We start from the raw sequence: 71,439 nt of genomic DNA, 5'->3' as shown, positions 1-71,439 counted from the left end.
TGGAAAGTTGAATGATAGTAATTTCTAAGGATGATGATATTTGTTTGTTTGATAAACTAAAAACGATTTCCTTGTGTTTACATGATTACTTCCACATCACACTTGTAAAGACCCATTAACATTTTCAGTTGCCATTGAAAACTTCTACTTTCTGTTTGCTATGTTTTTTTTATTAGATCATATATAAATATCATTTTAAAAAACTTTCTGTTTGCTATGTTTTTTTTATTAGATCATATGTAAATATCATTTTAAAAATGTATCCCTTAACTATAATAGATCATACTCATAGCACATCTAGGTATCTTTACAAAATTTAGTTTTAGGTGAAGTATATTTTTTTAATTAATGCTGTAGATGTTGCCATTTTTAAAAAGGTAGCTCCCTTCCCAAACAGGTGTTATAAAATATCTTTATGTTTTTGCAAATTCATTTTTTTTACAAGATATTTTCTTTATGAAGAAAGTCTTAAATTAATATGAAAAATGGGAAACAAACTTTGTTAACTTACTTTGTGGTGAAGCATTAAATCCATAACTTGAGTAAAGTTCCTTATAGAGGATAGAGCCTAACGGTACAACAGTATAAATGTCGTCAATCATCAGTGACCAATCAGATAGCAACACAGATAAATATACTAGCTGTTTGTTAAACAGGTTGTTACACTTGCACCAGGCTGGCTTCTGTAATAAATGGATTTAAAAGTATTAAATCTTGTCACAGCTGGCATGTACGTATATTCTACCCACAACGCGGGGAAACTGAGATTACCCCTTGTACAACGTCAATGGAGTATTGTTGAGTCTTAAGCATCATTGATAAGCACACTGCTGATACCCTCGGTCTGGCAGCAGAGCAGGGACCAGTGTATCGCTGCAGTATCATTGACTTTTAGAGGGACATAGACATGTATACACCCTTCAAAAGCCTGTATATCAGTCATTTGTGACCATTTAGTATTTTTATGTCTGATGGATCGTAAACATTTTACAATGGGATTAGAAGGTTTTAAATTCACACGAAATCAGATGTAAGTAAGGTGTTAAAATACATCTGTTACAGCCATTATTCCTGGCCACAAGCTGGCCATGCTGACAGCCGGCCTCTACCACTCCCTCACAACCTGTACGCCCCCTAATTCACTGCTAACTGACGTTGCCATTTTAAGATTATATTTGTATTCTTATGTTGGACAATGACTAGATCAATACCTGTTCTTATTGATAACACTTTATTGGTAATACTTAATCTGCCAATGAATTCCTTTTGTAATATGTAGCCTCATACTGCTAGGACAACAATACCTTTTAGGAAGCAATGCTTCGTTCTTAAAAGAATTGATATACACTTACAGAGAAACAGTCCTTTTTCATTTACATGTTGTAGAAATAATCAATAGTTTTGTGTTAAAGGAAAGCAGTGGATTTAAATGTTTTGATTTTTGATACAGGTGCAAACTGGGTGTCTAAGCAATCTAGTAAATAAACAGAAATGCACAAACAACAAACATGTCCTCTATTGGAGACATTCTGATCTATCAGAATTACTTCCCTTCGTTTCACTTGATCGATGACTCAAGATTAGTGATGATACTGTTTCTGTTTAAATATAATACTGGTAAATAACTCATAAACCATAAAAAATCAACATAATCAAGCTTGTCATATCTTCTTTTTATTAATAATATTTTTCTGAATCGAACCTAATCTGTGAACTGAAATAAACATGGCTGTTTCCATTTCTTTACTGATCCTTGCAAGTTGGTTTAGATTTGTTTGTTTATTTAAAAGTACAGATTGACCTACTTTCTTGTTTTGCTTTCTAATAAGTTTTTGACAAGACATTTTGAGTAAGTGTTAATATTTCCTTGTCCGTGTTGATTTATTCTTGAAACAACACGTTTAAAATTCAGGTGTAGCAACATGTGACCTTCACATAGGATTAACTGTTTCAGATGACAAAGTTTCTGATTGGTTGTTCAAATAACAAAGCAGCCAATCAGGGACCTTAATTTGAACAGATGAAACAGCGTATTGTCTATAGGGCAGAGCTTTCTTTTGGTGGTTGAGATCGCAAAGTGATGAAAAAGATTGACATGATCATTTTTCTTTGCAATTAAGGCTTTGCAAGATTTAATTGATAATAACTCCGACTAGGTAGATGTAAACATTGCAATGACCCACAATGACCGACTGGATACTGGTCCTGTACATTGCTTCACCAGTAAGCTTTAATTTCATGTCTGACATTAAACAATGTTTTATTTTGATCTTTTTGAAGGATGACTTCACCTGTATAATCAAAGATTTAGTTTTTGTCTCTGTCGCACGTAATGGTATCTACCAGGACAGACTTCAGTAACTAGTGAAATTTTCTGACAACAAACGGTGGGCAAACAAGTTTTGACAATAGCTTAAATTTCTCCTGTTTGCTGCCACTTTAAGTAATTTCTTGTCCTTTAAGATACCTGTCTAGCTGTTGGTCCAGAGAATTTTTGAGTAGTATTTCAGCAAGCATTGAAGAAATCTCACTCCTGACTTGTTGTATAGTATTTTTAACTGATTCACACATAGCCATGGCATTACTGTATATCATTTCCTTGACACTACCATGCTGTGATAAGGAATATTAGACTGGATATCAATTAGTTAACTTGTTAAAAAAGATATCTAGGTCAATAGTAAACTGACAGCAGTGTATTTCTGTTCAATGAAGAAGATTTCTATGAGAAATGTTTTGTCTTTTTTAATAAAGATGTAATACACATCAATCTATCAGAGGGTCATTTACCTCTAACAGCAGCTGGTAATGAAAATGTGTCAAATTTAATAAAAAAAACAAGTACTAGAAACTGATAAGGAATCAGCAGGGTTCATCAACAGTGCTGTAGGCTTACTAGATAACAGGATTTTTGTATGTAGGGTTTATCAATAATGAAATTCTCATCAGGTAAAAAACATGTGATTATTTGGACAGTTTGTAATTACATGCTGACATATGGAGGTTTCTAGGGCAAATATTAAGATATTTGGAACATAATTTCATATGTTAGGAACATGTGTGGATATTTCTGGAGTATAATTTCAGATGTTTGGGACATTTGGGGTATTTCTGGGATATAATTTCAGGTGCCAGGATGTAGGTATTTCTGGGGTGTAACTTAATTTGCTAGGAACAATAAAAAGGTATATATGGGTTATGATTTCAGATGTTGAGAACATATAGGGGTATTTCTGGTATGTATTTTCAGGTGCTTAGAACATCTACGGGCCATTCTGGGATGCCAGGTGCTAGAAACAACATGTAGGCATTTTTTAGGGAAAAAATAACATATAAATGCTTGCGAGTGATTTGCATTTATCTGTATTGAAATATCTTTTTTCCAATGATTTTAGAGATGACAAAAAAGCTGAATTGAAGATTCAACAATACTCAACATCATAGATCATCTCCTACTTTCGTAGTGCCTATCTCTTTATGGCAGGTTGTGTGGGTAGAGTAGACCAGGCGGGGTTGTGTATAACAATATTTACTATTATCAGAGAACTAAGGAGACCCCCATTAGATATTTGTAATTTAACTTTTCATGTTGTTAACGACTAAAGTCTATATATTGACAGTGAGGGTAATATGGTTTAAAATCTATTCCAACCACTTAAGCCTATAACCTCCCCTTTTATAAACTACAGATCCGGAAAGGTCCTACATAATCAGATACCTTTGATGAATCTGTAAACATACATATATATCACTGGAATCCATCTTTTACTCGAAGGAGTGGCATTCACATAATATGTTTACAACGACATGCGAGACCCTGTTCAATTTCACAATGTCTCTTTCTGTAGGATGGCAGCATTGATAAATCTACTGTTTCTGATCCATCAGCATCTGTTGTCTGTTATTTTTTATCTGATTCTTTTTAAGTTATGAATAGTAATCTAGTAGGATCAGATGAAAGGTTAGCACCCGGAACCTATTATAGTTATCATAATTACCATAAAGAAAGAGAAAGCTGCAACACTTTGTAGAAAACAAGCCAGTTTAGAAAACGAGTATATAATTTCTTTGGAAGGTTTCCTTGTTTAGTTTCCGGATTAGTTTATCGGTGTTGTGATCATTAAGTTTTGGAATATGATATAGGTCTACCGCTCCCCCTTAATGATCCTGTGTTTATAATCCAATTTAGAGGTGAGCGGTACTGCAATTTTATTATGGAGTATATTTTCTCTCGTGATACCTTATAAAAGGTTTGTGGATAGGAGTGACTTCCCTTGGCAAGCTCTTCATATTTCATTTTGACACTATCATGACATCCAGAGCCTTGAAAGGTTTCATGCAGAACAGATGTAACTAATTTAATATTAAATCTTTGAATAGTACATGTGAACCGAGATTTACTAACACCTATTGAGAAGCTAGATTTACACAGGATTTGTTTATTTTTCTTTTGATATCAGTAGTTTTATATAGAAGTCTTTTTTACACATACTGACCCTGGATCTTCCTGGACTGTGATTTTTTGTTTGTCTGTGTTAAATGTTATGGGTAGAAATGGACCATGTTATTTCTGATGAGTCCCTTAGGATGAAGGTTATACACTGTTTGTCTGAGACCTGGCCAGCCTTATTTATCTCTGGTACCATGTGCTCTTTTGTAGCTATACTCTTTAAAGGTTTACTTGTTATCCAGCCTGAATGTCCAGATATATATTTAATTTGTCCATGACTGTTTGACTTATCAACATTGGACTCATGAGATTATTTTTTTGCCAAAGAACATCACCACTGATACTCCCAATCTACTAGACAGTTTTACGGCTGAAACTACTTTCTGTAATTGTGTACACACAAACTTCAATACTGTTACAGTGTTTATCTTAATCAGTTCAACATTTACAATTGATTCAGAAGTCAAGTTGTACATTCATGGGTCTACCAATATTGATAAACCAATGGACATGTTGTGTCAACAGTAACCACACAAGAAGACCTCTCTATAGAAGCCATTGGTTACATACAAGAGGGCATTGTACCTCTCTATAGCAGCCATTAGTTACATAAAAGAGAACAATGTACCTCTCTATAGCAGCCATTGGTTACATACAAGAGGGCATTGTACCTCTCTATAGCAGCCATTAGTCACATTCAGGAGGACAATGTACCTCTCTTTAGCATCCATTAGTCACATTCAGGAGGACAAGTTACATCTATGGCAGCTATTAGTCACATTCAGGAGGACAAGTTACCTCTCTACGGCAGCTATTAGTCACATTCAGGAGGACAAGTTACATCTATGGCAGCTATTAGTCACATTCAGGAGGACAAGTTACCTCTCTACGGCAGCTATTAATCACATTCAGGAGGACAAGTTACCTCTCTACGGCAGCTATTAGTCACATTCAGGAGGACAAGTTACCTCTCTACGGCAGCCATTAATCACATTCAGGAGGACAAGTTACATCTACGGCAGCTATTAATCACATTCAGGAGGACAAGTTACATCTATGGCAGCTATTAGTCACATTCAGGAGGACAAGTTACCTCTCTACGGCAGCTATTAGTCACATTCAGGAGGACAAGTTACCTCTCTACGGCAGCTATTAGTCACATTCAGGAGGACAAGTTACCTCTCTACGGCAGCTATTAGTCACATTCAGGAGGACAAGTTACCTCTCTACGGCAGCTATTAATCACATTCAGGAGGACAAGTTACCTCTCTACGGCAGCTATTAGTCACATTCAGGAGGACAAGTTACATCTACGGCAGCTATTAGTCACATTCAGGAGGACAAGTTACCTCTCTACGGCAGCTATTAATCACATTCAGGAGGACAAGTTACCTCTCTACGGCAGCTATTAATCACATTCAGGAGGACAAGTTACATCTACGGCAGCTATTAGTCACATTCAGGAGGACAAGTTACCTCTCTACGGCAGCTATTAATCACATTCAGGAGGACAAGTTACATCTATGGCAGCTATTAGTCACATTCAGGAGGACAAGTTACCTCTCTACGGCAGCTATTAGTCACATTCAGGAGGACAAGTTACCTCTCTTTAGCAGCTATTAGTCACATTCAGGAGGACAAGTTACCTCTCTACGGCAGCTATTAGTCACATTCAGGAGGACAAGTTACCTCTCTACGGCAGCTATTAGTCACATTCAGGAGGACAAGTTACCTCTCTACGGCAGCTATTAGTCACATTCAGGAGGACAAGTTACATCTCTACGGCAGCTATTAATCACATTCAGGAGGACAAGTTACATCTATGGCAGCTATTAATCACATTCAGGAGGACAAGTTACCTCTCTACGGCAGCTATTAGTCACATTCAGGAGGACAAGTTACCTCTCTTTAACAGCTATTAGTCACATTCAGGAGGACAAGTTACATCTACGGCAGCTATTAGTCACATTCAGGAGGACAAGTTACCTCTCTACGGCAGCTATTAGTCACATTCAGGAGGACAAGTTACCTCTCTACGGCAGCTATTAATCACATTCAGGAGGACAAGTTACATCTATGGCAGCTATTAGTCACATTCAGGAGGACAAGTTACATCTATGGCAGCTATTAATCACATTCAGGAGGACAAGTTACCTCTCTACGGCAGCTATTAATCACATTCAGGAGGACAAGTTACATCTATGGCAGCTATTAATCACATTCAGGAGGACAAGTTACCTCTCTACGGCAGCTATTAATCACATTCAGGAGGACAAGTTACCTCTCTACGGCAGCTATTAATCACATTCAGGAGGACAAGTTACCTCTCTACGGCAGCTATTAATCACATTCAGGAGGACAAGTTACCTCTCTACGGCAGCTATTAATCACATTCAGGAGGACAAGTTACCTCTCTACGGCAGCCATTAGTCACATTCAGGAGGACAAGTTACATCTATGGCAGCTATTAGTCACATTCAGGAGGACAAGTTACCTCTCTACGGCAGCTATTAGTCACATTCAGGAGGACAAGTTACATCTATGGCAGCTATTAGTCACATTCAGGAGGACAAGTTACCTCTCTACGGCAGCTATTAGTCACATTCAGGAGGACAAGTTACCTCTCTACGGCAGCTATTAGTCACATTCAGGAGGACAAGTTACCTCTCTTTAACAGCTATTAGTCACATTCAGGAGGACAAGTTACATCTATGGCAGCTATTAGTCACATTCAGGAGGACAAGTTACCTCTCTACGGCAGCTATTAGTCACATTCAGGAGGACAAGTTACATCTATGGCAGCTATTAATCACATTCAGGAGGACAAGTTACCTCTCTACGGCAGCTATTAATCACATTCAGGAGGACAAGTTATCTCTCTACGGCAGCTATTAATCACATTCAGGAGGACAAGTTACCTCTCTACGGCAGCTATTAGTCACATTCAGGAGGACAAGTTACATCTATGGCAGCTATTAGTCACATTCAGGAGGACAAGTTACCTCTCTACGGCAGCTATTAGTCACATTCAGGAGGACAAGTTACATCTATGGCAGCTATTAGTCACATTCAGGAGGACAAGTTACCTCTCTACGGCAGCTATTAGTCACATTCAGGAGGACAAGTTACATCTATGGCAGCTATTAGTCACATTCAGGAGGACAAGTTACCTCTCTTTAACAGCTATTAGTCACATTCAGGAGGACAAGTTACATCTATGGCAGCTATTAGTCACATTCAGGAGGACAAGTTACCTCTCTACGGCAGCTATTAGTCACATTCAGGAGGACAAGTTACATCTATGGCAGCTATTAATCACATTCAGGAGGACAAGTTACCTCTCTACGGCAGCTATTAATCACATTCAGGAGGACAAGTTACCTCTCTACGGCAGCTATTAATCACATTCAGGAGGACAAGTTACCTCTCTACGGCAGCTATTAGTCACATTCAGGAGGACAAGTTACATCTATGGCAGCTATTAGTCACATTCAGGAGGACAAGTTACCTCTCTACGGCAGCTATTAGTCACATTCAGGAGGACAAGTTACATCTATGGCAGCTATTAGTCACATTCAGGAGGACAAGTTACCTCTCTACGGCAGCTATTAGTCACATTCAGGAGGACAAGTTACATCTATGGCAGCTATTAGTCACATTCAGGAGGACAAGTTACCTCTCTTTAACAGCTATTAGTCACATTCAGGAGGACAAGTTACATCTATGGCAGCTATTAGTCACATTCAGGAGGACAAGTTACCTCTCTACGGCAGCTATTAGTCACATTCAGGAGGACAAGTTACATCTATGGCAGCTATTAATCACATTCAGGAGGACAAGTTACCTCTCTACGGCAGCTATTAATCACATTCAGGAGGACAAGTTACCTCTCTACGGCAGCTATTAATCACATTCAGGAGGACAAGTTACCTCTCTACGGCAGCTATTAGTCACATTCAGGAGGACAAGTTACCTCTCTACGGCAGCTATTAGTCACATTCAGGAGGACAAGTTACCTCTCTACGGCAGCCATTAATCACATTCAGGAGGACAAGTTACCTCTCTACGGCAGCTATTAGTCACATTCAGGAGGACAAGTTACCTCTCTACGGCAGCTATTAGTCACATTCAGGAGGACAAGTTACCTCTCTACGGCAGCTATTAATCACATTCAGGAGGACAAGTTACCTCTCTACGGCAGCTATTAGTCACATTCAGGAGGACAAGTTACCTCTCTACGGCAGCTATTAGTCACATTCAGGAGGACAAGTTACATCTATGGCAGCTATTAGTCACATTCAGGAGGACAAGTTACATCTATGGCAGCTATTAGTCACATTCAGGAGGACAATGTACCATTCTTCAGTTGCCATTAGCTGCTACATTAGTGCAGGTATACAGGATACAGTTGTCTAGAGATGGTCATTGGGGCAGTAAAGACCAGGATATGGTTAATTGTGTGGAAGCTGTGTTCAAGTAACTTAATTATCCTTGGATTAATAGGTCCACCTACAGGCCTTGTGAAATCACAGTTTACTCCTGATCTCATCACAGGATATAAGGCAATAACTGGCAAAACACACTCAAGTCTGGCTGGTTTAGTGGCTTTCTGATGATAGGGGTGTCAACGTGCAAGTCCATATTAATTTTGTGTTGGTAAGGCTGGCATGCTTGTGTTTCTAAGGACCATCAACCATTCAGTACATTAAGGAAAAACCCTACTTATTTTGATGTAGACATGATAATTACTACAAATTATGGTTGTTTCTTTTCCCTGTTTTTTTCATTCTGCAAGACTATTTTTAAGGGCATCTGTCAATCGGTTCATTGTTGATTGCCTTGACTGGGCAATTTGGCTTCCTGCTAGGAAATACTACCCAATGGTACAAAGTACATTTTAACCAAATTACCCCATTTCTTTAGACTGGTAGGGCAATTTTTGCTGACCATTATTAACTGCTGGGCACCAAATAGCTATTTTCATTTGTCCTTCCATCGTCCCTCTGTTCACAATATATTGTGATCACTGTTTTACCAGAACAATGCAGGGGATATTCTTTAGGTTTTATCAATATAATCAGAATAGGTCATATTCATGTATGCCACTTTTAGAGTATGATCTAATATTCATTATTTCTGCCAGTGGCTAATTTGGAATTTGGCACTGGATGTTTCTTAGTGTTAATTCCTGAGAACTTATGAAGGGATAACCAGGAAACTTTATATATAGATCTGTAATAAGTTTCCAGGGACAGCTCAGTCATGTACAGTGTTAGCCTATGTAACCACAGGTGCATGGTTGGATGCACCCTACTGTGGCAGCTGATTGAGAAACAGACTGGTATATACTAATGTGGTTGTGTCCTTGGGCTAGATTCTTTTCCCTTATTGCTCTGGATGGCAAGTGTTGGACCTCTAGTATGCTGTTTGTTGAGGCAGTCACCAACTGCTGCATGAGGCCCTGTTTTGAAATGACCCTGGTTGTTTACAGGGTATTAAACTCAGCAGACAAATAAACTGCAAGGTTCCATTACACAATTACTGTTCTATTGGTTCATCACCTTTACAACTATAAACATAAAAAATCAGAGAGAACAGTAATGATCAGTCTGAATTAGAGCCAGTTACGATCATTTATCATTTGCATCAAGATCCTTTTGAGATCTATGTTTTTTTTCCGTTAAATTAAACATAACCATTAGCTTTACATGCTTACCAGACTGAAAATAACATGCCAATCTCCACCAACACCTAACATTGATACCAGGTCAGAGCTACTGCTGCTTATAGTCATTTTCCCTCATATACAGCGTTTCTCTTAACCATGCATTATTGTTATTCTCAGATTTTTTTTCTTTCTTAAGTACAAAATAATTTTGAGATTAGCGAAAAAAGTTGTTTCAAATACAGTCATGTTTATAAAAGACACTGACCCGTTAAATTAATGTGGAAGCATCATTATGGTGAACTTCAAAGGAGGTCAAAAGGTCATCTGTTAGAGTAATACTTATGCAGAAATATTGCGATAAACTTCACAGGAGGTCAGAAAGGTCACCTGTCAGTGCAATCTTTCCAGGAGGTCAAAAGGTCATCTGTCAGTGTAATCACGTGGTAAACATTTTGAGGTCAACTTTCTAGAAGGTCATAGGTCAGTGTAATAATGTCATGAGGTCATATTGAGTTGAACTTCTCTGACAGTCACACAAGTTATCTGTCATAATACTAAGTTCATAATATAGAGGTCAACTTCACTGAAGGTCATACAGGGCATCTGATTGTAATAATGTAGTAGTAAAATAAAAGTTACAGGCATTGGCCAGACGGCAGTCGTAGGTTATGGTGAACAATACTGGGAGATTTATCTATCCAGACATGGTTAGGGAGTTACAGGTGAAGTACATTGGGTTCGTTTAATGGTGCATTCAAATGTACACTCCAGATTTATAGCTCCATTACATTACAAAGGCGGGAATATTGATCAGGATACACCTTAATGATGACCGGTCAGTTTTTAAGTGCTGGTCAATTGGGTTCATCTCCCATAACAAAGGATACGCATCTGTATTCATTGCCATCACATGTTCTAGCTCCTCACTAGCTTTGTCAGCTTTAGGGATATTTGAGGTGTACCCCCTCATGTCCCACCAAGATAAGACCTAATCGTACTTCTGTTACATCCCGACTCACCCCAAAATCAAAATAAGGCCTAATTTCTATTGCAGACACACACCCTCTCACGTCCTCATCAAGATAAGGCCTAATTCTGTTACACCCCCTCTCATGCCCTCACCAAGATAAGGCCTAATTCTGTCACACCCCTCTCATGCTCTCACCAAGATAAGGCCTAATTCTTTCACACCCCCTCTCATGCCCTCACCAAGATAAGGCCTAATTCTGTCACAGCCTCTCTCACGCGCCCACAAAGATAAGGCCTAATCCTAATTCTGTCACATCCTCTATCATGCCCTCACCAAGATAAGGCCTAATCTTAATTCGTTCAACCCCCTCTCACGCCCCAACCAATGTAAGTCCTTATCCTAATTCTGTCACACCCCCTCTAATGCCCTCACCAAGATAAGGCCTAATTCTGTCACACCCCCTCTAATGCCCCAACCAAGATATGGCCTTATCCTAATTCTGTCACATGCCCTCTCATGCCCTCACCTAGATAAGGCCTAATTCTGTCACACCCCCTCTCATGCCCTCACCAAGATAAGGCCTATTCCTTGTGGTTCCTTTTTAAGTCATAAATAACCAGTAGTGGTAGACACCTAAACTTCTTGCTATTCAGAAAGCTGTTCAATAGATGCTGGCTTATTACAGCAGAGACTAAAATTAAGTAGAAAAAGACCTACAGATTTCATTGATACAGACGGACCACACTGTTTCCTTGTATAAGAAGGGATGTTTCATCAAATTTCCGCACAGATTACTCTGGAGATATTGCTGACAACATAGTAACACTAGCACTTCTGGCAGTGTAAATCAACAAGGTATTATTTCATCAATGTCTTTCACAGCTAAAATGGCCGTCTGAGTTTGATAAATTAAACACTGTTTTCTGTACAGAATTCAGCAATAAAGTGATGTTTTTCCAATGAGCAGGGTTTGTTTATGTAAATTCCTAGGGATGGGTTGTCCAACATGTCTATGTAACAATATCTGTGTGTTGTACTCATTGTCAAGAGCTGAAAGTTGTTGATGAAAATTTGAATAAGTCCCACATTTTACAAGTCTTACAAAACTTTTGTTACTATACAGGACCTTTAGGACTGTGCATTACAAACACTTGTTACTATACAGGACCTATAGAAAGGGCTGGGCATTACAAACACTTGTTACTATATAGGACCTATAGGGCCTGGCTTTACAAACACTTGTTACTATACAGGACCTATAGGACTGGGCATTACAAACACTTGTTACTATATAGGACCTAAAGGGCTGGGCATTACAAACAGTTGTTACTATATAGGATCTATAGGGCTGGGCATTACAAATACTTGTTACTATCTAGGACCTCTAGGGCCTGGCATTACAAACACTTGCTACTATAAAGGATCTATAGGGCTGGGCATTACAAATACTTGTTACTATATAGGACCTAAAGGGCTGGGCATTACAAACACTTGTTACTATATAGGACCTATAGGGCCTGGCATTACAAACACTTGTTACTATAAAGGATCTATAGGGCTGGGCATTACAAATACTTGTTACTATATAGGACCTATAGGACTGGTGCATTACAAACACTTGTTACTATATAGGACCTAAAGGACTGGGCATTACAAACACTTGTTACTATATAGGACCAATAGGGCCTGGCATTACAAACACTTGTTACTATAAAGGATCTATAGGGCTGGGCATTACAAATACTTGTTACTATATAGGACCTTTAGGACTGGTGCATTACAAACACTTGTTACTATATAGGACCTAAAGGGCTGGGCATTACAAACACTTGTTACTATATAGGACCTATAGGGCCTGGCATTACAAACACTTGTTACTATAAAGGATCTATAGGGCTGGGCATTACAAATACTTGTTCTGTTAAACCAAGGCATCCCTTCAAATCAGATTAATACTGAATTCTTTCAGCCATGGTCTTCTCCAGTTGTCAGAATGTTACTAATGACTTGGAGGATCAGTTTACAGGATGCAGGTTCTGCAATCTCAGGTGTGACAGGTAAAGGGAAAATTTTAACGGTTGATCTTAATGATCACCATTACATGAAAGCTGATAAATTACTGATGGAGCTGATCGTGTTCTGATAACCAGCCTCATTTAGCCTTGAGAATGAAAGTGTTCGTATGTGTATTCAGATGTTCTGTAATGTACCGGGCAACTTGTTTTGCACGAATATATGAGAACTTTAATTATATAATTATTGTTGATTTCTTGGAATTCCTTTGTACATGTTTCTGTGCATTAAGCTGTATGTAAGCTACAGCTAACTTGAAGAGTAAATTCATTCAGGTAGTTACCACCATTCCCTATGTAAATGGAAAAAAAAATTAAGGGGAAAAAAATCCCATTTACATGTAAATGGAAAAAAAAAAATTAAGGGAAAAAAAAGCCATTTACATGTGACACATCCCCCAGAAGCAGAGGATGTTTACTTAATTTTACCTGCTGGATCCTACCATGTTTAGCACCAGCATACATCGATGTATTTTGTGTCTGTTTAGTCTAGCTGTGTTTATATTAACACAGTAAAAGTAAAGCATTTCATATATAGATAACAATTATATTGATTTAGACTTGTTTACATAATGTTAACTATATAACTATGATATACTCTGATGTATCATCTTGTAGTGGTTAGTAGCCTCTGATGTTGGTGAACACCTTCATAACAATTATATTGATTTATACTTGTTTACATCATGTTGACTAAATTTCATACCACTGGATATTAAAAATGCTAATTAGCAGTTCTAGTTTATCTACCTGCAGATGAAGTAACTTGTATACCCTTTCCCACCAAATACATCATATTGTAATAGGAAGGAGTACCCTGCCACTGATGGGGTTTGAACCCTTTTGTCTTGGCTGGACACTCTATGGCTTGACTAAAGGAAATTATGATGACCTGTTCTCTCAACTTCTTCATTACGCTCTCCTGAAAAAGTCTTCGCACCCTGAAGACAACATCAATCCATGTTTAATATCTCCAAGGAAGCATCTCAGTCTCTTTTAGCTTCTACTGTTGGAATGGTCAACAGCACCAAATCTGTGATACGAAGCTAGAAGTAAAGAAAAATATCCTGCAACCTCTGGGGTTGGAACTCAAGTGTCTTTTCTCAGCTAAAGGGAAATTCCCTTAAGCCAAGGCTATAGTAATGAAACCTATACTCTCATCTTCTACAATGTCAGTATGGTGATATTTCTTGGTGGTTGGAAAAAGATCAGACCTGAAACCTCATTCAGATCAACGAATATTGATGCAAATTTTGTCAGAATTTTGAAATGGTGCACCTGTATTTTTATTTGTTTTCCTCCAAATCGAGTCATGTTTATGGGAGTTTTGCCCTTTTGTGAAGTATACAGTAAGATCAAAGGTATATAGTAAACATTTCACTCACATTTCAGGGTTGTATGAAAAATAGATAAGCAGTCCTCAGGCTGTTCTAGATGTCACACAACAAAATATCAGTTTATTTGAACTGAAGTGCTGATTAGGAAATAAAATCACATCTATACAGCTTTGACATTTAAAACTAATACTTGTGTTGGACTTTGTTGCAAATTGCAAAGATGCGATGTTGTCTTTTAATTTTTTTCAAAAAAAAAGCCTTGTAGAAAATCAATTCATGTATTGCTTGAAAGCAGATGTTTCTGCTCAAAATAATTTGTTGCCAATATCCGACTACAAAGTATACAAGTTTTGTGTCCAGCAGTGTTTAGCTGTGCAGTTAAGAAGTATGGTTATTTGGAAATCAGCAGCTGTAGAAGTCATCAGTCAATTTGTGTTACTGTGTAGATCAATCCTAAGATGACCTTGAAATTGAAGCACCTGCCCCTTATCACCCAAATAGGAAGAACAATTAGTCAAATAAAGAAGGATAGGTCAGTTATAAGATGACCTTGACATATTACACCAGCTGGTTATCAGAAAGGAATAAGAACATATAGTTCTGTGAATTAGATCTGTTTGTAAAACATTGATGCTTTCTGATCAGTGTTCAGTTGAGATATGGAGGAATAGATAGGTTTGAAATTACAAATTGGATGATAGGATTTATGTGATATCTGTAGATATTTTTCTACACCTGTCCAGATAGTTTTCCAATTCTCTGCACACCTAGTATACTTGAAGGTTCCTTCTCTGTGTAGAGAATAAACAGTTCAGTGTTAGTGTAACTCTGGTTTGAACTTTGCAGCCTGATGTACAAAGTGTCAGAAATCCATGTTATATCTGATCATGTGAAGGGAGATTTCATTTCAGTAATAATTACCATACGACGAGTGCGGAGGTGTCTGAGCTAAGTGCTTTTCTTACTCCTTCTCTTCGTACTGCCATTGTCGTTTGAGTATATTGTTACTCTATTAGTAGTCTATAAACCCATCTCCCAACTTATATTGTGAAATTAAGTATTGTCATTTGTTTATTTTGACCGTATTTCCGGCCGTTTTTTTCCTCCACGTATTCGAGTGCGTGACTACTTGTCTCGTTGCTCGGATTTGCGTGAAGTTGGAATTTGTTTTCTTGCTGCTTTGTCGGCCGTGTTGTACGGCCGTTTTATTTATGCAGTGCAATCTTGCTGCGTACGGTAGGCTTTGTGCTCTCGTTCGTAGTTTTTTGATTGTTCGAGAACTTCGTTTCCGGCCGTGTTTTTACTCCGCGTGTTCGAGTGAGTGACTACTTGTCTCGTCACTCGGATTTTCGTGAAGTTGAAATTGTTTTCTTGCTGCTTTGTCGGCCGTTTTGTACGACCGTTTTCTTTTTTTGCAGTACAATCTTGCTGCGTACGGTAGGTTTTATGATCTCGTTCGTAGTTTTTTGATTGTTAGAAAACTTTTTATCCTTGTTTTCATTGTTACAATTTTTTATTGTTTCGATGCTGGATAAAGGTGCCGGGTTTACGTCGGGGGTCAGCGCATGGATGTTCCTATTTCTATAGATAATGGGAACCCCATGATACCTGTCCCATTTGCCGACATTACAGCCAGACCTCACTATGTGAACTTTGTTTGCACATGGAGTCTGCTGCTTAGGCTCCCATGCCTTTCCAGCTTACTTTCCGCCGGAAGAGGGATTCGTCCTCTTCTTCCGGTAAGGGAAGTAAGCTTTTTAAGACCTCCCTCCTGAAGTTCTGAACCAGAGCGTTCCTGCTGGGGGTGCTCTCGTTCCACCGAGCTCCGCCCTTCAGCAGGGGGTGGCTCCCCCTGTCCAGGTGCGTCCTGGAGTAGGGGGGGGGCAGCCCGACCCTGACTCGGCGCAGTCAAGGGTCGAATTGGCCGGTAGCTCTCGATAGGCGGCGGTGTTACCGTCGGAAAGGGACTTCCGGTCGAGGTCTCTGATTCCTTCAGGGACCTCGGCACGCCAGGTGGCGTCGTTGGTGGGGGCCGCTTTGACTCCGGAACTGTGCCTTCGGGTATAGGTTCAGGGGCCACAGACTTTTTGTCAGGATTGTCTGTGGCTACGGGGATTAGTGACACTTGAGTTCACTAATCCTGGACGTCAGCGCGGGGTCTGTTTTCCCACCCTCACAGGCTTCTGGCTCTGGGACTTCCGTCCCAATCCAGATTTCCCAGTGCAGGGTTTCCCAGGGGGTTTTCCTCCAAGGGTTTGGGGCTTCAGGCCAGGAGTCCGGTTTCCGGTCTCCCTTTCCCCCGGGCTCAGGGAGTAGGGGTGCCTGCGGGCACTTATTCCTGGGTCGCCCAGGCCAACCTGCGGATGGTTTTGGGTACCAACAGTTACTCAGCAGTTACGGGCTTAGCCTGTACATGTCTGGGTTTCCACCTGGTGGGAGTGGCGGTTCATCCTGGTCCTTTGGACAGGATGTCCAGCCCCAGACTCAGGCAGGCCATCTTGGCCAGTTCTGGGGTCACTCCCGGCCCGCTGGACCGTTCCCATTCCCTCAGGGGTTTGGGTTTTTACCCCATGGGTCTTCACTCGTGGAACCCATAGGGGTTGGTCTCTCCTCTAGGAGATGTTATAGCAGTGCGGAATCCCCCCAATGTTCTGCTACTTCGGGGGCCTTGTTGGCCGGTCCTATAAAGGTTTGCCAGACCTTAAGGACTTCCGCCTCCAGCGCGGACCCGTCGGTCTCCTGTTCCCAGGGGTCGGCTTCGGGTCTCCGACCCAAGCCTACAGCTACAGCTGTTGGTCGCGCTGCGTCCAAATGCCATAAAGAGGAGTTCCCCTCTGCGGAGATGGCTCCTCTGGCGGCCCCTGTTCCTCCCAAGGGGACTTCGGTCTCTATTGAGGAGGAGATGGACATCGAGGGTGCGGGCTCGGCAGAGGAAGACGATGTCATTCATCTTTCTCCTGGGCCAAGAGGGTTCACAAGGGGAAGATGGCCCTGAGACTGCTGAAGCTGAGGCTCAGCATGTGCTTTCTGGGATGCGGGTCCTCCGGGCCAACATCTCCCGGATTCTCAGGGCGGAGGTTTGCCCACCGCCTCAGCATCGTCGGCGCCTGAATCCACCATCCTTCTGGGTTCCCTGGTGGCTCCTCGGGCTTCCGTTCGCTCAGATCGGTCTCTGCCAGAAGGCAATATCATGTCTTCGGTTCTGGCCACGGCCCGGGCTCCGGTTTTAGAGAAGGACTCCTTCTCTACCCGTGCTCTCGGGTTTGTCGGTCTGCAGCTCGGTGTTGGTGAATTGTCGGAGGCTTCAGCTTCCGACTATGCCACACATGATGGGCAGCTGGCCTCTCAACCAGCACAGCTGGAGTTGAGACAGCTGGCTGCCTGGCCCGGCAAATCAGTGGACCAGGTGGTGCTCGATCCCAAAGAGCACCACAGGATGGAGAGAATGTTGCACCTCTCCATCCAAGTTCTGTCATACATAGACTTCCTGACAGTTTGTCTATACAGGGTATCCGATTTGCCTGAGTGTCGGTTATCCGAGACAGAACGGCCGACATACAGGACACGGCAGCCTTGCAGGTTCTCTGCTCGTCAATGCCGTGTTGGCTAGGCAGTTTTCAGTTCTGAAATTCCGCCCAGTCCAGTAACCCTACCGTTTCCGCTTGTTGAATGCCCCCTTCTAGGGCTCTACCCTGTTCAGGGGAGCTCTTCCTTGGGTTCAGAAGGATATGAAGGAGGACTCGGTCGCCTCAGCACTTCTGGTGAAGAGGTTTCAGGCTGAGAAGGCCAGTGCCTCGCAGGGGTCAGTGCCTCCTAAGAAGAAGGCGAAGTCTTCGGCTGCTCAGTTTTCTGCACAGCCCAAGTCCCAACCTCACTTCAACGGCAACAAGGGGAAGGGTAGGAAGGGTAAGAAACCTCCTGGGGGCAAGAAGAAGGGTTCCTGACTATTTCTGCTTCTTGGCCGCTAAAGGCGAAGGGTATGGCCGGGTGGACGGTGGTTCTCCTTTCCCGGGCTCATGTCCTTCTCCTGCAGGCTCAGGCTCCGGGTGGGCAGACGATTCTCTGGTCTGGCAGGGGCTCGATCTGCCCCATCCGGAACTCCCTGTGGGCGGACGTCTCTCTGCTTTCCTTTCCTAGTGGCAGGATATTACAGAGGACGCTTGGGCTTTTGTCGGTGGTCAGGGAGGGTCTAGGTATTCCCCTTCTTCAGGATTCGTCCCTCGCCTCCTGGCCGTTTTTGTTTCTTTCCTCCTCCCGGGGATTCAGAAAGGGCACGGGTGCTCCAGGAGGAAGTAGGGACCATGCTGCCAAGGCAGAGATGCCCTTGGGGCTCACGACAGCTCCTTTGGTGTTCACCAAGTTGCTGCTGGTGTTTCCTTCACTCCTGCAGAATAGACGTCCACATCTATTTCGACGACTCCCTCATGCCTCTTTTGGTGTGGGAATCGTTAGTGAAGGACACTCGTCTGGTCCTGAAACTCTTGCTCAGAGTCGGCTTCATTCCTTCCAGAGAGAAGTCAGAGGTTCCTTCATATTAGGACTTCTTCTTCCTGGGGAACCATTTTGACATGGTTCGGGGCTTAGCCCTTCCACCTCTGGAGAAGTTTGAGAAGGTCAGGGCTCTGGCTCTGACTTTCATCACTTGGTCGCTTGTCCAGGTACATTGGTTCCTCAGTTTTCTGGGGTATCTCAACTCCTTGGCATATGTGGTCCCCCTAGGGAGGATTCACATCGGACCTCTCCAGATGTTCCTCCTGTCTGACTGGGTTCCGTCATCCAGGAGGCCTGGATCCCGCTTACCCAGTCGGTCAGGGAGTTCTCTTGCTGGTGGACCATTCAGGAGAACGTTTTCCACGGGGTACCTCTGACCAAGCCTATCCCCTCTATGATCCTGTTCATGGACGCGTTCATGACAGGAATGTGAGCTTACCTCGATGGGGGAGTGGTCTGGCGAATAACTCTCAGAGCACATCAGTGTACTCGAGATGAGACTGTTCATTTGGCTCTGCAGTCCTTTAGGGGTATCCTGCAGTCCAAAGTGTGGCTACCGACAACAGTTGTCGCGTATCTGGAGAGACAGGGGCCACCAGGTCTCATGTCCTGTGTGCCCTTTCCATCCACATCCATCTTCTCTGCCAGGACATGCAGTTGACCATAGCGGTCAAGCATCTTTCTGGCAGGCTGAGTGTGTTGGTGGCCACTCTCCAGGCGCCACCAGCCGGTGTTGACGGAATGGCAGCTGTGTCCCTTGATTTTCAAGGGGAATTGTCAGGCGTGGGACAGACCTATTATAGACCTGTTTGCCACTTCCCTGAACAACCAGCTGCTAACCTTCGTCTCCCCGGTCCCAGACCGTAAGGCGTGGGCTGTGGACGCCCTTTCTCTGGAATAGGAAGGGACGTATGCATATGCATTCCCTCCCTTCAACCTGGTGGGCAGGGTTCTACAGAAGTTCTGGGAGCATCACTGCTCCTTACTTCTGAGAGCCCCTCTGTGGCCGAGGCAAGCTTGGTTTCAGGAGCTCTTGTCGTTTCTGGTGGAGGAGCCCTTGGCTCTCCCCACCAGACCGAATCTCCTTCGCCAGCCTTGGCCCAGAACGACACACTCTTGACCAGAGATCCTCCACCTTCACGCGCTGAGGCTATCTCTGGAAGCCACGCCAAGGCAGGCTTTTCTCAAGAGGTGTCAGATTGCATTGAGCAATCAATCAGGGCTTCCTCTTCTGCCGTCTACCAGTCACGTTGGATGATCTTCTGTGATTGGTGTGTCGGCAAGGAAGCTTATTCATTCGAAGCCTCTGCATTTGATTGCGGAATTCCTAATCTCTCTGTTTAGGTACCGCTATCTGCCACCTGGCACTATTGCTGGCTATCGTACAGCTATTGCCAGAGTTCTTGCTTGTTATGGCAGGAAGGAGATCGGTTAGTCCTCCTCTCTTTCTGCCCTAATCAGAGGCTTTGCTATGAATAGAGTTGTTTTTAGCGAAGAATCAGGTTCCGGGGTTCTCGCACGATCCCATCAGGATCCTGGCTGTGACTAGCTCGGAGGAGCGAGATAGGTTGCTTTGTCCTTGTCGGGCTCTTAGGTTTTATCTTGATAAAACCAGGGGGGGGCGGGGCTCTCGATCCCGTCTGTTTTGCCCATTAAACAGGGGCAACGAGATATCTCCTCCCAGTCGGTTTCCAGGTGGGTTTGCCAGGTGATTTAGTATGCTTACGAGCATTTTGATGATCTGGCTCGGGCGAGAGTGAAAGCGCGGTCTCACGAGGTCAGGGCCCTTGCTTCATCGTGGGCCCTTCTCTCAATGAGTCCTCCTTTCAGGAGGTCATGTCTGCAGTATTCTGGCAGGGCAGGGATACCTTAACAGATTTTTATCTGTGATCCCTAGCTTCCCACTCAGAAGGCCTGTATTCATTGGGACCTTTGGTGGTGGCATAGTCAGTGGCTGGGCCTCCTCGTTAGCCCCGGGCCATGTCTTTCCGTACGGCGGCATGTGGGTACACCTGCTCTTTCACAGAGAGGTCCCTTCCTTCACTTTAGCACTCTGTTCTCCCTCCCTACTACTTTGGTTGTGCTGAAGGGGCTGCCTGGCTTCTAGTCACCACTACGGTAAGACGAATTCGCATACTAAAGTTATGGTAATTATTACTGAAATGAAATTGAGGTTTTTTAATGTAAAACCAATTTTCATGATGTAATACTTACCATAACTTTATGGAGTCCCACCCTATCCTCCCCTCTTCCTTATCTGCCTGGCTGCCCCTCTGTGGGGTTTACGCCATAAAGGTTATTAGAGGAAGGGAGATCACTCTGCGTTCCTGCCGTGATGGCTCATGGATCGTAGGGAGGGCGGGATTGTTTTTCTTTTGAATCTTTTGTTGTTGGGATACAAAGATGGGTGTAGGTACTGTATTTGCATACTAAAGTTATGGTAAGTATTACATCATGAAAATTGGTTTTACATTAAAAAAACCTCAATTTTAATGATACCTGTGCCCTAAACGTATGGCAGTTAAGTTATAAGTAAGAAATTGATGAGACAAAGAGACATGATGTTCTACCTTATTTTCACTGGAGGCTGTCTACTATTGCCTTTTGTTGTGTGGTTTGGTTGATGAAACTGGAAAAATTGCTGGTGACAGTGACCAGAATGTTTGTCAGTATAACACATTTGATCATGTGATAATTAAAACATCATAATATAGTGTCAGTTTTTACTTGCAGCTTGCTTGGTTGTGCAGTGTCCTCATGTAATGATTAGTTATCAGTGGGACAGCAGACACTAGCGCTACGTCTCAAAGATGTGTTGAAACATGCTGGCTACAAAGTGTGGATGGATGTTGAACACATGAGTAGGTCTTCATTAATGCACTTGAAAGTGTGTTCTGTAGTGCACAAGTTTTTGTAAACTTGTTTTCTTATTTACAGTAGATGATTGTGGGGACGTCGTGAACCATTTTTCTTCAATATTTTTTTGTATTTTCTAACTTTATTATGTGTATTTACTCTAAATATGATTTCACGCATGATGTCAAAATTATATCTAATTTGAAATAATTTCTGACAAAGGGACGAGTGAACCATGACATCCTTTCTAAAAAATTATTCATATTATTAAAATTTCTTATTTTATTTATAGCAAAATATGAATATGAGTTATATCCAAAACCATTATCATTATGCCAAAAGGCTGTAGACAGATTACATGTTTACATGGCAGAAATACATGTCACCTTAAGTAATATGTCAAGTAACTAGGTATAGATTGTATCAATCTTATATCATTAGATTTTATATGTTTCACAAGTTAGACATGTTCAGTCTGGCTACCTTGATCATTTATACTTTTATGGATCATTCAACCTTGTTAGAAATGGTATATTAACCCTTTGTGCCTCTTGATGCTGAGTCAGTATCCAGGTATGTACCAGAGAACACCCTCTGTGAATATCACACATACACTTATAAATAAAAACACTACACTTGTGGACGTCATCCTTCATCATTCTTCCATAATCCTTCAACAAATTGTCAAGTAATTTTCTATATTAGGAAAGCAGTATTCTTAGGATTGGAAGTGAGACTGAACCAAGAAAACCCAGTGTAGCATGATGGTGATGTGAACCGTGGTTTACTTCATCATAATGGTGAAATGAACCCCTCCCCCATAGTAAAGTGAAGCCACTTTATATTTTGTTTTTAATCAATGTTTCTTCATTTAATTTCTTTATCATTTTGATTAATTAAGTTCCTCCAAACTTAGTAAAACTGGAAAATAAGAAGGGTGGGACAGGGGAGTTCATTTCACTATGGCCATGGTAATTTAGGGTGGGGCAGGGGAGTTCAATTCAGCATGGCCATGGTAATTTAGGGTGGGGCAGGGGAGTTCATTTCACCATGGCCATGGTAAAGTATATCATGTCACTATTTTCTTACTAAATAACTTTTCTTTACCAAATTTTTCCTAATCACCATGGGATGGAGAAAAAATGGTGAAAATGAAGTTAATTTGTAAGAAAATGCTTTACTTTACCATGGCAATGATAAATAAATTTCTCAGGTATTCCTGATATTAATCCCTCAAAATCAGATAATGTCCAGTCAAACATCCAAGGTCAATGTGACATCTGTAACATCTATACACTCTGGTTTCATGGGAGATTTGTATATACATATACACATGTTAATGACTGATTGTTTCTACTAACTTGATAAAAATCACTGAATATCTCTGAACACCTTAATCCACAATGATGATACCAATTCATGCATGCATCATTTCCTTCACTATTTTCAGGGACATGTACCCAATGTAATCTGTTTAATATACACCATGATCCTGGTGGCATGGTGTGTACTGTTACATGGGATAAGATCAGAACAAACTTGCATTTTGTCTACTTGATTAGAAAAAGCCATTCCCAATGCCTGTCTTGGCAATTACAAGAGTTACATGCAAAATTTCCCCTATTTTTTCTCAAAGATATCAATTTCCCCTATTTTTTCTCAAAGATATCAAACCCAGGACTAGGAAGATCTATAATAAAGAACTACCCCCCCCCCCACCCCCATCGAGTTGATTCTGTAACTCTTGAAATGTTCAATGCAGAATCAGCCTTCTTCAGCCCATTTATTTTTTTAGAAATTTTGCAATATTTCTTCGTATCAAGTCTTCCAGAAGGCATGAAGAATTTATAAGAGAATGAAACTCTTTACAAACCTCTCTCTGCTCTAATGTTGTAGCTGGGTCAACACTGGAAGCAATGGCACTAGCTGTTGAAAGGTCGGCTGTCGTTCTGATATGTATGTCGCAAAAATACAAGGATAGTCCAAGCTGCAGATCAGGTCAGTCTGAAGGATGGAAGATCAACAGAGAATATAAAGATATAATTTATCATGAAATGATTAAAAAGAGAATTAATATTAGTGGATCACCACTTGTTAGGATGGTATTGAAAGGGTTCATCAGCAGCAGCCTTGTATGACTTTATCAGTAAACTAATGTCACTGTCCTGCTAGCAGTGGTATACAGTAACTGAAAGGCTTGAAAGTGATGGTATACCTGTTTAGGCCAGTCACTTTTTAAGGCATTATTGGTACTTTTAATTTTATTGTGGTATAAGTGTCTTATTATTGACTTTTCAGAGGCAGAATATACATATAAACTACGGAAGAGCTTCATTCCTCTTTGTGTACAAGAAAAATATGAGGCAGATGGATGGTTAGGCATGCTTATAGGTACCAAACTGTACTTTGACATCAGCACAGAACGACTGTTTGATCAACAGATACCAAATCTGATGAAGGAGCTCGGCGACCGAGGAAGACTGTCATCTCAGAGACAGGAAGTTGATGGTAGTTATGCAATAATCTCACTTTCACAGTCTTGATAGTTTTAGCTCACCTGATCTTAAGGACTGATGAACTTGCCATACAGTGGTTTCCATGATCCATATTGTTCAGCTGTTGTCTGCAACTTTTTTCCTAAAATTGCTACTATATATAGTCATAAACGACAAAACATATTTTGAACGGTGAGAACCATCCTTTGGGGAAGAAGAACAGATTTTGTGTAAATGGTGGGTTTCGGCCACCTGGGATCTGAAGGACTGGGACCGTTATCTAGAATCCATCTCCTCCCATAGAAATGATTGGATTTGTCCCAAAAATTTGAATACTCCTTGAGTGAAGGGGAATCAATTTTGTGTAAACAGTGGGTCTCGCATCAATGGGGCAGGAGAGGTATAGCCCAATATTGGAAATAGAGCAGATTCTCTAAAATTCTACTCCTCCTGTAGGAATGATTGAATTTTACTCAAATTTATCCTGAAGCATCATCTGGTGAAGGGGAATCAATTTTGTATCAATGGTGGGTCTCAGTCCCTTGGGATGGGAGAGGCATGTTAAATACAGAAAATAGAGCATATTCTTTGAAATCCTTCTCCTTCTGTACGAATAATTGAAATTTGACCAAATTTGGTTTTAAGCAGTCTTGAGTGAAGTGAACTTAATCTAATATAAACAACCAGTTTCAGCTTCTAGAGCGGGAGGGACGGGCCTATAGAGGAAATAGAGTAAATTCTCTAATATTCTGCTTCTTCTGTAGCAATGATTAGATTTTGCCTAAATTTTTGTTGAAGCGTCATGGGGTGGAAAGGAAATCAATTTTGTATGAATAGAAGGATTCTGATAGAGCAAATTCTTTGAAATCTTTGTTAGAAATATCAGAATGCTGTCTCAATTGGGTCTTTAGGCACACTTGGGTGAGGGGGATTATTTTTATTATAAATAGTGGATCTTAGAGCCTGTTAGGGCAGGAGGTAGTGGAAATAGAGCAAGTTAAAAATCCATCTTTCTGTAGGAATGCCAGGATTTTAGGTTGTGTAGCTTGTTACAAACTCAGAGCCTGTTAGGGCAGGAGGTAGTGGAAATAGAGCAAGTTAAAAATCCATCTTTCTGTAGGAATGCCAGGATTTTAGGTTGTGTAGCTTGTTACAAACTCAGAGCCTGTTAGGGCAGGAGGTAGTGGAAATAGAGCAAGTTAAAAATCCATCTTTCTGTAGGAATGCCAGGATTTTAGGTTGTGTAGCTTGTTACAAACTCTCTTCATTCTTGATGCTCTATCCCAATTTCATTATAGCCCACTACCCCAAGTCCCATGGGTTAACTAATATTTAAAATACTGACAATTTTACATTTTCTTTTGTTGAGCTGCGGCGAACTTCTTTAATTTTTTAGCTGAAATCGAGAAGAAGAGAAATTAAATGACTAGGAACTTACTCATTTCTTCTCTTTTATTGGAGCAGTTGAGCATCAGACTTGTAAGCCAGAAGTCCTGGGTTTGAATCTTATAGTAGAGGCATTGAAACAAATAATGACCTGTTACATTGGCACCCATGAATGGAATACATAATGATACTTAGTGTTTCGTTCACAAGCATCACTTTAACCTCTGGTAACTGCAGGACAAGTCCTTTCCTGAGGGGAAGTAACTCTGGTAAATACTGGCTGCAAACTTGACTTCAGATGACTTCTTGATTACTCATTTGGTTGAGCCGAAGACTAGTAAGTCAGATTCGAATCCCTGCCGCAGTATTGAAATAGTGACCTCCGTTACATAGAAACATTGGTACATACCACAATACCAATACAAAGGGAAAATATTCTAAAACAGAGGACAGCAATAGTTCAGTCAGTACAGCAGCAGTTGAATATAACCTGAGGTGAAGATCCAAGGGTTTAAATACCTACCAAGAGTGCTTAAAAGGAATCTGAGGTCATTGCCTGTCCTGTGTTGTCTCCTCGACAAGACACATTCACCCAATGGCTTCCAATAGTATGTGGAACACCTCTTGGATGGTGTCTATTGAGACAGCAACTAGCTATCCTAAGGAGACTCTACCTCAAATCCCTGGCTCTTCATTTGGTGAAAAACAAGCAGTTATTGTATGTAAGAAAATCATTTGAAATCTGAAATTCTGAATTCTGTTACTTTCAAGATAAGTGGTTCAGTCAAATGTCCTATTTTACAGATGAGATTATGACACCTGGTTATGTAGCCAAACTGACCGCTGTCCAGTCAGCAAAACCTTCTTCTGCAAACTGGACAATTGGTGATGTAGCAGAGTGGATGTCACGCCTTAACTTGTCAGAAGTTCCACATGAGTAGGTATTTTTTTGCATGGGAATTAACAGTTTAGGTTCACAAAGAAATGTAATTAAGGCCCCGTTCAAACGGGCTACAGTGTAAGGCTCTTGTTCCTTGTTGAATGTCCAAAAAGTATTGGTTGTTAATTATGGAATATAGAAAGTGACCATTATGTTATATCTCGCTTGATGTTAAGCAAATCATTTTTACATGTTAAAGAATAAAACATTAGAAGATGAAGATTTCTCAGATTTTAGTTGTCTGGATAAGTTTCCAGAATAAACAGCTTTTTTTTTACATAAACAGACTGCTGCAGCTTGACGGTAACATGCTTTGGGAGTCTAAGAAGATGCTCGAGACTTCACCAGATTTTCTCTACAACTATCTCCATGGTAACCTTAAAATGAACTTTCCAGATATTCTCAAGCTTTCCAGAGCTCTCCGACAATTGTAAACAAACCTAACAGTTCACGACTTTTGAAGGTGTTAATTTGTTGTTGTTGCTTAACTTTTATTTACTGTGAATTTTCTGTGGGTCTAGACGTTCTCAAACTTTCCAGAGCTGTCCACCAATTGTAAACACTCCAGGCACTACAAATGATTTTTGAAGGTGTGAAGTCTTTGTTTTTCTTTAGTTTTACTAATTGTGTTTATTTGCTGTGAATTTTCTATGGGTCTAGATATTCTCGAGCTTTCCAGAGCTCTCCGGCAATTGTAAACAGTCCAGGCACTACAAATGATTTTGAAGGTGTGAAGTCTTTGTTTTTCTATAGTTTTACTAATTGTGTTTATTTGCTGTGAATTTTCTGTGGGTCTAGACGTTCTCAAACTTTCCAGAGCTCTCCGGCAATTGTAAACAGTCCAGACACTACAAATGATTTTTGAAGGTGTGAAGTCTTTGTTTTTCTTTAGTTTTACTAATTGTGTTTATTTGCTGTGAATTTTCTGTGGATTCACCAAGTTTGTTGTGTTTTTCAGACCTCTGCAATCTTCTGGTGTAGATTCTGTGCTGATGTTTTATTTTCTAAACCTGTGATTTTAGGTAGAATTTATGCGAAAAGAAAAAGAGAGGCATAGTATACCAAAATTTCCCAATGTGTGTCCTTGATGGAGTGGATATTATGGGTGGCTTTCTCTGCTGTAAAATCAATGAAAATGCCCAAATATCCAAACCAACGAAGACATTTGGAGTTTCCTGTTTTCTATCGTGTAAACAGATTGTAGACAGAAATTCAACTTGTTTTAAGTATTTATCTCCTTTATAGTTCTTTCCTTGCACCTGTTTTTAACATGCACACTTCAGTCGAACAAGTTGAAGCCCAGTGTAAATCAGAGCATAGTGTACAACGGAGGAAAAAATATTACTGGTTATAGAATATAGTGGAAGGTGGAATGTTACTCGTTATAGAGTTTGACTGGCCATAGAATGTAATGTATTGGTAGTGTAGTATGTAATGGAGTATGAATGAAAAAAATTATTGAGGACAGAATGCAATGGAGTTCTGGTTAAAAAATAAAATGAAGAATAGAATATTACTGCAAGGTTATTGAATACTGATTTCTGAAGATTGGAGGTCATGTTTGAAACAACGTATCAATATTTGTATCAATATTTTGTATCCCTGTATCAAACACTGGAAGAAGGTAGGGTACGTAATGCCACTGTTTGTCTGTCATTCCATCCGTAACATCCTATCTGGATGATGACTCTAGTTCCCCTGGACCAATAAAAAGCAAACTTTGCACACTGCTTCCTTATTACTGATGCTTGCTTTTTGGGTTAAAAGGTCAAACCTCAAGGTCACTGTTACTATAAATAAAAGTTGGCCGGTGTCATAATTTCTGGATGATGAAACTTCAAGGGGACCAATGAAACTCGAACTTCATATAGGAGTGCTTGCTTGGCATTGACATTTGGATCAACATGTTGAATGCCAAGGGTCACTTTTATTTTAGATAAAATATTGATTTCTGCCTAATGACTGAAGTTCATTCTATGTGAGTAAACTAAAACTTCACACAATGCTCTCCTACTGACGTGGCTTGTTAAAATTGCCTTTTTGTGTGAAAGGTCAAAGGTAAATTCTTTATCACTATATTTCCAGTCTATAGCTCGGGTTTCTGTGGACAGATTAGACTTGTACTTCACACAAGGCTTTAGCAACTGTAATTTTGATTGTGATTGTTGGATTGCTTTTCAACTCAAAATTTCAAATTAGGTCAAGGTTACTGTAACTATGAAAAGGAAACTTATTGAGACACAAAAGCTCTAGCTCTCTGGAGTGACCAATCACAAAAAGTTGTAAAACAGTTGCTGGATTCAATCAATCAATTTTGGGGGAAGGATTTATTATCATCCAGCAGTTTCAAATTAGGAACGGGTCTTTGTAATATTGAAACCTTTTTTATGTACAATAAACGGTAATATGTTACATTTTACAGGTAATGAATTTTTATATCAGGTAAGTTTACTATCGTGATCAGAATAGGATATGGATGTTTTCAGTGCATATGTATAATAGATTTGTTTTATTTTGCTGTGTATAAATTATGGTGTTTTCTTTAAGTACACACTGAGTTTATATTGATGAAATGTTTCTGTTCAGTACAAGGTAAAACAAACTGTATTGATAGAATTTTTTAATTTTGCTGTGTAATATTTTGAATATTGATTTTCTGAACAACTGTGATAGTCAGTGTTAAATTTTTATAGATCTGTCATTGGTAGTGATATTATGTTATTGTGTTGCCTGTTTGTCTCTATATCAGTAATTTCTAGTTGTTAGATTACGTAGAACTGATGTTTTCATCAGTGTGATAAATTCCATTCTTTGTTCTTAAATGAGAACTTATTGATATGAATAAAGGTTTTGGTTAAGACAATTTGTGTTTCGTTTCTTAATTATAGTGATGATGAGATGTAGTCAGAGAGGTCAGGTTGAATTTGAAATAAGCTGGATTTTCTGTGGGTGATAATTAGATCGTCACGATGACAATCGTTGTAAATGTCACATGGATATCCTTTAAAAACACGAATTGACCACATGCTACCATTAGTTAACCTCCTATTACCACTAACTAGAACTTAGACAATGAAAGAAAATGATAATATTATGCCAGGAAATCAACAAGTGAAAGTTAAAAATAACAGAGAGAGTGAGAACAAGGAACTGCCTGTAAGAGTGGCACTTGTCTCTGAAACCTCAATAGCTGTCACATTCTCAAGTCCTCTTAACACAATCTTGTCTGAAGTCTCCTTTCTTGATTATCAAACAATTTCTTTCAAACTTAAAGGAGTTATTGCCCTTAGTTTTTTTAGTTTATTTTTTGTATGGAGATCTCTTTCCTCAGTTTTCGCCAATTTCTCTGACACTTTGTATGCTTTATAATTATTACATGGAATGGTTTCTTCCTTAATTGTATAACTTTTATTTACTTCACTCATTCAGGAATGGTTAGTCTCCTTTGTTTCTTCAGCATTTTAATCCTGTCTGACGATTCCTTGTTTTAGTTCTTCGCTAGTCTCTTCGAAAGTTGGCATGCTAAAAACTTATCTTTAAAACATAACACTGCTTTTCCCCTCTTACAAATTTCTCTTTTGTGACCAAATGTTGGTCTTGTTTTTGATACAATAAATGATGAATATTTTGTTAACACAGCATGTTGTTCTGCCCTGCAACACTGTAGTTGGTGAAGTTACACCCATTACACTGAATATATACCTTGTTGATTCTGGCCTTTTAATTAAATATATGTTTATTCATAAAACCTTTATAATGTTTGTTCTCATGTAGTTAATCATTGGTTGTAAATAAAAGTTCATTACACAAAGTAATGAAAACTTTAATATTTAACACGATATGATTGGTTTTTGGATCACCAAACTGCCATACTTGTACAGAAAGGGCTGCTTCCATACATTTTCTATTTTATACATTTAAAGACACATGTGCAGACTTTTGACTTCTTTATGCCAGAATATGACTGCACATAGAGTTGACATTGTTATGAGAATATGATTGAAAGGCAGGTGAGAATGGTGTTACTCCATTTTCCAGTTCACCATCATCAGATGGTGGGCTATTCAAATCGCTCTGAATTTGTGGTCCGTTCGTCCATCCATCCTTCTCTCTTCTGTTGTAAACAATGTTTGTTATCACTATTTCTCGAGAAGTGCTTGATGGATCTTTCTCAAATTGCACATGTAGTTTACCCGTGGTCGCTAGTTGTACCTGTTTGATTTTGGGACTGATAAGAGAAATGAAATGGCAAACAGAGTGCCATCTTGGGTTTCTTCAATCAAGTTTGTTATTGCTATTTCTTGAAAAGTAAGGGAGGATCGCTCTCAAATAGAAATGGGTATAACAGTCTTTACTAGGCAAAATCAAAGATGGCTTCCTGTCAGCCATTTTGATTTCTGATCAGTTCCAAACTCAAACAGGTGCAATCAGGGACCAAGGGGCCCCTATACTTGAAATTTGAGAAAGATCTATGCATTAATTGTCTAAAAATAGTGATAACAAACTTTCAAATCAACGGTGGCTGTCTGTCAGCCATTTTTTTCCTGATCAGACCAAAAATCAAATGGGTGCAACTAGGGACATAGTGAGACCCAGGTATGAATTTATGAATTATGAAATAGGGATTACAAACTTTACTTTGTGAAATCCAAGATGGCTGCCTGTTGGCCAGTTTATTTTTTGGATCAGTCCCAAAATCAAACAGACACAACTAGGGATCTAGAGGAACAAATACACAAGATTTGAAAAAGACCTTTGCAGTATTTTTATTTTCCTGATCACACCCAAATTTCAATTACCACAACTAGGGACAGGTGGAAACCTACAAATGAAATTTAAGAAAGATCCATCCAGTACTTCTCAAGAAATATTGATTACAAAAATTGTTTACGGACAGACGGATCAAAGAAAAGTTGATGGACTGACACAGGATGCCATGTCATTGCCTGTCCAGTTCTTTGGTCCAGGCAAAGCTAAAATTTGTGATTTGGAACCACAGAGTGAAACTTTCGGTCCCAGTGGTGACCTGTCCATTTTGACTTCCATACACCACAATAAATCATTGTCTGTTTCTATGGTGACCTGTCCATTTTGACTTCCATACACCACAATAAATTATTGTCTGTTTCTATGGTGACCTGTCCATTTCCTTCCAGAGCGTTGGAAGTGCTGATCAGTTTACCGAATTCCATTCCTTGGTTATCTGTGGGATACAAAGCATCACTGTTACAATCTACATTATGGAAACACAAAATACTACACTATTCATCTAGAATTATTAAAAGTATACTTTTTCTGATCTTTAAAAGTCCTACAGAGTGTAGTAAAATGGAAAAGAATTGTTTGTAGTTACAGAGATGCATTGCCGGATGGATGACAAATCATCAGAACATGTAGAGGTGGTCTCATCCAACACCTTTTTCTAAATGTGTACGTGCTTCTGATCTAATAAAAGAAACCACTTTTTATATAACATGACTCACTTCGTTCTTAATTGTTGTCATATTATCACCATACTCACTCCTTAAATACCACTAAACGTATTTCTGTCAATAAACTAATGACACTGACACACCTGTAACCTATTTTATCAATGGTATATCAAACTCATGAAATATTATTAAGAGTAAAAAGATTGACCGTATAAGGAATATAGTTATCATACAACTGAGGTAGAGATGATTTAAAACGTACTACAAAAAACAAACGAAGTAGTTTGTCTTAGACATGCATTAGTTATACAAACGTTTAAATCCTAGACAGATGATTGCTACAGACAGTTGTACTGTCTACTTATGACATTCGTTGTTGATATAAATGACAGATTTACAGAGAAACAGAACATAGAGCTCTTGTGCGATATGTTTTGTTTGACTGTGATTTGTGTTATTTGGTGACTTTAAAGCAATAGCAGTTTAATACTTTTTTTAACTTATACATTCACTTGATTCAAATTAATTTAAAGTGACTAAATGATTTGATTTCATTATTTTTCCACTTGTGTATGAAGTCCGGCAAGCATTGTAATACTTAAAATTACACTCTTCATAAAATTATACCACTCTCTGAGAGAAATTGATAAAGATTTTCAGCTTCAAACTAACGCTAGTTGACGCTCCCTGTTGTGTCTACCAGCCATCTCCGTTTTGATTGGAGATAGCAGAGTTCATCATTTGACCTTTCAGAACCTCGTTTTAACCAAACAACCATTTTGTTATGATTTCTTACTATGTATAGTTATGTAACTAGCCAAAACTTTACTTGTGTGATCTTTAAATGGAACAAATATTTGTAAGGTGTATTGTTGTCATCCTTAAAGCAACAGTAAATATGTACAGTGCACATGTGATCAGTGTCATTCATAGTTCTTTGAATTCCATTTTTTACTTGTTAGTCTATATAGTGGTAACACTGTGTAAACATGAATAGAGCTTGAAGTAAAAGACAGCAAGAAGTTCTAATATAAGTGGTAGAATATAAACAGATTGATGTATTTATAGACAGCTAGATGTTATAGACATGTGGTAGATATAGACAGCTAGCTGTTATAGACAGGTGGTAGATATAGACAGCTAGCTGTTATAGACAGGTGGAAGATATAGACAGCTAGATGTTATAGACATGTGGTAGATATAGACAGCTAGTTATAGACATGTGGTAGATATAGACAGCTAGCTGTTATAGACAGGTGGAAGATATAGACAGCTAGCTGTTATAGACATGTGGTAGATATAGACAGCTAGCTGTTATAGACATGTGGTAGATATAGACAGCTAGCTGTTATAGACAGGTGGTAGATATAGACAGCTAGCTGTTATAGACATGTGGTAGATATAGACAGCTAGCTGTTATAGACAGGTGGAAGATATAGACAGCTAGCTGTTATAGACATGTGGTAGATATAGACAGCTAGCTGTTATAGACATGTGGTAGATATAGACAGCTAGCTGTTATAGACAGGTGGTAGATATAGACAGCTAGCTGTTATAGACATGTGGTAGATATAGACAGCTAGCTGTTATAGACAGGTGGTAGATATAGACAGCTAGCTGTTATAGACATGTGGTAGATATAGACAGCTAGCTGTTATAGACAGGTAGTAAATATAGACAGCTAGCTGTTATAGACAGGTGGTGATATAGACATGTGATAGATAAAGACAGGTGGTAGGTATAGACAGGTGGTAGGTATAGACAAGTGGTAGGTATAGACAAGTGGAAGTTACAGATAGGTGGTAGATATAGACAAGAGATAGATAAAGACAGGTGGTAGGTATAGACAGGAGGTAGTTATAGACAAATGGTAGGTATAGACAAGTGGAAGTTACAGATAGGTGGTAGATATAGACAAGAGATAGATAAAGACAGGTGGTAGGTATAGACAGGAGGTAGTTATAAACAGGTAATAGATATAGACAGGTGATAGTTATAGACAGGTGATAGTAACAGACAGGAAGTAGTTATATACAGGAGGTAGTTATAGACAGGTGGTAGTTACAGACAGGTGATAGTTATAGATAGGAGGTAGTTATAGACAGGTGATAGTTATAGACAAGTGATAGATAAAGACAGGTGGTAGGTATAGACAGGAGGTAGTTATAGACAGGTGGTAGTTACAGACAGGAGGTAGATATAGACAGGAGGTAGTTATAGACAGGTGATAGTTATAGACAGGTGATAGTTACAGACAGGAGGTAATTATAGACAGGTGATAGTTATAGACAGGTGATAGTTACAGACAGGTGGTAGGTACAGACAGGAGGTAGTTATAAACAGGTAATAGATATAGACAGGTGATAGTTATAGACAGATGACAGTTATAGACAGATGACACAGGTGATAGTTATAGACAGGTGACAGTTATAGACAGGTGATAGACAGACAAGAGGTAGTTGTAGACAGAGGAAAATAACACTTTTGGTGACTTACACCAAGAAAAGAGGGAACACAGAATATCTTATTAAACTGACAAATTATAAAGACTGATAAAAAAACCCCCCAAAACCAGGAATATTCCATGATAAACTTTTATCATTTCCATGGAAGTCAGCAACAAATACAAGTCAGTAACCCAAATGACCTTATCAAATTTCAAATCCAATCTCCAACCTAACACCTTGAAAGTCATATTTTCAGCTAGCATATTAACTTTTCTGGTGTTAAACTCTTCCTGAATGCTGTTTTACAGCATTTTTTGCCAGCTGGAGGCATGAATAAGTTAATATATTTTATGTGAATGTAAAAATAAATTATACTGAAATTTATTTTTATGTATATAAATCTTTATTGATTTTTTTATAAAACAGACTTGAAGCGTGCTGCGGAATCATGATGAACGAGTAATGTCTGCAAAAGCACAGTCAGCTTCATCCTTTTAAATCTCTCCTAAATATATTCTTATATCTGTCATGCATGCCCTGTAGTCGTGACAGATACTTAAATTAAGTCACACTGTGGAATATGTTTGGTTTTTACTGAAGGCACTATCAAATTATCCCTGGTGATGCCAGAGACGTGAAAGTGGGTTAAAGTCACTCATTTGAACAAACTTGAGACCCCTTTCATTTCTGCAGGTTTTGACACATTTGACCCCTGACCTTGAAAGTCATTCATTTAGACCACCCTGAAACCCCTTCACCCTAGTATACCATGACCCCTGATATTTTGATTACTAAGAAATTACTTTAAAGTAAAAAGTTGATGCTGAAGGATGATGCCCAAAATGAAGATGATGCATGACTCACCAGTGAATATGTCACAGGTGTTTCTATATAATGAGACTTGCAACAGTCATTACTACGAGTTTACATTGTATAAAATGGATATGACTTTTCAATATACAGAATGTTCCGTCTAACTACAAGCACAAGCATTGCAATATTGTCTATAAGAAGCAAAAGTTGAGACAACATATTCATTTGTTGAGGCCTTACCAAGGTTCCATTTGAGTCCTGTTGTTGTGATGTGAAGACAAGGTTGTCCTACAGGTATCAAACCACACCAGTCTCCCTCGTATCCTGTATCTACCTTGAGGCAGTGCTTAATTCCCTATAAATTTCAGAATTATTTTTATTTGTATAAACTGATTTGTCTGTATACCACAATTTTTATGATATTTTGAAAAAAAATAGAAATAAATCAATCCTTTTCATTACATTTTTGTCAGCGACATATAGAGAAATATAACAGTGATAAAAGTGTTTGTGAAAAATGACAAGAGAGAATAAAGATTATGTTAAAATTTTACAAGTCATAAAGCCAAGAACAAAAACCACAAAACCAGACATCTGAAGAGGAAGGGGTTATTTACTAAGTAGCATAACCTTCAGTTCCATGGTAAACTTTCATTTCCGTGGAAGCCAGCAAACCATCCAAGCCTCAGAGGTCCTACCCAATCCCCAACCAAACATCTTGAAAGTGGCAATAGACATTTCTAAAGGATTCATGTCACAGAATGCGATTACCAAGCTTGCTGCCATATTTTCACTCTAGTAGTAAACTCTCTCTGAACGTTTTACAGCAAATTTTGTCTATAAGTGACATGAATTCATAAGTAACATGGTGAATATGTAGTTAAATTTACACACAAATTTGTGATATGGCATTTTGATGGTTTTTTATGTGTAGTTGTCAAAAATGCCTTCTCTATTTATATCAAGGTGGATGCATATGTTGTAGTTCAAGATATTTGTTAATGTACCGGCTTCAAAAGGACACACATCTGACAAACAGAAGCTAGCACGACAGGTATTGAGGTCAGAGTCTGGGCCTGATGTAGCACGTCAATGTTAGCAAACACCTGATCAAGTCTTCCACCAAACGCACCTAATACAACAATGAGATCCACCTGAGAGAAAAGAAATAATTCAAAAATTCTTTATTCAAATAATTGCTTTTGTAACAATAAAAAATTCTTATTAACACATCAAGATATCTAACAGTTCTTCTGGTGATTATTCTGATACTGAAATAGCATAAAGTTGTCACATACAGGTATGTGTTGACCTTTAAAGTAGATATTTGATCTTTGATGCTGTGGCTAACTTCTATCCACATTGAAAAATGATGCGTGTCTTGTATAAAAACACTTTCAGCCTATGAAACTAAATTGTGTATTTATTGTGTAATTACAATGAATGTAACAGACAAATTGTAACAATACTGTTTGTTTGTTTTAATGTGCTTGTCCCCCGGGATGACTCCTGGGTTTCATTTCTGTGAGTTTTGAACTTAAATGTTGGTAAATTATTTTTTGCAATTTAAAGAATTAAAGCAATTGTAATCAAAGAAAACAAAATGTTTATTTTTCAATACATTAAAAAAATGATGTTAGTTTGCTTAACACCAAAAAGACAATAGATATTGAACTTAACCAATGCTTGCATAGGGTACAAACATGGCGCAGGATTTTGTGCGTTGACAACCATGTGAGAGTCATTCTACTGTATGTGAGAAGAACACTAAAGTAATGATTCATGATTAACTGTCATATTAATGATATTCACGAGGGCTTTAATGTTATCTCATCTCATAATATTACATTGATTCACCATTGTATGCTATGGTCATCAATAGCTAATCATTGTTCAAAGAATTTTTTTCAAAAGTTTTTAACAAATTTCAAAGATTCTAAGAGTAAAAACAGGCTAAACAATAGTGTTCTAATGGTATGTCAATGGAGAGAAATCGTTGGTTAATCAATGCCATTTGCTTAGAGTAGTCAAAAATTGTATGAACAGCTGTACCAGAATTAACTTAGGTGTTATTTTCTTAATACTTGTAGGTAACCATGGAGTGGTACATAGAAAGAAGTCATAGTCAGACAGATTTTCTAAATCTATTGTTATACAAACCTTCAAATACAACAGATGTTACACACGAATCATGTGCTATGTGACGTGCTTTTACTGTGTATATCTGTAATTACTGTGTATATCTGTATTTACTGTGTACATCTGTAATTACTGTGTACATCTGTAATTACTGTGTATATCTGTAATTACTGTGTATATCTGTATTACTGTGTATATCTGTAATTACTGTGTACATCTGTAATTACTGTGTATATCTGTAATTACTGTGTACATCTGTAATTACTGTGTACATCTGTAATTACTGTGTATATCTGTATTACTGTGTATATCTGTAATTACTGTGTATATCTGTATTACTGTGTATATCTGTAATTACTGTGTACATCTGTAATTACTGTGTACATCTGTAATTACTGTGTATATCTGTATTACTGTGTATATCTGTAATTACTGTGTATATCTGTATTACTGTGTACATCTGTAATTACTGTGTACATCTGTAATTACTGTGTATATCTGTATTACTGTGTATATCTGTAATTACTGTGTACATCTGTAATTACTGTGTATATCTGTAATTACTGTGTATATCTGTATTACTGTGTACATCTGTAATTACTGTGTACATCTGTAATTACTGTGTACATCTGTATTACTGTGTATATCTGTATTTACTGTGTATATCTGTAATTACTGTGTACATCTGTAATTACTGTGTACATCTGTAATTACTGTGTATATCTGTATTACTGTGTATATCTGTAATTACTGTGTACATCTGTAATTACTGTGTACATCTGTAATTACTGTGTATATCTGTATTACTGTGTATATCTGTAATTACTGTGTATATCTGTATTACTGTGTACATCAGTAATTACTGTGTATATCTGTATTACTGTGTATATCTGTAATTACTGTGTATATCTGTATTACTGTGTACATCTGTAATTACTGTGTACATCTGTAATTACTGTGTATATCTGTATTACTGTGTATATCTGTAATTACTGTGTATATCTGTATTACTGTGTACATCTGTAATTACTGTGTATATCTGTAATTACTGTGTATATCTGTATTACTGTGTATATCTGTAATTACTGTGTATATCTGTATTACTGTGTATATCTGTAATTACTGTGTACATCTGTAATTACTGTGTACATCTGTAATTACTGTGTATATCTGTAATTACTGTGTATATCTGTAATTACTGTCTTTCCTATCAAATTTGAATAGTTGTACCTTGGTTTTTGTTGTGAGGAGTTTGAGAGCTTTAGCAAAGTCTATGTAGTCCTGGTCTGGCGTAGATACAATCTCCACCCCCTGTAATTGTTAATCATGTAATATCAATTTTCAACCAATCAGAAGTCCAGTCAAATTTCCATGGTTTCCAATCATGAAAGCAGAAGTGATCAATCACCTGATTTTGGTTTCTTAAGTTATATTTGATTGTTATGGGAAGTTATTGTGTATATTTCTTTAACAGAACATTGTGGAAGGACAATGTTAATGAACAAGTTGGGGACATTGAACACAGATAACAAAACAAAGTTGACTGGAGTTATAACCTGTTCTCTCACTAATCAGTTGATCCGGTAAAAGTTGATATATATACATTCTTATATTGATTAAAGCAGACAAAAAGAGTGAAAGAAAACACACATATCTAGCAATTAATATTCCATAATTTTTCTAAAAAAAATCACTGATTATGAGAAAGTTCACCTTGCTTTTGTAAAACTCTGAAACTTCTGGTTTAATTGAGTCAAAATCTCCACTGATGAGGTCAGGGATGTACATATCTCGGTCTGCCATTACACTGTCGTGTAGTACATTGGTACCCCCATCTACTGTGACCTTGACCTTTGCTGGAATCCAGAATTTCATTGGTCATTCAGTGTCAATATTAAAAAATCATCTTGTCACAGTTCAATAGTCCATTTCTATAACAAGAGGCCCAATGAGCCTGCATCCCTTACCTGACTCATTCAGCTATTTAATCATTTACTAAAGAATTTCAAATATGACAAATAATTTCTGAAATAATTTCCCTATCTGATCCTGGCCTTGTGAACAAACAGAAATCAGATTCACCATTCATATAAATTATTTTAGACCAAACTTGGGACAATATCCTTGTATGAAAGAAGGATTTTTAAGAACTTACATTCCCCCCTACTGGGCCCCACATCTCTGATGGCAGACTCCTAAATTATACTAAATAAAGTTCCTTTCAACTAGGTATGCTTCAGACCAAATCAGTACAGAATCAAGGCATTCCCACAAGAGAAGAATTTTAGAGAATTTCCTCAATTTCCACTATTTAGCCCTGCCTAAGAGGGTCGAGACCCATCATTTATATAAAATTGATTCCCCTTCATCCAAATAAAGACAGAATCCTGATATTTCTACAGAAAAAAAGTATTTTCTCTGCCATAATTTCCCTCATTGGGCCTTGTCCCTCTCACTGCAAGGGGCTAAGACCCACTTTTATACTCTTGATTTCCTTTCAGCCAGGCATGTTTCAGACCAACATGGAACATCCAAGCACTTCTACAGAAGAAAAATTTTTTTCAAAAATTGTTCTATTTCCCCAATTTGGTAAAGGCCCCTCCCGCCCCAAGGGGCTGAGACCAAAGGTTTCAAAAAACAAACTCCCCTTCACCTAAGAAAATTTAGGAAAATCATATCATTTCTTTAGAGGGAGTGTGAATTTAAAGAATTTGCTCTGTTACCCAAATTGGGAACCAATACCTTTTATACAAGATTAATTCCCCATCAAACAAGAATGCTTCAGACCAAAATTTGGCAATATCTATTCATTCCTTGAGGAGGAGTAGGATACTAAATAACTTGCAAAAAGTTTCCTTTTTGGGCCCTGCCCCTAAAGCCTCTTGGGACAAAGAACTAATATTTATAAAAAGAAAAAGAAAAGAGTGTTCCCCTTCCCCCAAGGATGCTTCATACAAAATTAAGTTAAAATCTGTGCAGTTGTTCATGGCTAGTAGGGATTTTTGGTAAAAGTTGATGGATGCCAGACTACAGATGACTGACAATAGACGACAGATGACTAAAGGATGACGGATGCTGGCACCATGACATAAGACCACTGGTCCTTTAGCTAAAAATGGTTTTGCTGTTGATAATGAAACAAGTAAAACAGACCTGTCTGTCATCATTACTGTAAGTAGGATCTTTGTATTAAGTTGTGACGGCGACTCACTTATATTCAGTAAGAATGTATTTGATAAAGAATTGAAAAATTCTTCAGTATGAACAGTAAAATATCAAGACATTGATATTTTATTTCTAGAAAAAGATTGTGTTATAAATGAGATTGACAATGACTTCCTTTCATCATATAAAATATGTTTTATTTATTTTACTATTGCAAAACTAGCTATTAATCAGCTGATATTTTTGACTTGCAGCCTGGATGGAAGCTATTGAGGGGTCTAACTGCCAGAGTATTCACAGAAAACCCACATGGTTGAGCAGGTGACACCCATGTCTTTGGAGAATCTAGACATTTAGGTGAAAGGTGTTTGTGTTACCACTGCACCACCCGACCATCATATATGGATGTACTTTCTACCCAGTTTCTTTCACAAAGAATATATTGAAGTATAAAGCTAAGGACCGAGGCAGCACTTTATACAAGTTAGGTATCAGCAAAGAGGAGGCTAGAAATACATGAAGTAGTAAATTGGGTTCATTGACTGGTAGTAAACAGAATCAAGTGTCAAAAGTTTTTATCTGGTCATGGTTCGATGAATACAGGACAAGTAGTGTAAGAATTTCTTACCTTTAGTCCACATCTGTTTCATGAAATTCACATCAATATCTTGTGGCTGATTAAGTATCATAAGGGCCATGTCTTCTGTAATACATATCATTGTAGACCAGTAAATGGTTTACAAATCAAATCAGAAAGAAATTCATCAGAGTCAGCATCCAGTAATTGTAAATTATGTTTAGCAAGTATATTGTATAATGGTACTGAGATATCTCAGGCCCTGTACATATACTTTAAAATATGAAGTAAACATTGGTAGAATTGCCAGTGATCTAAAAAGTACAACTGTTTCTATCCAATAATTTAGAGGTCAAAGGTTTGAATCCATGATATTTTTGTTTATCAGTTTGACTAGCTGGATTGCTATTTTTTGTTTATGAAATAATGGCAAACCTTAAACTGATCTAATTTTGTATTCTTCCACTAAGCCTTTCAACGCCTGTATCATATTTGCAGTTTTGTCCTGCTTTATGCATGAATTGCTGCAGTTTGTCCGACTAAACGAATAGGCCATTGGTTTGATTATTGCTTTCTTAAAGAACCTGTCATGATCAGATTTGAGTCGAAAAGCAAAAAGGAAATACAAAAATGTGAACATAATCATTATCCGAATTTAAATTCAGTAAAACAAGGGCAAAATATACCATAATGAAAAATTTACATGCAGACTACTGAAAGATGATATGGATGAGACCAGGTGTTCCAAAAGAGTAAATCTTGGTCAGTCTAGGTAAGTAAGTAACATTCACAAATAAAAACAAAATAAACAACAAAGTATACAATAATGGAACCTAGTGTTACAAATTCCATTTCTAGTCCACCTCAGATTTATCTAGGAACCTAGTGTTACACATTTCATTTCTAGTCCACCTCAGATTTTATCTAGGAACCTAGTGTTACACATTCCATTTCTAGTCCACCTCAGATTTATCTAGGAACCTAGTCCTACAAATACCATTTCTAGTCCACCTCAGATTTATCTAGGAACCTAGTGTTACACATTCCATTTCTAGTCCACCTTAGATTTATCTAGGAACCTAGTGTTACACATTCCAATTCTAGTCCACCTCAGATTTATCTAGGAACCTAGTCCTACAAATTCCATATCCAGTCCACCTCAGATTTATCTAGGAACCTAGTCCTACAAATTCCATATCCAGTCCACCTCAGATTTATCTAGGAACCTAGTCCTACAAATTCCATATCTAGTCCACCTCAGATTTATCTAGGAACCTAGTGTTACAAATTCCATATCTAGTCCACCTCAGATTTATCTAGGAACCTAGTGTTACACATTCCATTTCTAGTCCACCTCAGATTTATCTAGGAACCTAGTGTTACACATTCCAATTCTAGTCCACCTCAGATTTATCTAGGAACCTAGTGTTACACATTCCATTTCCAGTTCATACTCAGATTTATTTGGAAACCTAGTGTTACAAATTCCATATCTAGTTCACCTCAGATTTATCTAGGAACCTAGTGTTACACATTCCATATCTAGTCCACCTCAGATTTATCTAGGAACCTAGTGTTACACATTCCATATCTAGTCCACCTCAGATTTATCTAGGAACCTAGTCCTACAAATTCCATATCCAGTCCACCTCAGATTTATCTAGGAACCTAGTCCTACAAATTCCATATCCAGTCCACCTCAGATTTATCTAGGAACCTAGTCCTACAAATTCCATATCTAGTCCACCTCAGATTTATCTAGGAACCTAGTGTTATAAATTCCATATCTAGTCCACCTCAGATTTATCTAGGAACCTAGTGTTACAAATTCCATATCTAGTCCACCTCAGATTCAGTATCTAGTTGAAGTATCAGTCTTAAATCTATCCTAAAGTATGAATAGCTTTGTAGATCCCAAACCATGCTGAGTACTCTTTCTACGAATTAATTGTGTTCAGCAGAATACCAAGTGAAATATTGATAAAGATTTGAAAAATTCAACTAGTATGGCTGATGGCCAAATGACCAGTCATTTAATAATGACAAATGAGAAATTCTAAAACAAAATAAAGAAAATATATATACCATTGTGTTCTGTCAGGTAGCCCAAGGGACAAAACTCACACTGTTCCATGTCAAGTTGATTTTGGTCTGGATCAATATTGCAGACTGTAACAAATGTAATTCATTAGTATCTGTAGAATTTCATAGAGTTACTGACAGAAAGCATAGCTCCAATTGTTCACATATCTCTCTCACTGAAACGCTGAATTAATCTTGTACAACACATAAGCTGTGTACTTATACAACAATATATTGCAATCTGTTACAAATTTTACATGAACTGTTACATAAAACAGTTCAAAAATTCAACCAGAAATTATCTATATAATCATAAGATTAGGAATATACAGCAAAAATTGTACATTACCTCCAAACAAGAGGTCTATTGAGTCTATAAGGTTCATCTGAATATTTCTTCATTCTTGTTAAATTTGTACAGAATTTCATGTAGTTAAATTTGTATAAGAATTTTGGCAAAAGATTGATTTAAAGCTTCAAACCAAATTTGGTCGAAACACATTTATCCAAAGCGAAGAAGAATTATTCTAAACTTTAATCTCTATTTTCAATATTGGGCCGTCCCCAAACAATACATTTACAATGAGTCCACTTCATCTGATGATGACTGTGTTCAAAACAAAATTTGTTGCAACTGTTAAAGACGGGTAATAAAGACTGCATCTAAATTTGCCTTACAGGGCTTGCCTCTCAGCTCCCTGAGGATCAGACCAAATTTTATTCAAAATTGAATCACCTTCACCCAATGATGCTTCAGACTAATTAAGTTTGGACATAATACTGTCATTCCTAAATAAAATTTAATGAAGCCCCAGGGTCCTTATACTCAAAATTTATTCAAAATTGGTTAACTTCAAAGACTTAATTTGGTTAAAAAAATTCAGCACAACCAGGGACTTCTTGTAAAAAGATGCTTAATTTTACATTATTTACATTAATCAGTCTCAACAAAGCTTCAACTATGTGGATTTTCAAGAACAATCCAGGCTCCGTTGGTGGGAAACAATTTCAAGGACAATCCAGACTCCGTTGGTGGGAAACAATTTCAAGGACAATCCAGGCTCCGTTGGTGGGAAACAACTAACCCAACAGACGTTGCTCCCATGCTGCCTGGTGTATGTCTCAAACTCATGTTCTAGCAGAAAGTCATCTGAAGCTCATGCTTGATTGTGTATGTACACATGACAGTTATACAGACTCTGTCAGTTGATTTACAATCCATCAAGACTACTGAAGCTCCAATGTCCCAGATCCATTAGCAGTTATGTGTGATTTTATGATGCTTATTTGCTTGACATAGCATAAATCTACAAATTGCAAAACCACTGGGCATTCAGAAGTAAATTATAATCAGTGTGATGCACTTGTGTCTGGCATCCTGTACTCTCAACTTCTACACTTGTACCTGTATCACAACCATGAAATTCGAAGTTTTATAATTGTAATGCATTTATGGAAAATTTTAGTCGAGGTCCCATTCAGGCTAATCCTGTATAAGCTTTTGTGTTTGTTCATTGAGCCATAACGTCATTGATGCCTCAATCCTCTCCTAACAGTTTGTATTTCAACTAGCCTGTAGTAAGTGTTAACTTAGCAGTGACTGGCTGGAGCAGACCCTTCATTTTCCTAACACACAAGAGATCCCAGAAGGATATTGGCACCCAACATTGATGGATCTTTATATGTTCTTTGAAAGTTGGATCTTTGCCCTTCTTTTCTCATCTCTTCTCTGTTTTTGCTCTTAATGATTAGACACTTGAACATTCCTTTGCAGAAAAAGCGATGATAATCTTTACCTGCCAAATCCAAAATGGCCATCTGGAAGTCATTTTTTTTCTGATCAGACAAAAAATCAAACAAGCACAAGGAGGGACCAAAGGGAACATATATAGGAAATTTGAGAAAGATCAAACTGGTACTCCTCAACAATTAGTGATCATAAAAATTGTTTACGGATGGACAGGTGATGGACCATGGACACAGGGTGATTTGAATAGCCCACTATCATCAGATGATAGGCTAATAAGTAATATGAATAAATAAAAATGATAAAAATCATCAAAATTTCTATGTGTCAGATGGAAAGCATATTTGAATAAAGTTGTATACAACTGTATTTTGGTTGGCATGGCTTGTACACACTGATTAATATACTGTCACTGTCCCTCGGCTGATGGAGCATGCATCTTTGGCTCAGTTGGTAGAGCCATGGATTATCTCACTGGAAACAAAGGTTTTCACCAGGATCAAATTTTTGACATCCAGTATTTCGATTATTCAGTTGAGATTTAGGAAATATCAAGAAGAATAGGGGAGTAGTGTAAACGGAACTGGTCTGTAAGACTTGCATATGATGTCAAATACGGCCTCTGTTATTCAGCTGACAGAGCATGCTTCTAATTGGCTCAAATAAAAGAACTATGAATCATCACGCTGGAGGCCTTGGTTTGATTTCTGTTGAGGCATTGGGTATGCCAGGAATGTATTTTTCCACAATGTCACATTAATCGTAAAAAAGATGAGTCCAGAGAGGAATCAAATCTGGATCTCTGGCATGATAATTCATGGCTTTACCAATTGAGCTAAAGATGCATGCTCTGTTACCTGACAAACAAAAACTATATTGAACACTTTGATGTACAAGCTACATCGTTGACCCGTATCTTTTACGACAGCAAGGCTAAATCTAGTAGTAACAATGCAGGGACATATAACACAGAGGGACTAAATTTGGCATTAGCATTTTTTCTCTGAGCCATGAATAATCGAAGTCCCCTCTCATAACAGTTGCTAACTAATTGTAATGAATGTGCCTCGTATACTACCAATTTATGTATTAACAGCATGTTTGATATGACATATTTAGTGTACAGGTAATGATTAGTTTAATCGTGTGTATTCATCCGTAGTGTTACACTCTCCACTTATATTTTCTTTTGATAATTATATTAACGTCCATGTTATCCAGGATATGTTCACATGTAAATATAAGACCAGTGGTCGTTGGCCGAGGAGCTTTTTCCATTTCGCTGCATTTTGAAGTGGTCGACAAGTTGAATGTCTTTTGTCAAGCAGCGAATCAAAACAACTGGGTATTGAAACGACAGTGTTCTGCATGTAGTACATTGTATATGGAAAATGAAACTGCAAACCAGATCTGTACTTATTGTTTTCAATATGCCATGTCATTAATGTTCTTAACGATAAACTATAATTCAACAAGAAATGAAAACGTTTAACATACATGATTTACCTGAAATACTCTACAACACGAGTTTGTTGATCATCTAGGTTATCCTTAAAGAAGAGAAGGGAGCATCCGTCTGGCAAGATTATTACCTTCCGCGATGAAGAGCTCCACGTGTTTACAATTTCGCGGGAAATATGGCGACGGGACGACCCCGTAGAAAATGTGTCTCTGTATCTTTTGTGGGAGACGATGACGTTGTTCAACATATTGTTCGCGTGGAAGATAAAAAAAGAACAGGTAAATGAAAGACTGTCCATAAATTAGCATATATGTCAATAAACAAGTTGGGCATTAAACAATATGAAACGAAGTCCGTTGCAGACCTCTCGACAGATGCACAGGTACTTGAAGACTCAATTTCAATAGCAATTACTAGGGACGTATATAAAAAAAAAAAAAAAAAAACACACACACACACACAATAGCCATATGAAGTAAGTATCTATGGACAGGCGTGCTTGGTTAGAGGCATCAGATGACTATCACTGGAAGTTTGGCCGCTGTTGCATAAAGTAGTCGAAATGGTTCAGAAGGCACAGAAATATTCCTTTAGAAACGAAACATGTACAGGATAATGGAAATATATATAAATCTCATACTGAGCTTGATGTGGTTTGGGCCAGTCATACCAGCCCGCAATATGTATATGTGGTGAATATCTTATTCTTCATTTGAAACAATGGTAATTGTGGAGAGAAATCATTTTCATATTTGAAGATATATTCAAAAGGGACAGACATTACCTTTCGATTCATGTGTATATCACACATGAATCGAAAGGTCTGTTCTTTATCTGAGGAGAAATTCAGCGTCATAAAAAATTGTAATGTCTGTTCCTTTTGAATTTATCTTCAAATATTGTTTGCAAATGAACTACAGTTGTATCAACTGAAAGTTTCTCAAAGAAGAATATTACTACCAAAACATTTTTTTGATATTTTGAAATATTTACATCACAATTTCTATTTTAATTATCATTTGGCATGGACACAACCAATTTTTTGGTGTTCTTAGTCGAGAGGAGGTGTTTTCACAAGTAACAATAAATGTTAAACTAATTGTTTTGTTCAATGTTATGAGACAAGGTAAATGTATTAAGATTGACTAAATGCATTAACTCTTCAGAAATGTACACTAATTTACATTTACAACATTTTGAACAATAAGCACCTGGGCGTAACATTTCATGTTATAAATGCTAAATGCCAAATATACACTTAGAATGATATCCTGATAATAGGAAATTTATAGTGAAAACCTCAGAACATGTTTTAAAGAAATCAAATCATTTAGCGCTTGTGTAAATTGCTTTGTAATATTTCGTCTTGGCCATTGAGACTATAAGTGATTTATCTCTTATCACAACTATGTTGGCATGTATGTTTTATGACATTCTTAGATAAGTGTTTCAGATTAGTTTCCAGCTGTAAAATGCATGGCAACATATCACCTTTATACAGAAATGGCGGTGATGCAAGTCCAATGTTATGTCCCAGACTTTAGATGAATAATATTATGTAGGCAGCCATGGAAAAATTCGCATGAAATATTAGAACTTACTGAGAACAAATCTAAGATTATAAGTAACTGAATATCTTACATATTTTACTGCAAAATGACAGTTGAAAATTGACCTCATACAAAATATTTTACAGTAATATGACCAATTTTAGCCGAGGTTTGCTAAATTGTTTGATGCGGTTTAGTGCCCATCATTATGTCCGGATGAATTAATCTCAAATGTGACAGATGGGTTTGATTTTTAGCCACATATGACATAAGAGAACCCAAAATATACCGTTTTACGTTGAACACATAGTGGATAAGAATCATGTGGCGTGATACACCCAGGACACCAAACACAATTTAGTGTTGTCGTTGAGTCTCTCCACTCTGCAGTAGATTTACGTTTTGATGGTGAAATGTTCACAGACAATACTCTATGTGACATTACATTTCACATTAGAATTGTCTGGTGTATGACAGGTATATCCACTTTTTTTACAAAATATGTCTGGGATGTAAATTTGAAGTTACAAATATTTATTTATTTATTTACATATACCTTATTTAAATAGAGAATATATTTTCATAAATTTGACTTTAGAATGTACATGAGACATATATATTCCCAAATGAACAGCCTTTGATATCCTGTTACATCTAGGAACTCTACATAAACAGCTGTATTTTCTCCATCATTCAAAACAGAGCTATTGATCATAGTGCAACATCATTCTATGATCTACTACATCATGGTGTTTGATCACCTTGTTTTGAATTTTCAAAACTGGTTATCCCAGAGGTAACAAATATTTTATGACACCAAATTTTGCTTTATATCTACTTGTAAGTGTTTCTGAAATTGCAGAAATACAGCACAGTATAATAGCTACATCTGTTACACTAAATACATCAATGTTTTGTTTTGAAGTATTTATATGAAATATGACTGAGTGATCACAGGTAATACAGACACAGATACTAAAGCCTTCTTTGCAACAATACAAAAGAATGAGAATTCCCTACTATGAAATATTTGACATAACCTGAGGGCAAAAGTTTTCTGATAGACAGTTTTCTGTTCTGTAGCAACTCATTGATTAACAATAATTAATCAATGAAGTGTACTTGTGCATACAGTGCATGAGAAATGCACTCCCAGCATTGCCAATTAGTACACAGTGTTTTATCTATTCTAAATGGTCTTCAGTTATAGTAACATACTGTCTGTTGTAAATTATAATTTTGGATTGGTGCAGTTTTGTTTCCTGTTTGCTTGTATCATAGAATTGTATATGATACCATAATGTCTACCGTCTGGTTGTGTGTATGATGTGCACAAAGGTTTTCCTCAGTGTGTGCTATCCCACAACTCACTGTCACTTACTCAGAAGTAATTAGATTTTTTATCGTGCATTTTAGGACGAAAATCAACTAGTTCAACCCCTGCCCAGAGAAAATATTGTGCTGATGTGGCGGACAATGGAGACATTGCAGAAGAGAGTGATGAAGATATTGTTTGTAGTGTTCCATCCTGTAGGTTTGATTTTCTGTATTCACTTCTGCCACAAGAATGATTAAGCTTTATGTATTCATTTCCAATATTATCATCTGTGTAGCAGACTCATCAATGTCTTTTAACTTTAATAATGGATTTGTATCATTGGAGACAAGAAAACCAAAAAATCTTTATTGATAATTAGTTTAGGCAGGTGTTTGTGACAGAGGCAATTAGTGGAAAAATAGGATGGATAGGAGGAAGAATGCTGAGAGACAGCATCTGTCATTTGTAAGAGGAATGGATGGGAGGAGGCATGCTTATAGACAGAATCTGCCATTGGTAAAAGGGATGGATGGGAGGAGGCATGTTTAGAGACAGCGTCTGTCATTGGTAAAATGGATGGATGGGAGGAGGCATGTTTAGAGACAGCGTCTGTCATTGGTAAAAGGGATGGATGGGAGGAGGTATGCTCAGATACAGCGTCTGTCATTGGTAAAATGGATGGATTGGAGGAGGCATGCTTATAGACAGAATCTGTCATTGGTAAAAGGGATGGATGGGAGGAGGCATGTTAAGAGACAGCGTCTGTCATCGGTATAAGGGATGGATGGGAGGAGGCATGTTTAGAGACAGCGTCTGTCATTGGTAAAAGGGATGGATGGGAGGAGGCATGCTCAGAGACAGTGTTTCTCATTTGTAAAAAGAATGGATGGGAGCAGGCATGCTTATAGACAGAATCTGTCATTGGTAAAAGGGATGGATGGGAGCAGGCATGCTTATAGACAGAATCTGTCATTGGTAAAAGGGATGGATGGGAGGAGGCATGCTGAGAGGCAGTGTCTGTCAGTGGTAAAAAGGAAAGATGGGAGGAGGTATGCTCAGAGACAGTGTTTCTCATTTGTAAAAAGAATGGATGGGAGGAGGCATGTTTAGAGACAGCGTCTGTCATTGGTAAAATGGATGGATTGGAGGAGGCATGCTTATAGACAGAATCTGTCATTGGTAAAAGGGATGGATGGGAGGAGGCATGTTAAGAGACAGCGTTTGTCATTGGTAAAAGGGATGGATGGGAGGAGGTATGCTCAGAGACGGTGTCTGTCATTGGTAAAAGGGATAGATGGGAGAAGGCATGCTCAGAGACATCGTCTGTCATTGGTAAAAGGGATGGATGGGAGGAGGCATGCTCAGAGACAGTGTTTCTCATTTGTAAAAAGAATGGATGGGAGCAGGCATGCTTATAGACAGAATCTGTCATTGGTAAAAGGGATGGATGGGAGCAGGCATGCTTATAGACAGAATCTGTCATTGGTAAAAAGGAAAGATGGGAGGAGGTGTGCTCAGAGACAGTGTTTCTGGATGGGAGGAGGCATGGTTAAAAGACACAGGCAGTCATTGGTAAAGAGGATGGATGGCATAGAGCATATTTGAGAGGCAGAGGCAGTTACTGATAAAAAATGCTATGATGGTAAAACATGTTTTAAAAATAATGTTCGTTAAGTTTTTGAATACTTATGAATATCGACAATGGAAATTAACATAAGTAATAAATGCTATTCAAAAGTAATTTGTCATCGTACCATAGCTATTTTATGCTGAAGTACAGAAATTTCTTACTTGGAATGTGTATCTTGTATCAACTACAGTGTTGGAAGGTGAGGAGTCAATGGCAGGAAGTGGAATGTTCCAGTTTCGTACCCCTAAAAAAACTGGCCAGATGGCTGCCAAAGGTTTGTTAATTTTACTTTCATGCTTTTAAAACGCCTAGCCAGATGGCTGCCAAAAGTTTTACATTTCAGTCCTGCACATCCAAAAGATTCTGACCAGATGGCGGCCATAATTCATACTTACATTTCAGTCCCTTATACCCCTAAAAGGCTTGGCAAAATGGCTTCCAAATGTATAAAGATTTCAGTTCCATACACCCAAAACATCTGTCCTGAGGTCCACCAAAGATATAAGTATTTCAGTGCCATGCAACCCCCCAATTTCTGGTGAATTTGATAGTATCACTTAATTTATTTAGCATACTAAGGAGCATAATGACTAAGTTAAGCTCAATCTGACAACTAGGTTAAATATTATTGTAGAAATACAGATAAAAATTGTTTCTAGGGGAAATGGCAATTTAACATGTCATGAAAATATAGGATAAAAACTGACAGTTTACTTTAATATTGAATGGAATTTTGAGATGTCGACATGTTGATAGATAAGTTGTTACATTTTCCAGCCTCTGAAGCTCGAACACCAAAGTCTATACTGAAGGCTACAGTTACACAAGGTATGATCTCAAAAGCTGTACTATCAGAGTACAGAGTTTTATTTCTTTTTGGTCAGGAAAAATCTATCTTCACAATATATTGTGATAATTTCAGTTCTGTATACAGATAAGTATGTACATACATGAATACAAAGGAAACTTTTTATGAAATATTTTATATGAAAAAAACTAAACATCAGAAGATTTCTATGAAAATTTAAAAAGGACAAAAATGGTGGGCATCTATACAAGTTGAATGTTTTTATTCTGTTACATATCTTGGTTACTGTAGGTTCTTTGACTCCATCATCTACCAGCCGATCCAACAAATCACAAAGAAAGCCAGAAACTACAACTCCATACAAACTACGAAAACGGAATATCACTGGTAAGGTTATTACTCAACATGGTGACAATAAAATTCTTAATTAGAGAAAAGTTAGCAGTTATTTTTTAAAAACTTGAGGTTCAAAACTCAAGCTTTTTGTATGAAAAAAGCAATTGCACAAGAAAACCCATAAAACTTTAAGGAAATTTGATATGTATTTATTCTTTGTATTGTAATGTCTAGTCGCATGACTGTTATTTTTCAAGGGTTTTTGTGTTTGTGTTTGACCAATTATTACTATCAAAGTCATTATTGTATTCAATTTTCATTATTTTTGCTATGAAACTGTGGAAATAGATACCATGAATATAACTTGATATTAAGAGAGAAAATAAAAGTCCATTTCATTATTTCTTTAAAAGATATACCCTCTTTACTTCAGACTTTCAGTAAAAACAATGAAAATTTAAATCTCCAAAACAAACCTTTATGGTATGTATATAATAGACTTTTATGCATTCATGGTGTTATAATCGCTAGATGATGACATCGATTCTGAGTCCAGTATTTCCTCCTCTGATGACAGTGAAGATGAGGCTGGAGCCACTCGTGCTAAGCGGCCACCACTCAGTGTGAAGTCTGCAGGAAATACACTTAAGAGGGGTCGGACTAGGGCTTGTGGAGATGAAGAGGAAATAGTGGGTATTAATAAAAGGAAATTGCCTACCTATTTCATGTACTTATTTTGCGACCCTTCTTTGAGTTTTAAGTGTGAAGCGTTGATTTTGACAGTGGTGAGAGCTAGATATTGTACATAACATGTGACTCTTCTTTTCTAGCCTTCTATGGTACAGTCCTACTTTGATATCCATGCAAGTTCTGCTGTACACACATCAGACCGGACGCTGGCTCGATTAGGATCAACTAAGATGGATCAGGAGGGACTAAATAAGGTTTTACAACAGGTATCGACAGTAGACACCTGTGAGAGTGAAAAGATGTACCAGGAACATAAAGAAAAATTTCCTACATGGATGTTTCAGCTAAGGTAATCACAAGATTGGTATATTGATACAGGCCTGTATTAGTGATAGCATATATTGATCAATTTACATGAAATACAGTAAAGATGTTCAATTCACAAAAGTACATATTGAGATCAGAAAGCAGTGTCAAATTTCAATTTCAAATTTTGTAACTTTGTTACTGTCATAACATTAAGAAGTATATTTTGTCAGTATTCAACACGTCAACTGATCAAAGTTCAAAATCAGTATGTCCGAAGGTCAAGGCCAAATTTTACATCATTTCAATGAAGAATTGTTTTATTGAAGCAAAGTTGGTTGGTACTCAAAGTTGTCTTAATGCATCTATAAACAATACGTTTATCACATGCAGTGTATTTATTTGAAATATTTTTGCATGAATTAGAGCAATGAAGAAGTTTCAGTCAGGGTAAGAGAGGCATGCCATTTAAATAGACTAGTTACAATTTAAAGTGCAAGAGCACCAGTCACTATCTTATTCCGGTTAATGAAAATGAATATTGAATTATACTGTATGAAAAATTATTTCAAATAAATTTCACAGTATAATAATTCTTCTGTGCATTAGTTGTATTCTTGAGCTTTAACATAAGATGGTTTGACACTAGAGCTTTAACATAAAATAGTATGACAGCATGACATCTCCCTGATGTATACCTTGTTAATAGTGTTTGAAACAAGACCATTAACAAATAACGGATAAAAAATAAAAAGTATTCATCATGGCCAACAGAAGGCCCAAACTGGCACTTCTCCTTTTAAAGCTTTTCACAGACAATATTTTGCTATTACATTATAAACAAGGTTGGTCAGATTTAAACAAGAAGTCAGGTGACAAAAGATCATGGTCACCAGTTTTGACCTTTGGGTCCAACATCAATCTTAATGAAGACTTCTTTTTGTGAAAACATCAGTTTGTGATAAGTGAGTTGATATTTTAACCAACCATCTGATCCAAATTGCTCTATGTCTATGGTCCGTCCGTCCATCCATCCATAAACAATGTTTGTTATTGCTATTTTTTGAAAAGTACTAGATGGACCTTTTTCAAATTGCATATGTAGGTTTCCCATGGTCGCTAGTTTTGCCCATTTGATTTTAGAACTGATCAAAAAAACAAAAATGGCAGACTGGCAGCCATCTTGGATTTTTTAAAATGGATTTGTTGTTGCTATTTCTTGAAGTGGAAGATATGGATATCTCTCAAATTTTATTTGTAGGTTCCTCTTGGTCTTTAGTTGTGCTCATGTAATTTTGGGACTGATCAAAAAACAAAATGGCTGAAAGGTAGCCATCTTGGATTTTGACTTTGAAAGTTTGTTATTGCTATTTTTTGGGAAGTGCTTAATGGTTCTTTCTTAAATTTCATGATTAGGTTCCTTTAGGTCCCTAGATATGCCTACTCGAGTTAAGGACTGATCAGAAAGACAAAATGGCCTAGAGGCAGACATCTCGGATTTTGAGTAGTAAAGACTGTTGTTGCTATTCCTTAAAGAAGTACTGAACAGATATTTCTCAAATTTCATATATATGTTCCCTTTGGTCTCTCCTTGTGCTTTTTTGATTATGGGACTGATCAGAAGAAACAAAATGGCTTCCAGGTGGCCATTTTGGATATGGCAGGTAAAGATTATAATTGCTATTTCCTGCAAAGGAATGTTCAAATGTCTTATCATTAAAAGCAAAAAAGAGAAGAGAAAAGATCCAACTTAGTTTTGTTTGCATTTGCATTATCTGAGTTGAAGGATTTATGGTTTATAGTATACATTGTTAAAAATTGATATGTGCATGTGTTATGATTTCTGTTCTGTTTCAGACATAAGGAATAATTACAGACTACAGAAAATCAAAACAAATATCTGTCCTGTTTCATTTCAGTCAAGGTTTCAATATATTACTGTATGGTCTAGGATCAAAACGAAAGCTCCTGGAAGATTTCCGTAAAACTCATCTGTGTGATCTTTCCCACCTGGTTGTTAATGGTTACTTTCCAAGTCTTACTGTAAAACATGTAAGTTGCCTGTTCTGGTACACTTGTATTTATTTGTTTCAGCTCTCGATATTTAAAACAAGTTCAAAACTCAACGTTGAACCCATTACTGTTTTTATTATAGTAAGTAATTTCATTTTATTTTTAATTTTTTAAAATTTTCATGAATTTTTTTCAATTTAGGGGAAAAAAATGAATTGAAATAGATTTAGCTATGAAATATATTTAGTGTGAAATTACTTCTATGATATGTCTCCATTTATTCATAAAAGTATGTAGTAATGGAGATTCTTGCCTGTAAATTTGTGATTTAGAATCTCTCAATGTCCTTGTTATGTCATGATAACGATAGATTTTTCCTTTTTCCAGATTTTGAATTCCATTACTTATGAGATACTGGATTATGATGGCAGTTTTAAAGGCCCATTGGATCAAGTTGCTTGTATACGAAAAGAAATGGAACAACAAGGTATTTACTTCTCACATACAGCAGGTACTTGTTAAGTAGCTGACGTAACAAAAGAGAGTTTATCTTTGAAAGTACAGTGGAAACAACTTAATTTCATTTTGGTTATATCACTTTCTGGTTAATGACATTTTTTTTGAAACACAGATTTTTTCACTATTCCATGTAATCTCATTTGTGATATTGTCACTTATTTTCATGTAAACAATGCTTCATATTTGATACTTCATGACCTGTAAGGTCCAGTTAGGTCAAGCAATTCTGATACTTTTGGATTTTTAATTGATTAGTACAATCCACGCATTACATGCCACAATGGTTAGGCCATGTGTGAGTGGGCCCATGTGACTTAAGATTTCTGATGTGCTGCTGAAATTTCCTGAAAAGAAGTCTTTTGTATGGATACTGGGTTCAATTTCAATAACAATAAAGATTGTTTGTCAAATGATATGAGAAAATAATCAAACATGAACTGTCGTTGAATGGTGTTTGTTTCTAGTTTCAATGACTCATAGGATGCAAAATCGCGGGTTGTCATTGTAAATCTTGAAATTGGTGTGAAACATTTCCCATACAAAGATTAAAATGCTAAAATAACTGATTTGAACTTCAAGTTTCATGAAATGAAGTATAGATTAATAGAAAATTATCAGTCATACCCCTAAAAGTTGAAGAGGCTGCTTATGTCTTTGCTGATATTGTAATCATCTTTTCCAAAATTTTGTTCAGGGCATATAAAACATGATATGGAAGAAAGATTGAAAATCCATTTGGTCTTATCAGAATTTGCAGTTTTTATCTTTCTCTTAAGCATGTATTGCTTTAATTACCATGAGCACTGGTAAAGTGACCATCAACTGAGTTTTCCCTTTGTCGTGTTTCACAACCTCTGATTGACCATTGAAAATAACCACTAAATAGCCAATGAATATGGTGTATCAAATATGAGCTGTTCATGTGGCAAAATATCAGCTAAAGAGACCATAGTGTGACATACGAATGTGATCATGTGTATACTGAACATGACATGATCCTTCACAATAATTTATAATAGTAGGTTAGCTATGTCAAAGAATAAATAAATGAAAGTTAAGGAAAATCACTGTACTTATGGGAAAAACAAGGTGAATTATAAATTACTCGTCAGTGTGGCATATCAGAAAGTTAATGTTTGGTTTTTGACATCTGAAAAAGTGTGTCAACTGTCATGTTCCGTTTCCTATTTTTCTCTGACAAATGGAACATTGTATTTAGTAATTTCCACTGTACTGAAAAACTATTTCCAAATATTATATGCCTGGGTGTATGATCAATGCTCTTCTGATTTTCAGGTTTTCAAGACTTCTTCCTCATAGTACATAATATTGATGGTACTATGTTACGAGGAGAGAAGACTCAAAACATCTTGAGTCTTTTAAGTCAGATTCCTGGTTTTCACATTCTAGCTTCCATAGATCATATCAATGCTCCGTTGTGTAAGTATTAGTGTACAAGTCATCTGTTGATCTTCCTACCAATGCTATGTTCCTTCTTAGTGTCCAACCACAGTAATATTGAAATTTTATTTCTGTCTGTCTGACCACTGTAATATTGAAATTTTATTTCTGTCTGTCCAGCCACTGTAATGTTGAAATCTTATTTCTGTCTGTCCAACCACTGTAATATTGAAATCTTATTTCTGTCTGTCCAACCACTGTTATATTGAAATCTTATTTCTGTCTGTCCAACCACTGTAATATTGAAATCTTATTTCTGTCTGTCCAACCACTGTTATATTGAAATCTTATTTCCCTCTGTCCAGCCACTGTTATATTGAAATCTTATTTCCCTCTGTCCAGCCACTGTTATATTGAAATTTTATTTCCATCTGTCCAACCGCTGTATTATTGAAATTTTATTTCTGTCTGTCCGACCACTATGATATTCAAATCTTATTTCCGTCTCTGTGTCCGACCACTATAATATTGAAATCTTACTTGTTATAATTTAAGTAGGGCAGACTTCGGCACTTACAATAATAGTGAGTATGCCAGATGTTGATTTTCAGAATGCAAAATTCTGTGTACTCTTAGTTGATATCAATAATTCTATTTACAAGTCAAGTCACTTAATTTTCGAATGCAAGGAATGCCATTATTTTGATATATAAGTGAAGAGCAGTAGTTGAATACCATTGTTGCCAAGGGGTCTTAATAATCTCTTTTGGAAATAACAGGTACTATCAAGACTCATATCAATCAGTATAAAAAACATTAAATATGTTTATCCTACTTTATAGGACTGTTTTGTTTATTACTACAACCCATATATTTAATTCAATTTTACTAGTTTGTATTGAACTAAATAGACAGGAAACTCATTCATGAATATCACTTACAAATTTCACTTCTTTTTGAGGCATTATTTCCAGGTACAACTGAAATATGCTATCTTGATATCCAACTTTAATCTGAAGTTGAAAATAATGAGTCGTGATTTCTATATTGTTGAAGAATGCTGTTTTTGTCAGTTTAGAGTATGTTGATAACTATCTGAACTTTTCTCTTCAGTGTGGGATCAGGGGAAGTGTTGTCGTTACAACTGGCTCTGGTACGATGTGACAACATATCTACCATACACTGATGAAACATCCTATGAAAATTCTCTCCTTGTACAACAATCTGGTGGTCTTGCCCTCAGCTCTATGACCCATGTGATGAAATCTCTCACATCTAATGCCAAAAGCATCTTCTTTCTCTTGGCAAAACATCAGCTCTCCAACAAAGACAACAGCACATATATGGGTCAGTATATACCCGAGGTTGATATTCATAATTACCATCTATCTGAAAATGAATTAAAGATTTCCAATCATAAAATGTTTATGCAATTACTACTTGATAATATGATCTTGGCTGTCGATGTGTTTTGATGTTAACCTGAATTCATTGTAATAGTTACTGGACTTTTACCTCCCTGTGACATTCTCCTCCAACAGGTCTGTCTATACAGGACCTGTACCAGCAATGTCGAGAGGCCTTCCTTGTTAATAGTGATCTCACCCTACAGGCTCAGCTCATCGAGTTCAGGGATCATAAACTCATCAAATCTAAAAAGGCAAGTTGTATACATGTTCATGATGGTATAAGGTTGAATTTCATGTCAACACAATGCACTGTACATTGTACTGTTGGGACATTTAAACTCCGTACATCGATTGTGGGGGCATTTAAACACAAACCACTGTAATTTCAATATAATGTACTGTTAGGACATTCCAACACACACCACAGTTAGGACATTTCAACACACAGCACTGTTAGGACATTCCAACACACACCACTGTTAGGACATTCCAACACACACCACTGTTAGGACATTCCAACACACACCACTGTTAGGACATTCCAACACACACCACTGTTAGGACATTCCAACACACAGCACTGTTAGGACATTTCAACACACACCACTGTTAGGACATTTCAACACACACCACTGTTAGGACATTCCAACACACAGCACTGTTTGGACATTTCAACACACAGCACTGTTAGGACATTTCAACACACACCACTTTAAGGAAATTTCAACACACACCACTGTAAGGAAATTTCGACACACACCACTGTAAGGAAATTTCGACACACACCACTGTAAGGAAATTTCGACACACACCACTGTAAGGAAATTTCGACACACACCACTGTAAGGAAATTTCAACACACACCACTGTAAGGAAATTTCGACACACACCACTGTAAGGAAATTTCGACACACACCACTGTAAGGAAATTTCGACACTACATATTGATGATCATACTTAATTTTCTGAAGTAGCTTTATATTGAGAAACTCCAGGTTTATACCCAATCTTCTGAATCCATTCTTGCTCAATATTATTGGATGAAATAATTTATGCAGTGATCCTATTTTCTGCAATGAATTCATTTGGTGGATATCAGATTGATCTAATTATGCAGTGCAGTAGTTTTATGTGTAAAAAGTAAAAGGTAAAAATAATTTTTTTTTATCTCCAGAGTTTTGATGGCATCGAGCATCTTATGATTCCAATAGATTCTGGAACCTTGACAGAATTTATAGATCAACATGAAGACACCTGAGATTTTGTATTTCATGAAATCAACATGAACATTGGAAATACAATTTACATAAATCACTTGGAGGACGACGTGTGATTTCTGCCTAACAGATGTCCGGTAAATTGAGATGATAAGCTTTCATTCTCTGATAAGATTATACATCAGTCACTATGGGTACAAGTTTCAACTGATCCAAGGTGGAAATAGCTTCACCAAAAAGATTCAAGGCATATCTTTGTCAATACAGTGAATCCAGGATATTCTGATTCTGATAGTCCAGAATACCAGTAACATGTACTTACTAGTCTGGAAGTTCAAATTAACGTTCTGGAAATTCTTTTTAGGAACAGTATGGGCTTTTTGTAGTAATATTCTCACAGGTTGGGTCATTATTTTGTAACCATGAGCACATGAAGAAACTTTGTTGTGTTCAGTCACCTGTGCTACATATGTACAACATACCACTAGATATTGTGTACTTGTAATGACTGCATGCAGATTGTGCATTTACCTGTGGAATTGGTGTCAGAACTATAGCTACTTCTATACAGGACAAAATTAATTATAATTGTAACGAAAACATCAGATATAAAAATTATGTCGTTCTTGTTTTCCAGTGTTTGACACAAACTTATTCAATACAATATGTATTTATACATAGCAACTCTATATGTAGAGAAATGTTAAATATTTTGTGCACAGGGATACATTTATTGGTATTAAGTAAAACTAAAAGACAAAAACAAATAATGTAATATGGGTGTAAATCACAGATATTCAAAGTTAAATTTGATGAATGATAATGGAGCTATTCTCCCTCAATATTTGTGCTTAAACATAGCACCAATTTCTGTGTTATCAGTGAAAGCACAGACTTTCTGTATATGAAGTTGAACTGAAAGAAAAGACTTTAATTTTCTGGTATAAATGTGCAGTATTTTATTGCCTTTAAATCTGCGAGTCTACCCTATGTACTTACCTTACAGTAAATGTCTACTACATGTTCATGTAGTTGCTGTAACTGATTTGCCTAGATAATGTTAGTGTGGATGTCAGGATGTTAGCCCCATACCCAGGGTGCCTAGATAATGTTAGTGTGGATGTCAGGATGTTAGCCCTATACCCAGGGTGCCTAGATAATGTTAGTGTGGATGTCAGGATGTTAGCCCCATACCCAGGGTGCCTAGATAATGTTAGTGTGGATGTCAGGATGTTAGCCCCATACCCAGGGTGCCTAGATAATGTTAGTGTGGATGTCAGGATGTTAGCCCTATACCCAAGGTGCCTAGATAATGTTAGTGTGGATGTCAGGATGTTAGCCCCATACCCAGGGTGCCTAGATAATATTAGTGTGGATGTCAGGATGTTTGCTCTATACCCAGGGTGCCTAGATAATATTAGTGCTGATGTCAGAAGAGGTTGATCAGATAATGTTAGTGTTTGTATTTGTATGGTTAACATGGATGTCTCACTGTTAATGTGGGCTGCCTAATTAGTGCTGATAGCCTTTTAATGTGTGTGAATGATGAAACAAAAAGTTTATTATTCTTGCAGTTATTGATTTCTTGCTATTTATGGAATAAAAATTTGGAAAAGAAATCTTGTATTTGTTATGTGTTAATACAACAAAAATGCATGAGAATGTTTATATTTTGATAGTCTTATAATTAATACTGTTTTCAAAACCTCTATTTCAAATTTTATTGTTAATGTATTAACTGTAATATTTTATTTAACTTGAAATTAGTTGGTCAGGTGCAACACTCACCTTTCACCCAATTGTGTACCAAAAGGTATGAGGCCATGTTTGGGTACTCTAGCTCCAATGCATATATGGATCAATTGATTGGCAAATTTCTTTGAAGTTGTAATTTAGAATTTCAAAAGGCTCATCAATGATTTTTGTGTTGACATAGGTAGTGCTATGTCAGTCTCCGCTACCTGGAGTTTTCTTTTGACAATTTGACTCAAACTTCATACAATGCTTCTTAACCAAAGAGGCTTGTTTGAGATTGCTTTGCAGGTGGGTTGTCCCTGTTCCTGCCATATTTAGAGCAAATCAGTATTTTTTAAATTCTATTTCTGCGAGTAATTGTGATATACAGATCTATCCTCCGGGTTCAGTTCCTGTTGACACTATACATCTAATCTGCTAGGATACTCATCATATCTCAAACAAATGGACAAATTATATCAATAGAATAAATACAATGAATATCTATGGCTATTGTTTCATAAAACTTTCCAGAAACCTTGCTGGGCAGGCGAAACATCCACTTCTTGAGTAAATTAAGTAATTCGAACTTGACAGAGGTCTGTTATGCTCTGGTACCAGTGTTAATTTTTGCTGTTGATAACTGTGCCCAAAATTACACACAAACAATGAAAACCTATAAACACTGACTAGTAATGGAAGAAACCATGCTGCAACTACAGAACTGACCAATCAATAGATACATGAAGTATGGGTAGGTTAGAGGCACAAACAAATATGTTGTAAGATACAGAATGAGCTGTAACAAAACATACGTTATGTACGTCACTCTTTGAGAAGTACTAAATGAAAAATTCTCCAATGTGTACATGTGTGTTAGTTTGCCTTGGTCCCTATTTGTAATTTTTTAATGTTGGTACTGATTGAAAAAATGGAAATGCCATCAAATGACTTGGATGGATTTTGACATTTACATGTATGTTGACCGTTACCTATGTCCATTCCACCCCATTCCAAATAAATGTCATATCTTGAGATTTGGGTCAATAGTACCATACCTTTTGTATCATAACATCTACACCTTATGGTGGTCATAACTCAGGGATAAAAACATCAAAGGTCAAATATGACAACAGTCTCAAATAATTATACTGATATGTAATTGAGGGGGGAGGGGTTCTGGTCCTGGCAATTTTCTAGCTAAGTAAACATGGATGGACAGTCCATCCTTTCATGTTCAGAGCAAAACTTTACCCACAGTTAAGCAAGGATCATGAAAGTTGTACACATTGGCTATACTATTGTGCTGTGTACTGAATTCATGGCCCTTTACCCCTGAATTACTGAGTAAATGGCCTTTGTTAATCTTTCATGTCAGGGCCCTCAATCTCTAAATTACAGAGTTGTTATCCTTTGTTAAAATTTTTTTGTCTGAACATAACTTTGATCACAATTCACAAGGATCATGAAACTTGGTGTATATATTGGTTATACGAAGACAATGTGCTGTGTGCTGAATTCAGGGCCATTGACCCCTCAATTACAGAATTATTGCCTTTCATTGAAAATATCTTGTGCAGATTATAACTTTGCTCGCATTTTCAGCTAGGATGTTGAAATGTGTATACATGGATCATACCAACACAACGTGCAGTGACCTAATGTTAGGGCCCGCAACTCCTTAATCATTAAAATTGTGTGTCTGGGGCATTTCTTTGCATATATTTAGATAAACTAGGATATTGAAACATTATATATACATCATGCAGTCATACAATAGCAAGGTCCATGACCCCTCCGTTACAGAGTTATTGCCCTTTGTTAAAATTTTGTGTCATGAGTATGGAGAGCTTTGCTTGCATTAAAACTAGGATCATGAAACTTGGTGTAAACATTTGTCATACTAAGGAAATGTGCAGTATACCAAACTCAGGGCCTGCAACCCCTTTATTACAGAATTATTGCATTTTGATAAAACTTTGTGTCCAATAAAATAGTTTTTGGGCAACATTCATCAATTACACTCATACTCTTGTTCACATTTTGGATAGACAAAAATATGTCTTCGAAATGTAAAACAAAAATAATCACAGGTATTAAAGGATGTAACAGTCATCTGACTATAAATTCCTATATATGTTATAAGAACAGTAGTAGTAGGAACAATTAAAATGGTTTGGAATATTTCAGCAGCAAAGACAAAAAACTCTCTTCATTTCAGTTTCTTAAAGTTCCCACAAAATTTCAACTCAATGGCAGCAGGGAAATTGAGAAAAATTAACATGTTTTTCAAGATTTCAGCCATATTTGACTTTTGAACAGACCCAAAAAATAACATCACATTGTCAGGACATTCTCAGGATTATTTCAGGCAGGTGGCAGCTCAGTCCCAATGCTAGAACTTAAGAATATCAAAACAGGTATTTATCAGAGAAACTATAACTACAATCATGTAACAAAATAGCTGCCTTATCTACCATATTGAAATTCAGAGGAGGATTAAAAAACATAACTCTTTTGTCAACTTCCCTTCTGTCCTCCACACCCTCATCATTTCAGGAGTTTCAGCTTAATCCAACCTTTGGAACTTAGAGAAGAAGTCTAAAATGTAACAAGAGCTTAACGGTCACCTGAGGAATATATGTCAATAATCTGGGGATTTTAAAATGTTGCAAAAATGTAACATCACTTGTGCAGGACCATGTGTAAAACATCTGTACCAAGTTTGAACATGACCCACCCAATGGTTCTTGAGAGGAAGTCCATAATGTCTTAGCCAAACAGAGGCCAGGGTGGCCATCTTGGATTTTGAATCACCCCAAAAAGTTAAAACACTTGCCAGGACCTTATGTAGAACATTCGTATCAAGTTTCCCCTTTTTCCCCCTATTGGGGCCACACCCTTTTTCTTCGCAAACTTGAAGCGGCTTTCCATGGGGATGCTTTGTGCTAAGTTTGGTCAAAATCCATCCAATGGTTCTTGAGAAGAAGTCATTTAAAGAAGGTTTTTACATATGGCCCCTTTTACACCCCTTACGGGCCCCAAAGGGGACATAATCACTTTTTTCAACATAATTTCATATGTCCTTCACTAAGGGATGCTTTCTACCAAATTTGGTTGAAATTGGTGTAAGTTGAATTTTTTAACCCTTTTGAGCGCCCCCTAGTGGGGCCGTTTTTGACCCGATTTTTTTTCATTCGCAAACTTTGTAGACCTTGTCATAAGGACCCTAATATATGAAATATGAATTTAATCTGACCGTTTGTTCATGAGAAGATTTTTAAAGATTTACCTAATTTACCCCCTTTTTCCCCCTCCTGCAGCCCCTATTGGGGCCACACCCTTTTTCTTCGCAAACTTGAAGCGGCTTCCCATTGGGATGCTTGTGCTAAGTTTGGTCAAAATCAATCCAATGGTTCCTGAGAAGAAGTCACTTAAAGGTTTTTACATATGGCCCCTTTTACACCACTTATGGGCCCCAAAGGGGAAATAATCACTTTTTTCAACATAATTTTATATGTCCTTCACAAAGGGATGCTTTCTACCAAATTTGGTAGAGATCGGTCAAAGTTGAATTTTTGAGCGCCCCCTAGTGGGACTGTTTTTGACCTGATTTTTTTTCATTTGCAAACATTGTAGACCATGCCATAAGGACCCTAAATATCAAATAGGAACTTAATCTGACTGTTGGTTCATGAGAAGAAGATTTTTAAAGATGTACCTAATTTTACTCCCTTTTTCCCCCTCCTGCAGCCCCTATTGGGGCCGCACCCTTTTTCTTTGCAACCTTGAAGTGGCTTCCGATGGGGATGGTTTTGTGCCAAGTTTGGTCAAAATCCATTCAGTGGTTCTTGAGAAGAAGTCGAATATGTGAAAAGTTAACAACGCATGACAGACAAATCATGATGGCAATAGGTCACCATGAGCCTTTGGCTCAGGTGAACTGAAAAGTTTACAAATGGCACACCATGCACAATAATCGATACATTGTCATCCTGACTTTTCTGAACAGATAACCTTTAAAGAGATTCCAGTCAAAACAACAACAATGTTAAAATGCAATATTTTAATAAGAACCCATCTTATCACACATTAATATCACACAGCCTTAATGAAGACCACAGCACTTGCGTCAATATTTTTTAAACCAGTATGCTTCTTTACATTTAGAAAAATATCTTTGTTACTGGACATTTTCTTCAAACCATTCATGAGACTCGCTCATGACATTAAAATTAAAGCAGATCATCCTCATTGATTTCTTTTTAAAGAAATATTATGTGATAGTACAACATCTTGAGATTCAGAACAAATCTGTACAACATGAACATAGTACATTGATATACAGGTATCTCCGTAACTGCCTGAGTGACAGGTTTGCTACGTTTACAACCATGGACATAGTGTACAATTAGTGTTTACCAAGATAGAAAATTGGAAAACTTCATAAGATAGGTGGAAAAAAAAACAAATTGATTCAAATGATTCCAATTTTTGTTTGGAAATGCAATAACTCAAAATTTAAGAGGATATATATTTTGTAGTCATCTTTAAAGTATTCAAAATTAAGATATTCTGTCATTATGTATCTCACCATTCTAGAACATCTCAACATTTGGAATAGTGTACAGGGATACTACAAAATGGCATGAAAAGAAGATTGTTTTTAGTTTCTTTCAACTTCGATCTTTTGTACCAGCAATGGGCATAAAAACAATCATTTTAAGAATGAACAAGAATGAAAAAACTTAAAGTGTATTTCCTTTATTTTGTACAAATGAATAATGCCAGTTTCCAACAGTTTTTCATGAACTTGCATGTACAGTCGGGAAATGTATTGAAATAAATAATTCCTCTAAATGTTCATTTATTTATTGGTGAATCAGATACTAAAACAAAATCCACACTTGAACAGTTCAAAGGTTGATTCAATCAACCGTAAATGATACGCATTATGACAGAGTTTGCATGATATGCTGAGTATTCACTTTCTATAATCAGATCAACTGCTAACCAAATGAATGTTATTCCATTTTAATTCAATATCATAGCTGTTTACAATCTTAAATTCAAATACAATGTCCGTTTACGATCTGATTCTAAAAACAACACTTTATCAATAATATCCAATATATAGGTCTACATAATTGATGGCATCTGTGTAAACAATGCGGACGTCTGAATTTTTTTGACTAGTGAAAATGGAAGCAGTAATCATCTTCAATATTTATTGGTTTTACTCGAACTTGATACCCTGGGCTAAAGGCAGCTCTTTTCCACAGTTGATTGTGCTGTTAAAAGAAGAAGACATCTTGTTACTCACCAATTCCAAATAGATAAAACAAGGGCACATCACTCTGGATATGTAAAGTTTCATGGAAAAAACTTTTGCAGGAATAAAGTGATGTTCATATTTCAATGGTATATAGATCCTACTGGGTTCATGTGTAAAACTTGTTCCTTCACCTCTATTCTGTGTGCAAACTTCATTGTGTTTCAGCAACTACCTTGTTACAGTATACATACCATGTGGATCGCCTCATGTACTGTTTCCAAGCATCACTACCAGACTCGCGCCCGCCTCCAGTGTGCTTCTCACCACCTAAAACAAATCAGTATTGTATAGAATTCATTATGAATTATCAATGAAAATAAAATGTAGCTTAATTTCATAATCTGCATTTTTCATCCCAAAGTACAGGATATAGAACACAGAGTTACATCAAACATTGACTTACCAAAAGCTCCCCCAATTTCTGCACCACTTGTAGGAATGTTGACATTCACAATACCACAGTCTGATCCTTTTGGTCTGAAAGCAAAATATGATCATCTTTATAATTACTTGATGAAAGTAGTTGACTTTGGTTTGATTCAATTTCCTTAGAACAGACAAGATCATACAGAGATGGTGCCTATAAATGACTGGGCCACACTCACAGACCAACTACCATCTAAAGAAATGTAATTATCTGGACACAGCATCACGGCACTCTAAGTTATTACTCTTACAAGGAGACAATGTTTACCAGAGTTGTCTTGACCTTACTAGTAAAAAAATGAGGAATAGAGGTTAGAAACAGGAGACAACCAATGGAACTATTTGTTAAGCATACAAAGGACACCTCTCTTTTTTAAAATGGAGCAAAATGTTAAGATTGAAAAATTTGTAATCGATATAAGCATTTGCCTGCCCTATCTATCTGACCTAGCCTTAATCTTCCCCTCTCCTTCTTGACCTATCCTTCATCTACCCTCTCCATTTATTGACCTACCCATTCTATCTGACCTACCCTATCCATTTGAAGACATTGGTGAGATCTTTGGTGAAGAGACTGCTAGTAAGACCTTGTTTAACTTCGTTGTTCCATTTCATCGCATCGTCCAGGTTCTGTAATTACAACATACTTTTATCAACATCACATCTTATTAATGCATTAAGTGATAAGAACTAGTCTTTTCCCATATGTCCCCACAGAGACACAGCATTCTCTTTACCTAGACTGGCGAATTCTTGGTTTTACTTGTGTAAGATTTCCTTGCCTTACCGTAAAGTAAAGACAAGGGTATTTTCCATTTTAATGGGGACAGGACCATTAAAAGAGCCTTATTTTTCAACTCAATATTTTTTCATAATAACAAGTACAAAATAAGTGGTTTACGATTGTCACTAAGCTGTCTTTTGATGTCTTCTTATCTTGAAGATACTTACAGAGAACTTAATCACATAAACCACAGGAGCAAATGTTTCCTTGTGGACAATAGGAGCATCATGGGCCAGGCCAGTCACTATCGTCGGTTCAACATAGTGTCCAGGGAGATCCATCACCTGATGCAAAAGCAAAGAGTTAACAGCAAAATTCATCAGAATTTTTTTTACATAAAGACACTAAGTAAGGGGTTAGTGAGAATTGGCTGTAATTTCATAGGTTTCTAGGTAAATTGTATAAGAGCTACTCCCATTTAACATTTTCCCCACCACAGGACTCTGGTTTTTGTTTAAAAGTACCATCCACAGAATTTAATTGATAATTTCCTTCAAGGCAATAGACAGGGAACCAAACCCGGTGTCAAAGTGATTTATTTTGTAGTCCTAGGGTCAAATACACTTTTTACTAGAATAGCTCTAAAGGCTTTTCCAGCAACTTTTTCAATCTCATTGAAGATGATTTTTCTTCATATACCATACATGACAAAAGTATAGAAAATATATGATACCTTTCCACCATATACCACTGTGCCACCTTGTTCCTTGGCCTCTGAGACAGCATTCAGGTACTGATCTACTCCTTGTTGGCTGTGCATGGGTCCGTACAGAGTTTCAGCTGTAGAAAACATGTGCATCTTCATATTAACTTACAACATGGAAACATGTGCATCTTCATATTAACTTACAACATGGAAACATGTGCATCTTCATATTAACTTAGTTTCATATTAACTTACAACATGCTTACAACATGTGTGCATCTTCATATTAACTTACAACATGGAAACATGTGCATCTTCATATTAACTTACAACATGGAAACATGTGCATCTTCATATTAACTTACAACATGGAAACATGTGCATCTTCATATTAACTTACAACATGGAAACATGTGGAAACATGTGCATCTTCATATTAACTTACAACATGGAAACATGTGCATCTTCATATTAACTTACAACATGGAAACATGTGCATCTTCATATTAACTTACAACATGGAAACATGTGCATCTTCATATTAACTTACAACATGGAAACATGTGCATCTTCATATTAACTTACAACATGGAAACATGTGCATCTTCATATTAACTTACAACATGGAAACATGTGCATCTTCATATTAACTTACAACATGGAAACATGTGCATCTTCATATTAACTTAGAACATGGAAACATGTGCATCTTCATATTATCTTACAACATGGAAACATGTGCATCTTCATATTAACTTACAACATGGATCTTCATATTAACTTATGGAAACATGTGCATCTTCATATTAACTTACATGGAAACATGTGCATCTTCATATTTACTTACAACATGGATACTTGTGCATATTCTTCTTAACTTACTACATGGAAACATGTGCATCTTCATATTAACTTACAACATGGAAACATGTGCATCTTCATATTAACTTACAACATGGAAACATGTGCATCTTCATATTAACTTAGAACATGGAAACATGTGCATCTTCATATTAACTTAGAACATGGAAACATGTGCATCTTCATATTAACTTACAACATGGAAACATGTGCATCTTCATATTAACAACATGGAAACATGTGCATCTTACATATTAACTTACAACATGGAAACATGTGCATCTTATATTAACTTACAACATGGAAACATGTGCATCTTCATATTAACTTACAACATGGAAACATGTGCATCTTCATATTAACTTAGAACATGGAAACATGTGCATCTTCATATTAACTTACAACATGGAAACATGTGCATCTTCATATTAACTTACAACATGGAAACATGTGCATCTTCATATTAACTTACAACATGGAAACATGTGCATCTTCATATTAACTTACAACATGGAAACATGTGCATCTTCATATTAACTTACAACATGGAAACATGTGCATCTTCATATAAACTTACAACATGGAAACATGTGCATCTTCATATTAACTTACAACATGGAAACATGTGCATCTTCATATTAACTTACAACATGGAAACATGTGCATCTTCATATTAACTTACAACATGGAAACATGTGCATCTTCATATTAACTTACAACATGGAAACATGTGCATCTTCATATTAACTTACAACATGGAAACATGTGCATCTTCATATTAACTTACAACATGGAAACATGTGCATCTTCATATTAACTTACAACATGGAAACATGTGCATCTTCATATTAACTTACAACATGGAAACATGTGCATCTTCATATTAACTTACAACATGGAAACATGTGCATCTTCATATTAACTTACAACATGGAAACATGTGCATCTTCATATTAACTTAGAACATGGAAACATGTGCATCTTCATATTAACTTAGAACATGGAAACATGTGCATCATATTAACTTACAACATCATGTGCATCTTCATAAAACTTACAACATGGAAACATGTGCATCTTCATATTAACTTACAACATGGAAACATGTGCATCTTCATATTAACTTACAACATGGAAACATGTGCATCTTCATATTAACTTACAACATGGAAACATGTGCATCTTCATATTAACTTACAACATGGAAACATGTGCATCTTCATATTAACTTACAACATGGAAACATGTGCATCTTCATATTAACTTACAACATGGAAACATGTGCATCTTCATATTAACTTACAACATGGAAACATGTGCATCTTCATATTAACTTACAACATGGAAACATGTGCATCTTCATATTAACTTACAACATGGAAACATGTGCATCTTCATATTAACTTAGAACATGGAAACATGTGCATCTTCATATTAACTTAGAACATGGAAACATGTGCATCTTCATATTAACTTACAACATGGAAACATGTGCATCTTCATATTAACTTAGAACATGGAAACATGTGCATCTTCATATTAACTTAGAACATGGAAACATGTGCATCTTCATATTAACTTACAACATGGAAACATGTGCATCTTCATATTAACTTACAACATGGAAACATGTGCATCTTCATATTAACTTACAACATGGAAACATGTGCATCTTCATATTAACTTACAACATGGAAACATGTGCATCTTCATATTAACTTACAACATGGAAATTTACAACCAGTAAATAATCTCACAGATAAAAAAAATTTCTCCAAGTATCAACAACTAATAAGTATGAGTATGTTGGTTTAAAGTGGATACCGAGAAAGACACAGAACCCTTTAAAAATAAACAAATAATGCGGAAAAGAAGAGACACAACTCCTGGAGGAGGTTCAAATCAGTGTATTCATCTTTATCTACTG

General features: G+C 37.2%; 4 protein-coding genes across 7 annotated transcripts; 2 read left to right on the top strand and 2 right to left on the bottom strand.

Moving 5' to 3' along the window:
- Positions 1 to 21,779: 21,779 nt before the first annotated feature.
- LOC132555962 (uncharacterized) lies at positions 21,780 to 29,528 on the top strand. Its single transcript, XM_060220348.1, has 5 exons — positions 21,780 to 21,849; positions 23,741 to 23,842; positions 24,143 to 24,352; positions 26,530 to 26,662; positions 26,952 to 29,528. Exons 1-5 carry the CDS (start codon positions 21,831 to 21,833, stop codon positions 27,097 to 27,099), a joined length of 612 nt encoding a protein of 203 aa, XP_060076331.1. The 5' UTR covers positions 21,780 to 21,830; the 3' UTR covers positions 27,100 to 29,528.
- Positions 29,529 to 30,323: 795 nt separating this feature from the next.
- On the bottom strand, positions 30,324 to 46,653 carry LOC132555957 (thiamin pyrophosphokinase 1-like). 4 transcript variants are annotated; one of them, XM_060220340.1, is made up of 8 exons: positions 46,574 to 46,653; positions 43,324 to 43,407; positions 41,290 to 41,364; positions 39,210 to 39,352; positions 38,727 to 38,807; positions 36,365 to 36,511; positions 35,598 to 35,712; positions 30,324 to 31,868 (listed from the first exon to the last, which is right to left on the bottom strand). In XM_060220340.1, the coding sequence occupies exons 2-8, from the start codon at positions 43,370 to 43,372 to the stop codon at positions 31,738 to 31,740; spliced, it is 741 nt and encodes a 246-aa protein (XP_060076323.1). In that variant the 5' UTR covers positions 43,373 to 43,407; positions 46,574 to 46,653; the 3' UTR covers positions 30,324 to 31,737. The 4 variants fall into 4 exon arrangements, with proteins under 4 accessions (XP_060076323.1, XP_060076324.1, XP_060076325.1 ...); XM_060220341.1 differs by having other exon boundaries at positions 46,565 to 46,643; XM_060220342.1 differs by lacking the exon at positions 46,574 to 46,653 and adding an exon at positions 44,406 to 44,519.
- Positions 46,654 to 46,704: 51 nt separating this feature from the next.
- Positions 46,705 to 60,049, top strand: LOC132555956 (origin recognition complex subunit 2-like). The gene is made up of 13 exons (XM_060220338.1): positions 46,705 to 46,807; positions 49,496 to 49,609; positions 51,218 to 51,301; positions 51,805 to 51,855; positions 52,127 to 52,243; positions 52,703 to 52,860; positions 53,002 to 53,210; positions 55,087 to 55,219; positions 55,568 to 55,667; positions 56,996 to 57,139; positions 58,214 to 58,447; positions 58,642 to 58,760; positions 59,684 to 60,049. Exons 1-13 carry the CDS (start codon positions 46,705 to 46,707, stop codon positions 59,765 to 59,767), a joined length of 1,650 nt encoding a protein of 549 aa, XP_060076321.1. The 3' UTR covers positions 59,768 to 60,049.
- Positions 60,050 to 65,511: 5,462 nt separating this feature from the next.
- LOC132555953 (alpha-aminoadipic semialdehyde dehydrogenase-like) lies at positions 65,512 to 68,842 on the bottom strand. Its single transcript, XM_060220330.1, has 6 exons — positions 68,679 to 68,842; positions 68,173 to 68,289; positions 67,754 to 67,851; positions 67,199 to 67,272; positions 66,987 to 67,062; positions 65,512 to 66,751 (listed from the first exon to the last, which is right to left on the bottom strand). Exons 1-6 carry the CDS (start codon positions 68,808 to 68,810, stop codon positions 66,697 to 66,699), a joined length of 552 nt encoding a protein of 183 aa, XP_060076313.1. The 5' UTR covers positions 68,811 to 68,842; the 3' UTR covers positions 65,512 to 66,696.
- Between the last annotated feature and the right edge of the window lie 2,597 nt (positions 68,843 to 71,439).

This window comes from Ylistrum balloti, unplaced genomic scaffold (genome assembly GCF_031769215.1).
Source record: "Ylistrum balloti isolate Yb309-2 unplaced genomic scaffold, AGI_CSIRO_Ybal_v1 Utg370532, whole genome shotgun sequence".
NCBI classification, from domain to species: domain Eukaryota; kingdom Metazoa; phylum Mollusca; class Bivalvia; order Pectinida; family Pectinidae; genus Ylistrum; species Ylistrum balloti.
The sequence above is the reverse complement of the archived record's forward strand: the minus strand, read 5'-3'. Positions and strand labels throughout refer to the sequence as shown.

Bases quoted from the DNA above. Each gene is read 5' to 3' on its own strand.
- LOC132555962 (XM_060220348.1), top strand. The intron at 24,353-26,529 runs GTAGTTATGCAA...CCTATTTTACAG, and splicing joins TCAGAGACAGGAAGTTGATG to ATGAGATTATGACACCTGGT. The intron at 26,663-26,951 runs GTAGGTATTTTT...TTACATAAACAG, and splicing joins TTGTCAGAAGTTCCACATGA to ACTGCTGCAGCTTGACGGTA.
- LOC132555957 (XM_060220340.1), bottom strand. From the start codon at position 43,372: ATGGAACAGTGTGAGTTTTGTCCCTTGGGCTACCTGACAGAACACAAT. The intron at 38,808-39,209 runs GTGAACTTTCTC...TAACAATTACAG, and splicing joins CAGAGTTTTACAAAAGCAAG to GGGGTGGAGATTGTATCTAC. The intron at 31,869-35,597 runs GTAAGGCCTCAA...TGTATCCCACAG, and splicing joins AGGACTCAAATGGAACCTTG to ATAACCAAGGAATGGAATTC.
- LOC132555956 (XM_060220338.1), top strand. From the start codon at position 46,705: ATGGCGACGGGACGACCCCGTAGAAAATGTGTCTCTGTATCTTTTGTG. The intron at 52,861-53,001 runs GTGGGTATTAAT...CTTCTTTTCTAG, and splicing joins GTGGAGATGAAGAGGAAATA to CCTTCTATGGTACAGTCCTA. The intron at 55,668-56,995 runs GTATTTACTTCT...TCTGATTTTCAG, and splicing joins AAAAGAAATGGAACAACAAG to GTTTTCAAGACTTCTTCCTC.
- LOC132555953 (XM_060220330.1), bottom strand. From the start codon at position 68,810: ATGAAGATGCACATGTTTTCTACAGCTGAAACTCTGTACGGACCCATG. The intron at 67,273-67,753 runs GTAGGTCAGATA...TTTTGCTTTCAG, and splicing joins AATGTCTTCAAATGGATAGG to ACCAAAAGGATCAGACTGTG. The intron at 67,063-67,198 runs GTAAGTCAATGT...GATTTGTTTTAG, and splicing joins AGAAATTGGGGGAGCTTTTG to GTGGTGAGAAGCACACTGGA.